General features: G+C 44.1%; 1 protein-coding gene across 1 annotated transcript; it reads right to left on the bottom strand.

Annotated features, from left to right (window-relative positions):
- Window positions 1–33,522: 33,522 nt before the first annotated feature.
- Window positions 33,523–68,390, bottom strand: LOC101009090 (hepatocyte nuclear factor 6). Its single transcript, XM_003900961.4, is given in 3 exon segments — window positions 33,523–34,968; window positions 67,051–68,020; window positions 68,022–68,390. Coding segments are annotated over 3 exon segments (1,398 nt in total). The 5' UTR covers window positions 68,157–68,390; the 3' UTR covers window positions 33,523–34,675.
- Window positions 68,391–72,089: the final 3,699 nt, after the last annotated feature.

The raw sequence follows: 72,089 nt of genomic DNA, 5'->3' as shown, positions 1-72,089 counted from the left end.
AAAAAGAAAATGTATCAGAGTAAATTCTCACTCTTTCTTCAGAGGACATGGAGAAGCAAGGGAGTAGAATTCCTTGCTAAGTCATTCCCCTCAGTCTTTGTTGACATCTTAGGAACACCAGGCAATCACATGCTTCCTTTTTTCTGGTTCTCAATCAGTTGAAAAATAGGCACACAAGTGTAATGGAAATCAAAATGCATGCTTACTCACGGTAAAGCTGGACCAGAGAACACAGCTTGCACTGTGACCTGGATAGGGGCTACTACCAACCGAGTTTGGTCCATCATTTCTACCTATGCATAGAGAGAGTTTTCTTCAGAGCACACTTGACCTGCCTATGCTGGAAAGGGAGTCTCTACTCTCATTCCCTGTTAAACACAGAGAAGTGAGCTGTGGGACATCAGCCTCCAGAAGGTAGGCCCTGAGCCCTCATCCTTCTCTGCTGGATGCAAGGGAACAAAATTAGAGAGAACTGCATGCGGGCAGGTCTCAACTAGGGAGAGAGAGCAGGCAGCTTGACCTTTGCTCCCATCTGCCTGACTGTATCGCCACTCCTCCCCACAGGGCAGAGCTGGAAGCAGTTTTCTTGCTTCTCTGAGAGGACAAAGTGTGGACAAAAGGCACTATTTTAGGGCCCGATGATGTAACACAAGAAGAAAAGGAGAAGTGTTCCCTCGGCTGTCATGTGGCTCAGTGTTATCCTCTCAGAACATTCCAGAATAGGTGGGTTCCAGAAGTTAGATTTCGAAATGAGCTCAAGTTGTAATCAGGGTAGCTCTGGCTAATATCCACTCCCCGCCACTCACCGGTGGATGAGCTGGGGGAGGCAGATGTAATTTGTGGTTTGAGCACTTGCCACTGGAACTCTTGAGATCAGTCCCGGAAAGGAGCCAGGGATTCCCTGGAGAAAGGAAAGTAATTTATATTTATTTTTATTTGAAACTGTCCTTAAGAATAAAAGGTGTCTCCCCCCTGAGGCTGTCAGTCAGGAGGAGAAAAGCCTTGGTGAGGAGTGGGCGTATGTGGCTATGTGTTTGAGGGCAAGGTTGAGTTTTAATAATGTCCTCCTTCTGCTCTTCATTTAAGTAAAACCCTCCCTTATCTTCAAGATGACCTTTGCTTCCACCTAAACTTGTCAAAACAGGCATTCCTTCATTCCTTCAAGTGTGGCTCATAGGTAGATGGTAGAAGAAAAATAAATTAATTAAAATAATTAACAATGAATTGTGAGTCTTAGATCTCTAGCTACCTCAGATGCATTTGTATTTTTTTTTTTTTTTGAGATGGAGTCTTGCTCTCTTGCCTAGGCTGAAGTGCAGAGGCATGATCTCAGCTCACTGCAATCTCCACCTCTCGGTTCACACCATTCTCCTGCCTCAGCCTCCCTAGTAGCTGGGACTGCAGGCGCCCGCCGCCATACCTGGCTAATTTTTTGTATTTTTAGTAGAGGCGTGGTTTCACCGTGTTAGACAGGATGGTCTCCACCTCCTGACCTCGTGATCCACCCGCCTCGGCCTCCCAAAGTGCTGGGATTACAGGCGTGAGCCACTGCGCCTGGCCAAATGCATTTGTATTTTAAAAGAACACTGAGTCTACAGGAGTAAATACCTCATTGGTTTAAATTTCAGGCAGAATTCTGAAGCTATTTGTCTGGGAATCAGAGATAGATAGACTCGTTCCCAGTACCATGGAGACAATACAGCCTTCTATGAAAAGTACAATGAGTAAGGACCAGGCACAGATTCAGCAGAGGTCAAGGAGGATGAAGACACAGAAGTGACCATTGATTGGCATAGAATGAGGTCATTGGTCACTTAAAGGAATTGGGGAGCAGTAGTGCTTATGGAAGATAATGCCGGTAGTATGGTTCAATCCAACTAGTAGTAAGATTGGGGTACTATCTGCCAAGCTCTGGGCTGTACACAACCAAAGCTTAAGTAAAAGAATACACTCACCTGGAAGAATGGGACAGGGCTTGGGAGAAGGAGTAGAATGAAACATTTTAGTAGTCTGAACGTTTGAACTGGTGAGTAGACTTCCCTTTTTCTGAGCAAACCCCTAGCCTTGAACGAAGAAAATGCCAGCCCCTTCCTTTCTGGCTATAGAACTCATGCCATGCTCCACCTAGATGATATGCTCTGGCCAGTCCTTTGATCCATCCACATATGCATTCGGTTCCTCCCCTCGGCAATCCTTCTGCTCAGCCAAGCTGGTACCCACTTGGCACCTCATACCTTTCACACATCTCTCCTTGCCTCTGCTCCTGCTATTCTCTCCAGCTTCCAAGACAGGGCTCTTCACACCCCTTCTGAATTCTGCACCTCCTTTGAAGCTGGCCCAAGTACTCAGGTCTTCTGGGCAGGCTTCCCTGAGTACCAGGATCCTTCCTTTCTCTGAACTCCAGGTATTATATTAATAATCATAATGGCAATGATCACAGCAGTAATGATAATGCCTTACATTTGAATAGGTACTAAGAATTTTTCAAAGTGCTGCCACCTACTTCATTACACTTACGTGTCACAGGATGATGCAAAGGATGGTAAGAGATTAAGCTTGTTTCTGCCTAAAAACAAAATAAACAATTCAACAATGAGGCTGGGCACTGTGACTCATGCCTGTAATCCCAGTACTTTAGGAGGCTGAGGCAGGAGGATTGCTTAAGCCTAGGAATTCAAGATTACAGTAAGCTATGATTATGCCACTACATTCTAGCTTGGGCAACAGAGTGAGACCCTGTCTCAAAAAAAAAAAAAAAAAAAAATCAGCAATGAAGTCCATAAAGAGTAAATACTTTTCTACCTTTTCCAGGGCCATATACTCCAGGATGCATTGCATCTGCCATTTGGGTCTGATTTAAGGTACGGTTTCTGATTAAATGTTATTTTACACTGATTTCAAAGTACTTCATATTGCTAGTCTTGGCTTTCTAATCAGATATATACTTTTCTTCAGGGCAGGAAAATCTCTTGTCTTTTTTGGTATTTCCCTAGCACTGGGGATTACAATGAGTCCACAAAGGGGGCTTATAAAATGCTTTAATGATGATGTTGATGGTCACAGGGTTATGTTCCTGCACATTGTATGAGCGTGAATATTTGAGTTTGCTGGGAGGCACCAAGGCACCATCATTCCATTTGACCCTATTTCAAGTGTTGGAGATCATGGGGCATCTGGAGATCATGGGACACATGTAGACTGAGGAGTAGCTCTCTACAATGAAGTTCTTTTAGATTAGGAATGCTAGCATTGTCTACGACATCAGTAGTACGTCGTCAGCGGACAATGACATACTACTGATGTAGTCGACAATGCTACCATTCCTAATCTAAAAGAACTTCATCATGGGTATACAGATGGGGAGGAATAAAATGTCTTAAGGTGTTATCTCCATAGCCCCTACAATATTAATTTTAATTTGGAAGTATGTGCCCTGACCTTTTGAGCCATCTGATGTGAAATTCCCTGCCTTCCTCTCTATCAGTCGTGGCATTTTAGCCTGTACCTGGTTCAGTGGGAAAGAGGGAAAGCACTTGATTCTATGGCATGGCAATAATGCTCATAAAGAGAATGTGCTGGAAGGTTGGCCATCCTGCTGGTGCCTTCGGCCATCTGAAAGGGAAACTGGGGAGGCAGAAACGGGGTCCTCTCTCTTCTGGGGCTTTGGGAAGGAAGGCTGGTCTAAGGATCACTCCCCTGGCTCCATGGTTGACCCCTAAAGGAGAGGAGTGGAGCTCTGTACAAGCTCCAAACCCAAATCCTTGAGGGTAAAGCTACTAAAGATAATTGAGGTGACAGGGTAAGGACAATCTGTGGTTCAGCTCAGGGATAGGCTGACTGCATGTCAAAGGAGTGATGGAGCCACTGCTTGATGTATCTACTGGCTTGTGGCTGTGTAGATTTATGTCCCATAATTAGGGTATGCGGTCTTAAAATATGATGACATCATGACAGTTTGCTTATACATTAACATTATAGTTTCAATACTTGCAGAAAACCCTACTATTGATTACTGTGTAAAAGATTAATTGGAACCAGTATTCAAACTCAAGTATGTAGGCATGCCAGCAAGATTATTGAGTCAAAAAATATCAATATATGCCTCTCAGTTTCTGAATCACTCTTGTGGGTTACTTTTAATAAACATGTAACACCTACTTCATTTCTGAATAATGACATCAAATGTTCCAGAGAACTTGACCTTTTCCAGAGGGAAATCAATCAAACTCTGACAATGTAACAAACATCCTGAGACAAATGTAAGAACAAGGGGAGTAAATAGAATATTTATTATGATAAGAATTATTTCCTTTTCCAGAATTCTTATCTTTGAGTTGATCACACTGGGAAGTCCTAGAATTGGCTGTGAGATGAAAACAAAGGAAGTAGTTTAAAAATTCTGAGTAAGAAAATATTTATTTAATACATATTAAAGTATAAAATCTTATTACAGAGCCAAAACTAGCAGCAAGAAAGAATTTTAAAACAGTGTGAGATAACATTCAATGATAAACCATAAATCAGAGAGACCAAGATGGCAGATATAATGCATGGGCTGGTATCTAGTTGTTTAACTCATGACTCAAAGTAAAACAAGCAAGTACTTATGTAGTGCTGATTATATGCAGGCACTATCCTAAGTGAGTTAAATATGCTAACTGACTTAACTCTCATAATAACCTGATGAGATAGGTCTTATGATACTCATTTTATAGATGAGGAAACTGTGGCACAGATCAGTTAAGTAATTTTCCCAAGGTCACACACCCAGTAAGTGACAATGCTGGGGATGTGACCCCAGGGAATCTAATTTCAAAGCCTGAGATCTTAACCACATAGCATCTCATATGTCTAGTACTAGTGGTAGTAGTAATAACTCTTTTGTTATTATCTCCTGTTTCAATACCTGAAGTAAACCTTCAGGTATTAAATGAAATGCATACATGCATGTAACTGACCATTGTTGTATAACAAGCCATATCCAGAATACCCCATCTTCACATATGCAGACTATAATGGGCACTGTGCAAGTGTCCTGATCATTATCTAGCTCACTTACGTGGAGCTGGAAATTGTTTGCAGGCCCACAGCCCATTCCCTATATGCAGGTTGCCATAACTTGTGCCGTGGAGGTACGAACCACCAGGCCAGGCTTGGACACCTGCTCCAAAGGCAGCCATCTGAAGACTGGGCAGTGACCTGTGGCCGGTCTGACCTAAGCCCTTCGACCAACATGGTGGTGATGGGACCCGTCACACTCTCTCGGAGACTTTTCACATGAGGCCATAGAGCAGATGCTGAGTGAGCGAACTGGTGTTGTATTGGAGAGAGACCCAGAGAAAGCACTGGAGAGAAGTCATGAGGCATTAGAAGCCATGAACAAGCGGGGGCATGAGGTAGACAGGGAGAGGGTGGGAGTCAGTCAGCTGCGGGTAGGAGGAAAAACACGAGCCAAGAGCAGGCTGTGAGGAATGGAGTCATAAATTCAGTTGCTGATGGAGAATGCAGGTGAGCCCTGGGTTGACAATGGGTGACCAGAGCTAAGTGGCATCTTGAAATGTCATGAGTGACACTTTCTGTGAAGCCAGCAGTGCAGTTCTGGAGATGGTTTCTTGTCCTCTTTAGGTTCCCATACATCCTTATAATAACCTCCCATTACAGAAATATTTTGAATATATATATATTTTTTCATCTTGCAACCTGAAAGAACCTAACTCAGGGACTTAGAATCCTAGCCTTTGCCTTCCTTTTGTTCCTTCTCTTCCTGTATGCCATTACCAAATCCTTGCCAAATTTGTCCTTGGACCCCTCCTCCCTCCTTTCCACACTACCTATGGTCCTTAATCCTCCCACCCACGTGCCTGCAGTGGCCTCCTAGCAGGGACTGCTTTAAAAAAATCAGAAACATAATTTTCTAAATTGTTTAAAGACCATTCTGATGAAGAATTTTAATGAGTTTTGGACTCATTTGTTTAAAAAATATAAATTGGCTCTTTTTGATGGATGTACTATTATCACTGATTGAAATAAAAGAATATGAACATTTGCTGGCTGAATTTCAACAAAAATGCTTGCATAATGGTATGTGGGATTGAAAAAGTAATTGTAGTTTAGAAGCACGCTTCTTCTTTTGGGTCAGCTTTACTTTGGTAAAGTGTCTTTTATCAGCTATGACAGCCCCTAAAACCCAGTGTCAGAATATACCAGTCTTCTGTAAGTCAAAATTTTCAAAATAATGAATCTAGCCCATCTTATTTATTCACCCCTAAATTATTACTATTTTAAGGAATAATTAATATGAAATATTATTTGAAATGCTTATATTTTCTAATCTCTCATTTAAAAAAATTCTTTCTGAGCATATGTTTTACAATGCATATATTAGTAAAGTAGTGTGAACATTTTATAAAGTGGTACAAGTTCAAAGCATTTTAAATGATGATGTATGTGACAAAAAAAAAATTGGGGGGCCGAGGCCTGTAGGATAAAATGTTAGGTTGTCAAAGTTTTTCTCTGGCTAGCCTCCTCTTACGTTGCCTTTCGGACCATTTTCCACCCCAGCTTCTCTGCTCCATTCAAGCTCTCCATTTCTGGAAGCTGATGCTACCACAAGCTCCCCTCTCAGCTTCTCCTTCATCAGGTGACCTCAGTTGACATTCCTTTCTCCTTCTACCAATCCAGATGATCAAATTTTATTTTATTTTTGATATGGTTTGGTTGTGTCCCCACCCAAATCTCACCTTGAATTGTAGCTCCCATAATTCCCATATGTTGTGGGAGGGACCTGGTGAGAGGTAATTGAATCATGGGGGTGGGTCTTTCCTATGCCATTCTCACGGTAGTGAATAAGTCTCATGAGATCTGATGGTTTTATAAAGGGCAGTTCTCCTGCACACGCTCTCTTGCCTGCTACCATGTAAGCTATGCCTTTGGTCCTCATTCGTGCTCTGCCATGATTGTGAGGCCTCCCAACCATGTGGAACCGTGAGTCCATTAAACCTCATTTCTTTATAAATTACCCAGTCTCAAGTATGTCTTTATTAGCAGTGTGAGACCAGACTAATACAATTTTTAAAAAAATGCTTATAGTCCCAAAGTTTTAATTTCTTGCCCGTAACAGTGATACAGACACTAGTTTAAAATATGCCAGTATCCAATATTTTCGTTCTGCTTTGTTTTATTGTTGAACTACAAATTAGATCCTAATATTATAATGTTATACCAAAAGTGTTTAGATTTACCTGCATGTTTGCCAATATATTGACTCCTTATTTCCTATAGCATGCCAGATCTTCCCCTTCCCATCATTTTCCATTTCAGGCAGTCCATTAGTAGTAGACAATGCCAATAGCCCTTCCACATCCTCTCAGCACAATTTGCAAGCTCAGCTGGCCATCCCACTCTCAACACCTGTGATTGCGCCCAACGGCTCTCTCTGGCTGCTGCAACCCCTCTGCTCCTGCTGGGAGCAGGCAAAAAATGAGGGGGAAGTAATGTCTCCTGGGAGCAGCCCTCAACTAAGGTCTGTGCTGAGACCAGCTCAGTCAGGGAGACCCTAACCCAGTGGTACCAGAGGAATTAAAGACACACACAGAAACATAGAGGTGTGAAGTGGGAAATCAGGGGTCTCACAGCCAACAGAGCTGACAGCCTCAAACAGAGATTTACCCACACATTTATTAACAGCAAGCCAGTGATAAGAATTGTTTCTATAGATTATATGTTAACTAAAAGTATTCCTTATGGGAAACAAAGGGATGGGCCGAAACAAAGGGATGGGTCTGGCTAGTTATCTGCAGCAGGAACATGTCCTTAAGGCACAGATTGCTCATGCTATTATTTGTGGCTTAGGAATGCCTTTAAGCGGTTTTCCGCCCTGGGTGGGCCAGGTGTTCCTTGCCCTCATTCCGGTAAACCCACAACCTTCCAGTTCCTTGCCCTCATTCCGGTAAATCCACAACCTTCCAGCATGGGCTTTATGGCCATCATTAACATGTCACAATGCTGCAGAGATTTTGTTTATGGCCAGTTTTGGGGCCAGTTTATGGCCAGATTTTGGGGGGCCTGTTCCCAACAGTCTGCAGGGAGTTGTTGAATACACCAGCTCTTTTGCCCTTTAGGCAGGAAAACTGAGAATTCTCCTTCCTGGCCGCAGGTTTCCTCAGTAGGATTAAGCTCCGGTTGCCAATGGTGGTGACTTGCTTGATAATTAACTTGTTTTGGCTTCCTTTCCTTTTTCTTCTCTCACTTTCCTACTTGCCTATAACTATTTCCTAAGATCACCTCGCAAGTAAAATACTTGCCCTCAAATCAGAGTATATTTTGGAGGAAACCCAAATGAAAACAAGATTCTTTGTAAGTTCCCTTAGTGCAGGTCCATTGGTGGTAAATTCAAATTTTGCTTATCTGGAAACATTTACATTTCACTCTTGTTCTTGGAAAATAGTTTTGATAGACATACAGTCCCAAATTGTCAGGTGTTTTTTTCTCAAACTTTGAAAGTATAATTCTGCTGTCTATTGCCATGCACCTGTATAGATGATCTGTCTTTTCTCTCTGAGAAAAGATCCTCCCTTTGTCTCTGGTGTTCTGCAAATTTTACTGTGATATACCTAGGTTTACATTTTTAAGAAATTTATTTTTCTTTTTGGGGATTGCTCTTACTGGATCTGTGGATCCTCATCTTTCATCATTCTGGAAAGTTCTCAGCAATGATCTCTTCAAATACCACCTCTCTTGCAGTCTCTCTTATCTCTCCTTCTGAGACTCTAGTTAGACATATGCTGAACATTTTCTAATGTCTAAACATTTTAAGATCTCACCTCCAGTTAGCCAATTTTTGCTTCAACTGTTTCTAATCTATTTAATCCTTCCATTGAGATTTTTAAAAATTCATATATATATATAAATAGTAGACATCTTCAGAATGTATTAATTCAGTGGCTTCTATATTTATGTTTTTATTTTTAAAGTTCTATGTGAATATTTTTTCAATTGGCTCTATCATTTAAAAAATTTTTTTTATTTTGTAGAGATGGGGTCTTACTATGTTGCCTAGGCTGGTCTTAAATTCCTGGGTTCAGGTGATCCTCCTGCCCTGGCCTCCCAAAGTGCTGAGATTACAGGTGTGAGCCATCGTGCCCGGCCACCTCCATCATTTTTGATTGTCTCTTTTTTCTTTGTATGTGATTCTAACTTCTATTTCTTTAGACATTTCATACAGTGTTATTTTATACTCTTATCTGAAAATTCTAGTATTTAAAGTTTTGGGAGGATTCTAACTCTATTGTTTTTGCTGATGCTCACTCATGGTTTCTCTTCCCCCTATTTTTGTTTTGTTTTGAGACAGGGTCTTGCTCTGTGGCCCAGGCTGGAGTACAGTGGCTTGATCACAGCTCACTGTAGCCTCAACCTCCTGGGCTCAAGCCATCCTCTTGCCTCAGCCTCTTGAGTAGCTGGGACTATAGGTGTGCGCCACCATGCCTGGCTAATTTTTTATTTTTTGTGGAGACCAGGTCACCCTGTGTTGCCCAGTCTGGGCTCAAGCTATCTTCCCACCTTGGCCTCTCAAAGTGTTGGGATTACAGGTGTGAGCCACTGCATCCGGCCTCCTCTTCCCCCTGTTGGTCTTTGGTAGTGACTGTACATTTGTTTGATCTTAATCTGTAGGAAACCTCAGGGCCTAAACTGAGATTGCTTTCTTTCAGAGGAAATTTTCATTTGTATCTGCACACAGGAGGCACTACCCACCTGGGAACATTTGATGTCTTCCAGCATCCTTGGTTTACTCTGAGGTCTAGGGTTCACACCTTCACTTTGCTGCTGACCCAAGTCTTAGGCTCTGTTATGGCCTGAATTATGTCCTTCTCAAATTCATATATTAAAGTCCCAACCACCAGTGCCTAAGAATGCAACCATTTTCAGTTAATATAAGGTTTTTTTTTTTTTTGAGACGGAGTCTCGCTCTGTTGCCCAGGCTGGAGTGCAGTGGCCGGATCTCAGCTCACTGCAAGCTCTGCCTCCCAGGTTCACGCCATTCTCCTGCCTCAGCCTCCCAAGTAGCTGGGACTACAGGCGCCCGCCACCTTGCCCGGCTAATTTTTTGTATTTTTTAGTAGAGACGGGGTTTCACCATGTTAGCCAGCATGGTCTCGATCTCCTGACCTCGTGATCTGCCCATCTTGGCCTCCCAAAGTGCTGGGATTACAGGCTTGAGCCACCGCGCCTGGCCAATATAAGGTTTTTAAAGAAGTGATTAACTTAAAATGAGGTCCTTGGGGTGGGACTGTAATTCAATGTGACTGGTGTCTTTATAGAGGAAGAGTCACCAATGAGGTGTGCCCATGGGGATGACCCTGGGAAGAGGCAGCAAGAGGGCCACCATCTGTAGACCCAGGAGAGCAGCCTCAGAAGAACCCAACACTATCAGCTCCTTGGTTTTGCACTGCTAGCCTCCAGAACTGTGAGAAAATACACTTCTATTGTGTAAGCCGCCCAGTCTGTGGTACTTTGTTATGGCAACCCAAGCAGACTAATACAGCCTCCATAGGGCAGTTTGTTAGGGTTTGCCCTTAGGGTAACTGCAGCTTTCCTGTATACCTACTATTCCTCATTTGGATTCAGCTCATATTTTCATCCCTCCCCCTGGGAAATTCCCCTTTCTTCCTACAAGCTCACGGATGCAAATAAAAGTATGTTTCCATGCAGGTCTAGTTGTTCTGTTGGGGTATGTATTCAGAGTATCTGGTCTGCCACACTGCCTGAAGTGCCTTAGAGTCCACTGCTTCCTTAAGTGCTGATTTTACTCTTCTTTCTTCTGTGATATCTTCCTGAGAAATCTTCTCCCACGCCAGTACTTCCCTCCTTAAACTCTTAGCACTTCCTTATGCATTATTGATTGTCACTTAGGCTACCTTAGAATTAGTCACCGGCTGGGCGCTGTGGCTCACACCTGTAATCCCAGCACTTTGGGAGATCGAGGTGGGCAGATCACCTGAGGTCAGAAGTTCTAGACCAGCCTGGCCAACATGGTGAAACACCGTCTCTACAAAAATTAAAAATTAGCCCTGATGACGGGTGCCTGTAATCCCAGCTACTGGGGAAACTGAGGCGGAAGAAGTGCTTGAACCCTGGAGAGGGAGGTTGCAGTGAATTGAGATCACGGCATTGCACTGCAGCCTGGGAGACAGAGCAAGACTCAGTCTCAAAAAAAAAAAAAAAAAAAAAAAAGAATTAGTTACCAACTATTTCCTTGAAAACAGAGGTCAGTTCTTACACCTCTTCCTTCATGCAGCTCATAGGACAATCCTAGACACAGTGCGTGCTGATTTCATGTTTCTGGAATGAGGGAATATAAAATAAAAAACCAGGAGTCAGAAACCTGTTCGCTGTCAGTATCACATTAAAAAGACTGCATGAACCATAGAGTTGATTGTGGATGTTAAGTGGTCCAAACTTTTTTTTTTTTTTTTTTTTTTGAGACGGAGTCTCGCTCTGTCGCCCAGGCTGGAGTGCAGTGGCCGGATCTCAGCTCACTGCAAGCTCCGCCTCCCGGGTTCACGCCATTCTCCTGCCTCAGCCTCCCGAGTAGCTGGGACTACAGGCGCCCGCCGCCACGCCCGACTAGTTTTTTGTATTTTTGGTAGAGACGGGGTTTCACCACGTTAGTCAGGATGGTCTGGATCTCCTGACCTCCTGATCCACCCGCCTCGGCCTCCCAAAGTGCTAGGATTACAGGCGTGAGCCACCGCGCCCGGTCCCAAACATGTTTTAACAACAAAGAGATCACATCTCAGGCCGGATTCACAGGGAGCCTTTGGGTAGTTAATGAGAGACCTTTCATTATTGGTCAGAAACACCCCTGAAGGGAAATGAAAATTGAAGGCATCAGGTCAGTAATCCTCATTTATTTAGCAAGTTCTGATCTGCCTGAGAAACAGCAAAAATAATGGAAACTAAATTTATCTTGCACTGCCTCAAACCGGAAAGGAAAACACAGTCACCTGTTGGGACTCATTTGCATTCTATTTGGTAATGGTTTCCGGATTCCTCTTCCAATTAAAAAGCAGGGCAGAAGAACCAAGATTGTTTAGTTAAGTCTGTTTGGTAATAGTTATTAGACCAGAACTACATCAAGTCACTTACAATAAGGGATCAGAGTCTGTAAATGAATTCTGATTTAAAAAATTAGTGAGATTTCAGGGTTCTGCAATTAATTGGGTCGTTTCATTTTGCTGAAGAAATAAAAAGGAATGAAGTGCAAAACAAATGTTTAATGGTCATATAGCCACATGGTCATAACAATTTTATTATATTACAGTTTCTTTCTTTTTTCTTTTTGAGATGGAGTCTCACTCTGTTGCCAAGTTGGAGTGCAGTGGCGCGATCTCGGATCACTGCAACCTCCGCCTCCCAGGTTCAAGCAATTCTTGGGGTTTCATTTTTAAAAAACTAACACATGAATCCCAGTCAGGAAGAAGAGGGACGATGAGTAGTTAGGAAGCTGAAGGGGTAGAAAGAGGAGAATAGAGATTTAAAGTGCAGAGACCACAGCAGAGAGGTATCGGCTTCCAAGGCTACTTTTTTGAGGTGACTCAGAAATCTGGAAGTGGCCCTCCTCCCTCCCAGCCCCAAAGGGCTTCTTGAGGGGTTCCAACGAGCATTTGGAGTCTGGACAGCTATAAACTGTATCCCCTGTCCCTGCCTTGCAACTAGGTGTATTCTATATCCATGATATAAGAGAAGCCTATTCTTTATTGACTGAGAGACTGCTAGGAGGTCAGGATTATTCTTAGACCAGTTTGAACCCCAAAAACTTAGACTGAATTTGATTTAGATTCTTGAACAGGCTCCAGTTTCTGAAAGGATCGCATAGCCTTGTAGTCAGAATGCTGGTGGTTTCTGTAGATGTATCTTCCTGTTGCCTTTCTTTTTTAACCAAACTCACTACCTGCTTAAGTTTAGCCTTCTTTTCTCTTTATGGAAGGGACAGTTATCTCCAAATGGGTCTAAACTCAAGTTACTTTCTAGCCCGGCACTTGCTCAGCTGGTAGCTTGTGGGGATATATTTACTTAAGTGTCTGCATCCTCTTCTGTGAATCAGTTCTGCATATCAACATCCCTCCACTCCTTCTTTTGGTGAGAGAAAAATCCACCCTCCCCAAATCTACAAAGGCTCTGCATAGCACACATGCTTCCACTTTTGTTCTCTCCTCACAGACGGCATGATCCATTTCCTGTTGACTTGGTTTGTCTCATGCACGCGCCATTAGATCTTATGACTAACGCATGCCACCTTCTGAAGAGAACCTAAATAACCTACCTGTAATTCTAGTTCTTTTGTAATAGACCCAAATCTGGTTTCTCTTCCTGGTCTAGTTAAGGCAAATGCTATGGAGGTAAATTTTCTATCCCCTTCCCTAAGGATGTGAGGCTAAGGTTAGCGACCCACCGCTGCGCTGCACTTCTGCTTCAGAAGCAAAAGAAAGACAATAGCCAAAGGGTTACTGGAGAAGCAAAAAATATATATATATTTTTTAATTTATTTTTTTTTGAGACGGAGTCTCGCTCTGTCACCCGGCCTGGAGTGCAGTGGCCGGATCTCAGCTCACTGCAAACTCCGCCTCCCGGGTTTAGCCATTCTCCTGCCTCAGCCTCCGAAGTAGCTGGGACTACAGGCGCCCGCCACCTCGCCCGGCTAGTTTTTTGTATTTTTTAGTAGAGACGGGGTTTCACCGTGTTAGCCAGGATGGTCTCGATCTCCTGACCTCGTGATCTGCCCGTCTCGGCCTCCCAAAGTGCTGGGATTACAGGCTTGAGCCACTGCACCCGGCCTGGAGAAGCAAAATAAATAGTTTTCACTTATTACAGCTTTTGTGGTCCAATTCTCCAAGGTGCATAAAACCAGCACACTGAGATAGGGCCAATGAGTCTAAGTGTTATATCGTGGCTTTCTTGTCTCATAGTACACCCCGGAGAATACCTGAAACCCTGTGTAAGCCAACACCAAGGTTAAAAATACCTCTCTCTCCTCTGGCTAGGGGAGAGAGTAGGCTTCACCTTGTAGAGGGACAGTAAAGGCCATAGCCACACTTGCTTGACTAGGACATTCTCTTGCTGGAGACCTGCCCAAATACAAGTATAGCCCACCAAACAATTTCTCCCAGAAGCATGGTTGGTTCCTTCTTGAACTGTCATCATGACTTCAGAAATGTTGGGAAGGGCTTTCTTCTAGCAAAAACTACCTCCTCTGCCTTAATAGTCAGAGAGTCAGCCACCTGAAATTCTTTTCCTTAAAAAAAACAAAAACAAAAAAAAGAGACAGAGTCTTGCTATATTGCCCAGGGTGGTCTTGAACTCCTGCTTTCAAGTGATCTTCCCGCCTAGTCCTCCCAAAGTCCTGGGATTACAGATGTGAGCCACCCCACTTGGCCAGCCACCTGAAATTCTATCAGGGACAGATTCCTTTAGCTGAAGTCATGTTCGAATGTAATCCTCCCAAGAATGGTAACATTATCCATCAATGTATGAAACAAAACAACTTGTGGTTATTGAAAAAGTCATATGTGCATATAGTAAAACAAAATTCAAATAGTACAAAAGGGTGTATAGCTGGGCACAGTGACTCATGCCTGTAATCCCAGCACTTTGGGAGGCTGAGGCAGGAGGGTCACTTGAAGCTACGAGTTCAAGACCAGGGCAAAAAGCAAGACCCCTGACTCTACAAAAAGCAAAAATTAGCTCAGCATGGTGGCGCGTGCCTATGGTCCCAGCTACTCAGGAGGCTGAAGTGACCTATGACTCCACCACTGTACTCCAGCCTGTACCGTGGAGTTAGACCCTGTCTCTAAAGAAAAAAAAAAAAAAAAGAGTATACATTAAAATTAGTCTTCTTCCTCCCCAGTACCCTCAGTACCCCAGTTATTCCCCGTCTCTCCAGCCCCCATCTCCCAGCAATCATACTCAGCAGCCTTATCTGGGCTTCCTGAAATATTCTGTACATTTTCAGGCATATGTATAATATATGCCCCTTTATAGCCCTCCCTCTTTTTGCCTCCTTGCTTTTGCTCCAAGGGTAACTTAGCACTTGGAGAGGGATTTCATCCTTCTCAGCAGCTGCCCTGTGTTCCGTGGTCACCACAACAGAGGGCAGAAGCTGACCCGGCTCAAGGATGATCGAGAGGCTCAATATTTCCTTCAACAAACAAACAAACAAATGCCAAGGTCACCTTAAGGTGGCTTGCTTTAGTAAGACGTAAGCTCATAAAACAGTCTTTATTCAATGAAACCTGGTAAAATATTTTGGGAGTAAGTTAAGTTTCGCCATGAGAAGTGCTTATAAACTTTGAGAGCGAGGTAGATCTTCACACAGCCAGCCTTCTTCTACCTGAATATGTTGCTGCTACTCCTGCTTTTGTCCCTTATGGGTTTAGGGTGCAGGTAGAGACCAGGCAGAGCAGTTGTGAAAGTAGAAGGGGTTGGACCTTGCCCAGAACGAGGGGTGAGATCAGGGTAGGGGTGTAAGTTAAAAATAAAGACAGACAAATCCATTTCCCAGGAGAACACAGGGGAGTTTCCTGTAGAAGCCTGAAGCATTCTGATTTCTATATAAAACATTTCATGTTTGTGACTTACTTGATTCTAAGGTTGGAGTTAAGTAGACTCCATCCATATAATGAATAAGTAAGTAGGTTTTGTGTTTCATGAGATTAAGATAAATGTGGTCTAATTGAGCAGTACCAGTTTCATACATGTTTGATACTTTATATAACTTGTATAATTATCATTTATGTCACTCAGCTTTTCCGTGTGACACTTTCTCCGTTTATAAGATACACTTAGAATTCTGTCAGTTTAGAAATTTTTACCTGAATCTCAAACTTTTAGATCTAACTTCCAGGTTGCAAAAACATGAAAGAATAGAGAAAAAGCTAAATAACATCACTAAGAAACCATTAGACACATCCAGGAGGCCTGGCATTTGGCAGGTCAACTGATGCCATGTCAACAGTCAGCAGCATGACAGAAAGAGACTGTTAGAGATTGAGAGACTATAGGGACATTAAAAAACAGATGCAATGTATCGTCTTGTATTGGATCTTAGTTTAGACAAACCAAGTATAAAGGACATTTTCAGGACAATTTGGGAAATTTGAGTTTTAATTAGGAATTATACATTAAAGAATATAATTATTTTATTTAATTCTTCCCCAGAAAATCCTTATGCAGAAAGGATTATAATCATACCATTTGGCTAAATGTAAAAATGTTATTTTGACTCTAAAAAAAGTTTTATTTGCAAAAGATGTACCCTGAAGTTAAAAAAATGGTGTTTTCCTCCCCTTGAACTTTGAGTTCTTAAAATAAAGGTTACCAGACCAGGATAAACATGGCTGTGCTACGTTTTCTTTTTTGTGTTGGTTGCTCAGAAGCAAGTGTCATTATTAACAACCGGGATGGGGTGTGTGGAGAGGAAATTACAGCTAATCAAAATGTTTGCAGCCATACACGGCTGTCATTCTTGAGTTACCTCTTTGTGGGTATTGAGTGCTTGTATTAAGTTTTGCACCATCAGCAGGGCAGGACATGTGTTATGTAAAGCCAGGGTTCTTGCATCACAGTATTCAAGCCCTCTTACCCAGATCCTATCACATTCAGCTGCAGATGTAGCAAGAAGTTCCAAAGAAAGAAAGAAAGAAAGAAAGAAAGAAAGAAAGAAAGAAAGAAAAAAAGTGTGTCCCAGGACTACAACCTGCACTCTGGGTCTCAGTATATTATGAATTAAAGAGAACAATAAAGACTCCCTGTTGGGTGGGAAGGCAGAGGTAAGTCACTTGGGGCTTCAGGGCCCTCCAAGCATAGAAACCTCAGAATCCTGTCTGAGTCTCCCCTTTCTAAGAATCCTTCCTCAGGAGGAACCAGTGAGAAGAACCAACTATTATCCAGGCGCTCCAGCTTCCTGGGCTGGAAGATTTGGACTAGACCTTGAGGTTCCTATAGAGACAGCTGCCCTCAGTGGCCCCCAACCTGAGCCTGGACCTGAGAGTCACAAACAGCTCCCATTAGAACTGCCTCTTTAAGCTCATTCCTGTCTGTCCTAATATCCCTCAAGCCGAGGCCCCAGGGATCCCTGCTGGATTCTGGCTGATTCAGAAGGCCGTGTCCTACACATCCTTCCAAACGGCTGCTCTGCTGAGTGGGCTGGGAGGAGGTGCAGCCTGCTGGGCAGTGAGCATTGACTGAGTATTCTGATAGCGCTGGGGAGCTCTCTGAGCAGGCACCACATGCCCATCTCTCCATTAGCCGTAGGCTATGGATTAGGAGTGGTAGAAAGGATATCTTTAAATAGATTTCTTTGTTTGTTTGTTTGCTTTGAGGCCTAGTGATTGAGGTCACTCTGGGAAAAGCTTCAGGAAGCTCTGGTCAGAAACTTCGGGTTTTACATTTCACAACCATTATCCTTCCACTGGGGGAAAGAAAAGGTTAGTTGGGGGGGGGGGGGTAGAGAAACGAGGACCAGAAGTTCCCAGCCTAGGAAAATCAGAATATGAAACATTATTGAAATACATATTAATATTTCATATGTCTTAGTCATGGCTGGGAGGGTTCGGCCTAGTTGGCAAACTCAGCTTTATCAGGGAATCCTTGGTATCTGCTGCTGAAATGCAACTCAGATCCTTGTCACCTTTGAGCCTGTCCTTCACAGACAAAAGACATGAGTTTGGAATGTGTTTCTGCACTGTGGAAGGGGGAATAGACTTACTCAACATCTTGGCTTTAAGTCCTAGCTCTGGTACTTGTTAATCTTGGTGTTTTAAATAAGTCTCTTGGCAGGCATTGTGGCTTATGCTTGTAATCCCCGCACTTCAGGAGGCCAAGGTGGGAGATCCCTTGAGCCCAGGAGTTGGAACCAGCCTGGGCAATTTAGTGAGACCATTTCTACAAAAAAATTTAAAACTAGTTTTGTGTGGTGGTGCATACCTGTAGTCCTAGCTACTCGAGAGGATAGCTTGAGTCCAGAAGGTCAAGGTTGCAGTGAGCTATGATCACACCACTGCACTCCAGCCTGGGTGACAAAATAAACAAACAAACAAACAGAAAAAAACAACAAAAACAAGTTTCTTGGCCTCCCTGGGGCTCAGCAACTAACAGATAACTGAGATAACTGTGGTCAGGTACAGGCTCGGGAAACTGTACATGGTGAGCAGATCTGGGGCTTGTGAGAGAAGACAGAAGAGAATTGAGTGAAGCTCCTTCCAGGCTCACAACAAAAAATTATAAATTTGGAGGCTGGGCATGGTGGCACACACCTGTAGTCCTAGCTACCTGGGAGGCTGAGGCAGGAGGATCGTTTGTGCTCAGTAGTTTGAGGTTGCAGAGAGCTGTGATCACACCACTGCATTTCAGCATGGGTGATAGAGCAAGATTGTCTCCAGTATACATACATAGATATATACACAAATATATAATTTGGTTGTAGTTTTATTTTTAAAATATATTTTAAATGATGGAACTTCCTATACTAGCATATGATTTATAATTTCTTTGTAATTCATTTTTTGAAAGTGTTAAACATTTGCAAGTTGCCCTTTATTGTTCTTTCACCAGTGTGGTATTAATCACCCAGTGATTACCCAGAGATAATGCTTAGGGCTCCTTCCTGATGCCCCAGGCTAGGGGATAGACAGGGTAGGGGATAGAGTGGGGATGGCATGTGGGCTGGTAGTTTTACCTCCAAACCTTACATCACTGTTTACAAGTTCATTCCAATCTGCCTCATCATGTAAATCCCCATAAAAATGGCATCTCCCTATAGTGACTGTCCATCAAATCATGACTTTGTCACCTTCTGCTCCTGTGTTCCGGGTATCTCATTGTTTTACCTCCCTCTCTCTGCTCCCTTTCTCCCTGGGTTTTGCTGATGGTAAACTGGTCAAGTGCTGCCACCTACTGGTCAACCTGTATATTACTAAAGAGCTGTGGTTTGGAAAAGGTTAAGGACCGAGGTGCCTGTGTTACAAACGACTGGATTGCTGCTTTTCACATAATTTTGTTAGCAACCTATCTGGCAAAGAAAGAGTTCACAACTGAGCTTTCAGGGAAAAACGAATTTTGACACAGTTGTTTAATGAATGTTAAAACTTTTTATGTTGAAATAGTTTTAGATTTACAGAAAAGTTGCACAAATGGTACAAGTAGTTCTGCTTGGCCTTTGCTCAGTGTTCCCTAATATTAACATTCCTAAGAGTAACTGCAGGACAATAATTGAAAGCAGGAATTGGACATTTGTACAATACTGTTAACTACTCCACAGACATAATTTTAAGTTTGCCAGCTTTCTCACTAATGCTCTTTTTCTTATCCAGGATCCAATGATTCATTATGTTCTATTATATTTAGTTGTCTTGTCTCCTGGACTCCTCTAATCTATGACGGCTCCTCCATCTTTCTTGACCTTCACACTTTTTTTTTTTATTTTGAGACAGGGTCACCTAGGCTGGAGTGCAGTGGCACGATCATCAGGGCTCACTGCAGCCTCGACTTCCTGGGCTCAGGAGCTCCTCCCACCTCAGCCTCGCGAGTAGCTGGGACCACAGGTGCATGCCACCACACCTGGTGATATGGTTTCGCTCTGTGTCCCCACGCAAATCTAGTCTCAAATTGTAATCCCCATAATCCCCATGTCTTGAGAGAGGGACCGGGTGGGAGGTGATTGGATCACAGGGGTGGTCTCCCCGATGCTGTTCTCGGGATGGTGAGTGAGTTCTTACAAGATCTGATGGTTTTCTAAGGCAGTTTTCCCTTGCTGGCTCTCCCCTGCCTGCCGCCATGTAAGATGTGTTTGCTTCCCGTTCTGCCATGATTGTAAGTTTCCCGAGGCCTCCCTAGCATTGGGGGAACTGTGAGTCAATTAAACCTCCTTTGTTTATAAATTACTCAGTCTCAGGTACTATCTTTATAGCAGTGTGTGAATGGACTAATACACCCGGCTAATATATATGTATAATATATATAATATAATATATAATTATAATATATAATACAATACATAATGTATAAAGTATATATTATATATAATATATAAAACCCTGTCCCTACTATATATAATATATAATATTATTATGTATAATATAATATATATAGTGGAGACAGAGTATTTTTTTACATTGCCCAGGCTGGTCTTGAACTCCTGGACTCAAGCCATCTGCCTGCCTCGGCCTCTCAAAGTGCTGGGATTACAGGATTACAGACGTGAGCCACTGCACCTGACGACCTTCACACTTTGAAGAGTAATGGTCAGTTGTCTTGTGAAATGTCCCTCAGTTTTTCCGCTATTTTCTCATGGTTAGGTTGAGGTAATCTGTCCTTGGGGAGAATACTACCATGTTCTTAGTGCATCATATAAGGGGATGCATGATGTTGATACATCTGATTTATGAGTAGTGTTGCTAACTTTCATCTCTTGGTTAAGCGGGGGACTGTCAAGTTCCTCCTGTTTAAAGTTGCTATTTTTCCTTTGTAATTAATAAGTATTGCAGGAAAATGCTTTGAGATAATGCAAATATCCTATTTCTTACCATGCTTTACCTATTGACTTTAGAATTCCTGGATGGTTCTTGCCTGCAGCAATAATTAATGTGGTATTCATTTGCATAGTTGTGATTACCTATTTTCATCTCTCCTACATTTTAAAACAGGAATTCTACTCTAAGGAAGAGCTGTCCCTTTCCCCCATTTATTTATCTATTCAATTATATATTTAACTCAGTATGGACTCATGCATATTTTATTCCGTGGACTATAATCCAATATTATCATTATTTATTTTGTTGTTCAAATTATCCAAGCTTAGGCTTTGGGAGCTCTTTCAAGCTAGCTTCTGTGCCCTTTGACATGCCCCATAATTTTTAAAAAACAGCTTTCTGGAGGTATAATTGACAAGTACAAATTGTGCTAATTTACACTGTATAACAATATATATATGTGTGTGTGTGTATGTGTGTGTGTGTGTGTGTGTGTATATATATATCAGCTTTCTCAGGAACCTCACAGACCACACCATGTTATTCTCAATGTGTGAACTCAGAAAAGGGCATGTGAAATCGCCTTTCCTGAGCACAATTACTCAATTACTACCCAATTATCAGAAGTATCCAACCCAGGACCTCAGGACCTTGGCATTTTACCCTGTGGAGAAATAGACTTGGCATGACAAAAGTAGCAATTATGAAGAAGTTACAAAAGTTTTAAAAAAAGAGTGGGTGCGGTGGCTCATGCCTGTAATCCCCACACTTCAGGAGGCCAAGGTAGGTGAATCACTTGCAGTTAGGAGTTAGAGGCCAGCCTGGCCAATATAGCGAACCCCCGTCTCTACTAAAAATACAAAAATTAGCTGAGCGTGGTGGTGCACGCCTGTAGTCCCAGCTACTCAGGAGGCTGAGGCAGGAGAATTGCTTGAGCCCAGGAGGCGGAGCTTGCAGTGAGCTGAGATGGTGCCACTGCACTCCACCCTGAGGTGACAGAATGAGGCTCTGTTTCAAAAAAAGAATCTTTGAGTTCTGAAGCTTTCTGAACCACTAACATGTATGGCTGCTGGCTTCCTTCCTGAGAGGGCATGTGAACATCAGCTTGGTGCTTTCATCCTTGGGCAGAGAGGAATGACAGAGAAGGAAGTCTGAAAAGCATCTCCTCTACAAAGGCGACGAGAACACTGGCAAAAATGGTCAAAATCAACTTTTTCAGAACTCTGGAAATTATCCAAAGGCTTGCAACAGTTGGAGGAATGTTTAAGAAAAACAGCCTGAATCTCAGTAAGAACAACCAGGTTCGTGACATTTTAACTTGGGCTATTCCTACAACCCCTGATATGGTAATACAGGAGTTACCAAGAAATTATTTTAGTCAGTTAGAGCAGGTGAAAGAGTTCTCAGTGGAATTTTCCTTGAATAAAAAGCATCCCCCTAACCACTTCTTCACTAGCAGAAAGTATCCTGAAAAATCAAGCTGCAAGCATAGATATGCAAGCTAGATGCTTGCATATGTAAATGACAGCGGGTGTAACTGGAAGCCAGGTACATTCAATATGGTGATTCCCGCTCCTTTTCCTTGTCACCATATGTGCCACTTTCATGGCAGCAGCCAGGTAAAGCCACGTGTGCAGGTGTCATGGCAACAGCCAGGTAGAAGTCACATTTGCATAATAAACAATTAGGCTGGGAAGGCCAGTTTCTTCACAGGTTATGTAAATGACACACCTGGTCAACCCAATCCCCCGGGCCCTATGTAAAACGATCACTGCCTCCTGGAGCCTCTCTACAAAATCGATCAGACCTGCTCTCTCAACATGAGAAAGCTTTCTCTCCCTTTCCTCTTCTGTGTCTATTAGACTTTGCAGTCCTAAACCCACTCCTTGTGTGTGACTGCGTCCTTACTTTTCTTGGCGTGAGACAATGAACTCCAGGTATTTACTCCAGACAATGGAGCTGTTTCAACAGTTTGGCTGTGTCCCCACCCAAATATTATCTTGAATTGTAATCGCCATATTCCCCACGTGTCTAGGGAGAGAGCTGGTGGGAGGTGACCGGATCATGGGGGATGTTCTCCCATGCGGTTCTCATGATAGTGAGTGAGTCCTCACAAAATCTGATGGTTTCACAAGGGGCTCTTCCCCCTTCACTCCTCTGTCTCTTGCCTGCCACCATGTGAAGAAGGTGCCTGCTTTCTTGCTTCCCCTTCTGCCATGATTGTGTTTCCTGAGGCTTCCTTAGCCATGTGGAACTGTGAGTTAATTAAACTTGCTTCCTTTATAAATTACTCGGGTATTATCTTTATAACAGTGTGAGGATGGACTCATACACCCTCTTCCCCAGCTTTGCAGTCTCCTTAACAACTAACAGCCCTGCCACCTCTGGAGGGGGAATAGGAGGGCAGAAGGGGTTTGATGCTCTCTCAAAACACCATTCTCAGATCATCGCCATTCTTTGACTTATCAGGAAGTTCTCTGGGAACCTCCATTCACAGGGCTTTTAAACATTTAACCTGGTTCTGATGCCAGTAGGCTGAGGGAGGCCCCCAAAAGCAGGTGGCACGTTGACCCCAGCCAGTGTGCAGGATGTTGACATCATCGTGAGAAGGAATTCAAGGATGAGTCAGAAAACAAGGAAAGTGTGGAGATTTATTGTAAAGGGAAAACTAAAAAAAAAAAAAGGGGGAGAGTGTGCATACACAAGAGAGTCTTACAGTGGGGTTTGCGGTTTCTATCTTCATGGGTTTCTTTCACCAAAGGGGTGGAATATTCATGAAGATTCCTGGAAAAAGGTACAGATTTCTTGGAACTCTGGTGCCAGTCATTTTTACACCAAATACAGGTGTTCCCAGAACTGTCATGGTACTGGTGGGCATGTGATTGAGTATGTTAATGAGCATATAATGAATTCCTAGGAGAAACCTAGGTCAAATCCGGTGCCATGTTGGGTCCAGTCAGTCTTAGCCAGCTTGGTTCACACCCTGGCTCAGTCCCTAACTTCTGCAGCTATTCTGATAGTTTCCTTTTGCTTAGTCATGTGAAACTACTGCCTGGAATATTCTGTTCTCTTGTGACCACCCTGTATTATTCCTGTCTCAACTCAGTTTCCATCAATTCCTGAGGCATTTGTCAAAAACAATCAGGGGGCTTGGTGTGGTGGCTCATGCCTGTAATCCCAACCCTTTGGGAAGCCAAGGTAGGAGGATTGCTTGAATCCAGGAATTTGAGACCAGCCTGGGCAATATGGCAAGCCTCTGTCCCCACCAAAAAACCAAACAACAAAAACAATCAAGGATGATTGTTTAATATTGCAGTTGCCGGAGCCAGGGACAACAGTTGAGACCAACTCAAAAGCTGACCAAAAATCTTAAAGGAAAATTTGGGGAATGAGATAAGAAATGTGAAAGGGAAGTAAAAACTTGGGACCCCACTTCACTCAGCCAAAAGGAAAAAATTAATCTGAAAGCTGAGTCATGCAAGAAGCTGCCTTTTCTTTGGTTCCTAACCAGATAGCTACAGATAAAAGGTTAAATATCTTTACAGGTAGCTACTCTATGTTCACGTTACCTTATATGATGTGCTGATTTACTGAGAGTGAGAGGAATATATAATTGACTCTTCCCCTACCGTTCCTTTTCTCTTACAACGTGTGGATGACCATGCCTTCCCTCTTTCCCCTCCAGTCCACTTTGCCCCTTTAAACATTGAAGTGCTCAAATTCGTCTTTGGAGAAAGGCACAGACCACAGACTGCTTCTGTGATTCTGTGTTTTTTTCTTCCAGGAATGTCCTTAAACTTGGCCAAATTAACGTCTAAATTGATCGAGACCTGTCTCAGATATACTTTTTACTTTACCCCATTGAGGGCTTTGGAAAGTTGCAATATGTTCCTGAGAATCTGGACTGCTCTGCACACCTGTGTGACATATTCTCCTTTATTTAAAGTCAACTGATTATGAACAGCAATCACATCCACCAAATACCTTCATGGCAACACCTAGTGTTTGATTGAGTAACTGGGGACCAGAGACTAGTCAAGTTGACACATAAAACTGATCATCACAAGACAGAACAGAGCCATATAGGAACAGAGCTATATAGGAACATTATAAACAAAATGTTTATATAGCATTGAAATCGGTATTAATCATCCTTGGGGCAGAGCTCAGCATACCTCCCACCATCCCACTGGTATGCCCCAAAGCCCATTCATGACTCTACGTGTGAAAGTACTGAGAGATAAATGGGCATGATATATGCAACCTATTCTCCAAAGGTTCCAGGAAAATAATTATGTAAACATATACACAGAGAATGATAAAGCAAATGTGACAAAATATAAAGCATTGTTAAATCTGGCTAGTACGTACACAGGAATTCTTTATGCATCCTTACGACTTTTCTGTAAGTTTGAAATTATTTCAAAATAAAACTTTTTAGAAAATGTCCACAAAAAGCTTTGTAGAAGAACATTAATATCACCTTCATTAAAAGTAGCCAAGGCTGGGTACCGTGGCTCATGCTTATAACCCCAGCTCTTTGGGAGGCCAGGAGTTCAAGAACAGCCTGGGCAACATGGCAAGAACCTGTCTCTACAAAAACAAAAACAAAAACAAAAAACAAAAAACAAAAAACAAAAACAAAACACACACACACACACACACACACGTGGGGTATGGTGGCATGTGCCTGTAGTTGCAGCTACTTGGAAGACTGAGGCAGGAGGATCACGTTAGCCCAGGAGGTCCAGGTTGCAGTGAGTGGTAATCACGCTGCTGCACTCCAGCCTGGGTGACAAAAGGAGACCCTATCTCAAAATAAATAAATAATTTAAAAAGGGAAAACAGTCCTACTCCTGTATTTAAAAAATGAAACACCTTAGAAAATGGTTTTTTTGTTCGTCTGCTTGTTTGTTTTGAGACGGAGTCTCCCTCTGTCGTCAGGCTGGAGTACAGTGACAGGATCTCGGCTCACTGCAACCTTCGCCTCTTGGGTTCAAGCGATTCTGCTGCCTCAGTCTCCTGAGTAGCTGGGACTACAGGCATGCGCCACCACACCTGGCTAATTTTTTTGTATTTTTAGTAAAGACGGGGTTTCACCATGTTGACCAGGATGGTCTTGATCTCTTGACCTCGTGATCTGCCTGCCTCGGCCTCCCAAAGTGCTGGGATTACAGGCATGAGCCACTGCGCCCGGCCATAAATAGTTCTTTTAACTGGAAAAAATCTGCATTTTAAGATATTTGCTGAGCCTGTAATCCCAGCTGTTAGGGAGGCTGAAGCCCAGGAGGATCACTTGAACCTAGGAGTTTGATGCTAGCTTGGGTAACAGGGCAAGACCCTGTCTCTAAATCTATCATCTATCTATCTATCTATCTATCTATCTATCTATCTATCTATCCATCCATCCATCCATCTATCAATCATCTATCTAATTTGCTGATAATGAATATAGCTAAGATTTATTGAGGATTTATATACCAGACACTGGGCTAAGCTTTACCTATTTCTAGTGTCTAATCCTCACAACCACCCTGTAATGTAGATATTTATGCCCATTTTACAGATGAAGAAACAGACTGAGGGAAGTTAAGTAATTTGTCCAAGGTCTTGCAGTTAGTAATCAGCACAGCAGGAAAGCCAAACCTGGTTTCCCTGTTGCCTGAGCCAGGCCTCTTGATCGGTTACTACATTCTACTAAAAAGGACCTTAATTTCCCTGCCCCGCCCCCCAGCTTCTGAGACACACAAATACCCACACAAGTTATTTTACTGGAGAGGCCTTTTAAGGACGATCCTCTCTAATTATAATTTTTACTTCTTCTGAGAGTCAATCAGGTTAATATAAATGGCTAATCTCTAGAAATAGAATGTTCCACTTTCATTTAAAAGCATTATTTTGCTCCACTAGACAACATCTCTTTATTTTCCCTGAATTAAACTTTCTTTGACCATGGCACTGGCTTTTGTTTTCAAGTGTGTTGTCCTCTCCGTTTCACCCTTCCTCCAAAGAAAATCGATGAGCTACTTGCTTAGAATTTCAGGTAGAATAAAAACAAAAGAAGGCAAGAATTGTCTAAATTTAAAGTGCTGGAAAATCCAACATTTTATTTACTACATTTTGGTGACTACATAAATGCTGAAACATTTTAACACTGAAAAGCATGATGGCATCATCACTTGCTTTTTTTTCTTTTTTTCTTTTTTGCTTAGCAAACACAGCAGATGATATTGCACGGCATAAAGTGAGAACAGTAGCGAAGCTTAAAAAAATTGAAAGAAACCTTAATGCAGTACAGGAGATACTCAGAAACAAACCAGAATAATGCCTAATGCATTACACGTTTTTGTTGCTACACACAAAAATACAGAAGAAGCATTGGACAGAGAGAAAGAGAGAGAGACAAAATATTAGCAAACAACCATAACTGGGTACAATAATCATTTAGTCTGAAATGTAGATGCAACGTAGAAACTACCACTGTTTTCTAATTGACAAAGAAAATGACAGCAACATTTGTCTTTTATCAAAAAATCTTCTAAGCCCCTCATGGTTAGGGTTTTAATTAATTATTTAATTATGTATTTACCCTTTTTTTTTTTTTTTTTTTGTCTTTTTTTTCATTGTTAAGGAAGAACTCCCTCTGCTCTTGGAAGATTTTCTACTCTACTGATCTTTTTTATTTTATTTTATTTTTACCTGATGATTGTCTTAGGCACCCTCCTTACGTAATAAACCATCAAGCTAACTTGAACAGGGAAACTGAGTCACACTCAAACAATAGCTAAGGTCAAAAGTGTAGTGAAAATAGAAAAAGGGGGAAGGGATAGGTCTAAGTGAGTGACAGATAGGCTGATTCAGACAGGACAATAAGCACAGGGAGATATGAAGACAACTACCAAAGCAAGTGGAAGACAAGGTTTTCAACTTTATTGTATTGAAAAATACTTGTCACTTGGTTCAGATAGCAAATCTAAAATGAGCCCACAATGATTATGTAATAAATGCAGAACATACCACAACAAATCGAGACTAACATGGAAACGGATGTGACCTTGTGAATACAACGCCGCTCAGCGCTTCACTGCTCAACAATTGTCCTAGGTTTCCATAACTCATCGCACAGCATTGGTATTAAAAACAAATAATTGGTCAATGCTTTCCAACAGCACACTGAGTGATCCTGCAACCCAAAGCAGATTTATTGCCCTATTAAAACACATAATGAGTATAAAAATGTTCCTAAGAAAATGTAACATTTGACCTGAAGTCTAAGCCCTCTCTTTCCTTCCCTATCACAAACACCCCTGTGGAGGGGAAAAAAAAAAAAAAAAAAAAGGCAAAATTTGTATGTTGAGAGGGAAAGTATTTACATCTATGGGTTTATGACGTGTAGTCAGAGCAACTTCTTTCAGCAAAATAAAACAAAATAGTGGGCACCGACTCTTCTGAGGATGCCACTGTCAGTTGAGAATTCCGTGTGTGTGCTCATCACAAGTAGGGCCAAGTATCTGAACTGCCTCCATGAAGGGAGCTGAGGGCAGGGATCATCTCCAGTGCAGAAAAGAAACCAGTCGGAAGATGAAGAGTGAGTGGAGACAAACTCAGAGAGGCATGGAGTACATTCACCCCAGGACCCTGACATTTGAGGATGACTCCTGTGACTTTGGTAGGGATGTGTGGGGAGAGGAGGGGCAGTCGTGAGTAGCAGATTCCAAGAAACTGATGTGGAGAGGGATGTGTAACTTTGATTTTTCCCTTAAATTCTATTGATAATTGAGGCCAAGCAATCGTGTTTTGCATCTACTGTGGACTGGCCAGAGGGGAAGGGGCTGGGTCAAGCTGCTCCCCAGCCTTGACTTTCTGTCTAAGGGCATGAGGCCATTACACTCTCCTCTCAGCTTTGCAAAAGGAACTGTGTCTCCATGCCCTGCCCCCTGCCTTGAAGCAATTCAGAAACTTGGGAAAACCTAGAGGATTTCCAAATTCAAGTTAGCTTGTCTTTTTGAGTTTTTACACTCTACTTCTCATACCCGTGCGAATGGTTAAAAAAAAAAAAAAAAAAAAAAGTAGCAAAGTATCTCACAAATGCCGGTGCTTTGAAATATTTAAAAAGTCTTAAATTTTTTGGAATTTCAGGTCTTACCTGCAAAGTAATCTTTTCTAAAAAAATTAATAAATTAAAGGAAGAACACGAATAATGCCTTTCTTTCTAAATGACAAAAAGGACTATCTTGAAACACTCACTTTGGCATGTACAAATTTCTGAGGGGGGACCTGGCAGTGTTTACAGCACACATTGAAATACCTACTAAGAAAAAGCTAAAGATACACCCTGCAGTTAAGAGAAGCTCTTGCCTTCAGCTTATCTTAGCATCGAGAACAAAAAGATTGTAACATAAAGCTTTGGCCATTTCGATTCTACTATATACATTTTAAAAACTACACAGTCATAAATTAAAGCAATGATTAAATAAGCTCATATAAAATGTAATTAAATTAAAAAAAATCACAGCACGTTATAGAGAAAAATAGGAACCAGCTTCACAAAAAAGAGATTTTATATATATATATATATATATATATGTATTTTTTTTTTTTACCCTGTGGAAACAAATTTTCTACGGAACACAAAAACTTCATAAGTAACCATCAAAACAAAAATCATTTCTTATTCCATTCTTGCTTTTTTACACAACCCTTAACTCACTGGGGGGAACTTTTCCAGAAATTAAGTCTTCCTTGAGCAACAGAGCAGTTCTGCCAAGAAAATAAACCCCAAACCAAAGGGGAGGGGGGACATCCCAAACATACAAACTACAAAATAAATAAGAATTATAAAGTTTTTTTTTTAAAGTAACCTTAACAATTATCAAACTAGTAAGTTCTGCCTTATCACATAGACTCTCTATACAACATAACCCTAAAACGTTATTACTATGAGGTATTTGGAGGAATTGGTAAAAGTTACGCACGGCCTGCCTGGTGGAGGGACAGGTGAAGTCAGGTGGGGGGAACTTGAGAGGGAACGAGGAGGAGGAGCTTTGGTTTATCAGCAAGAAATTGGGAAAAAAAAGTCATCCTTTGGTATCAAAGAAAGTTTCATTGCATGGTTGCACGGAAAAAGCACCACGGTGAATAATTATTCCTTTTTTTTTTTTTTTTTCATTAGTGGCCTTTCTAAGAGGCTGAGGTATTCAAAGAGTATAAGGTGAAAGAGGTCAACAGCGGTTTAACACTTTGGTTCAAGCAAGGCACTCGTCCTAGGAGTTTACAAAGTTTGCAACATGTTTGCCTAGAGATTTACAAGTAGAACTAGCAGTAATAAGAGTAGTATTTCCTAATGTTGTTGTTGTCATTATCGTATTATTATTAAGAATGAAGACAAGTTTACACACTGAGTGAAGAGTGAGGAAGGGTGGTGGGGGAAGGGAAGGGGCGGAGTTCCCTCTGCAGACTGAGACCGTGCATGAAAATATCTTTGGTATTCTTTGGTATCATCAATGTGATTAAAATCACCAATGGAAATTGAGTGAGGTAGCGTCTTTGGTTCACACTATAAATAGTAGATCTTTACACTTTTTTTTCTTTTTTTCTTTTTTTTTGTTTTTTTTTGTTTGTTTGTTTTTTTGTTTTTTTTTTTACACGTGGAAGTAGCTATTTTTTTACCTTCTGCTTCTTTGTCCTTACTATTTAGGAAGTAGTTACCAAATGTACTGTAAAGCTAACCACACCACAGTAATAACCCAGAAGGCCAAACACGTCTCAAAACAGCCTCTGGTGTTTGAATGCACCCTAAACAACTAGATAGAAAAAGGAGAAGTGCTTTCTCTTTGTTTGCTAAATGCATAGTTTTCATCCTTTATGTACAAAGAAGGGAGGACCTTTCTTAGGGAAAATGCCTTTACAGCTCATGTGAAAATGTCCTAGGACTCTTTGGTATAGCAAAGTTTGCATTTAACCTGCAACTACGGTCATTCACCTGGGGTAGCAATGGGAGTGGAATGAATCCAAAAGTAGTGTAGTGCTTTTATATTTTCCTGGAAAAATAATTTCGCTTTTTTTTTTTTGCGGGGGCACAGTGAGTGACATGTTCATTTAGAACTTCTGGATTTCCCACACATTTTCTTTGGTCTTTGGAGTCTATTCCAGCTGCATCCGGGGACTGGAATACTCAATTCCTGACATCCAGAGCTCTTTTACCTGAACATTTATTGACGTCTGGGGTTTTGGGGTGTCCAGATGTCACACCTCCCTGCCCTCTGCAGGAAAGCTTCCAGTGATGACAGGACCTGAATGACTTATGGCCAGAAACAGACTAACTTCCATTCAACCAAAAAAAAAAAAAAAAAAAAAAAAAAGGATTACTTTAAGTGCAGTTTTGGAATAAACACACATACAAATAAAACAGTAAGATAGATACCTTTTTCTGGTGAATTTTGCAAAAGAATTGAGAAATGATGGGTGAACAAATGGCACATGATTGGCTCTGTGGAATGTAGATTAAAAAACTCAAGCCAGAAATTAATGTTACACTCAATAGGAATGGAAGCATTGTGTTTTTTTTCTATATGCCAGTTCAGGAGCAAGTAAAGAATCGGTCATACATGATGTAATAAGTGTATTGCTTGTGAGAAGCTGAGTTTTGTCCATCACGATTTCTAAAAAGCAAACGATGAGAGTATGCTTAAACAGTCGAGTAAAAAAATTGCTTTTCAGGCTCTGATTTGTGCATCTGTTTATGAGAAAATATATCTCTAAGCCCTGAAATTGCATAATGGGTGCAAATTCAATGCTGGTATGAAAGTTATCTTTGGTGTTAGCAAACAGGATAACTGGTGAGTTTCTTAAAAAACCATTATGGTGGGATACTGAAAATGAAGCAATATTCTATGAGACTGTGCCTACACAGTACCAAAATAATTGGTCAAAAATGCAACATGGGCCAGGTGCAGTGGCTCATGCCTGTAATCCCAGCAATTTGGGAGGCCGAGGCGGGTGGATTACCAGAGGTCAGGAGTTCAAGAGCAGCCTGGCCAACATGGTGAAACCCTGTCTCTACTAAAAATACAAAAATTAGCAGGGCGTGGTGGCGCCTGTAATTGCAACTGCTTGGGAGGCTGAGGCAGGAGAATCATTTGAACCCGGGAGGTAGAGTTTGCAGTGAGCTGAGATCACGCCACTGCACTCCAGCCTGGGTGACGGAGTGAAACTCTGTCTCAAAAAAAAAAAAAAAAAAAAAAAAAAGGTAACATGCGTGTTGGATTGATTTTGGGATTAACACATAGTAACAACAAATAAAAAACATGGTTGTCTGAATTCTGCTTTTCTTTTCTTGGAGTATTGAATTTGGTAAGATTGTGTGTAGACACAGCTTGAATTTCCCTGCATTTAGAATTATCACGTTTTAGATAAACAAGGCTTTCCTCCCTCCTAAATTATAAATACATTATGTAGCTGTATCCCCGGCTCCCTCCATTCCTGGAGAGAGAGAAAATGTTAATCAGTTTTTCCTTTTTGTTTACGTCATTGACAAGATTCTATTTTTTAGTAAATCTTGAAGGGTGGCCATTTAAACGGTCTCTTTCAATAGCTGAACTATAATTGTGCCATATTTAGAAGGGAAATTTTTAAGCTGGAATTGTGGGTGAAATTTTTTAAAAAAGACAAAACATGTCAAGGCAAATGCAGTATTTCATCAAAAGAGAAGTATATGTTGGTTTCCTCTTCTCATTCGGCAGCAGACATGAAGGAGACACAGATAGATGGCTTGTTCGTTTTGCTTCACCTCTCTAGTTGCCTGCCTGTTACAGACCTAGACAAGGTGCTGAGATTTGATGCTAAGGAGTTATGTTTTGTGTCAAGATGGTTCAGTTTTATTCTTTGGCATTTTTAATGAATCTCAATAAAACAACTTATCATTAGGATAACATTTAATTTTATAGTTCTAAGTAGGGGTGGTAATTAACTAAGAGTATCCAATTCTTTACCTAATGGCATAATAGGCATCCACTTACATAAGTTACAGTCCAACTGAATTCAGAGAGAATTTTTCTGGGAATCTAGTGATTCGCTGGGGTACCACTAATACAACTTCTTTTTTTTTTTTTTTTTTTTTTTTTGGCTTTGATTTCTACAGTTCTGGTTAAGTGATTTGGAAAAATAGAGATTTAAAATTTTGTATTTGTAAGCTCAGGTCTAGTTTTTAATCTGTCCCTGTTAGAGAGCAAAATCTATATTATAAAATTTCCAGCTTAATGCAGTAGCAAGAAAGAATGCAGAATGCTTTGGAGGCTGTTCTTAGTTCAATAAATTGATTAATACCAATAGATCAAAAGTCTTGTCATCCACCAGAACACTGGCTTTTTCTATGCAGTTCCACCAATTCTACCATTTCTGCTGTTTTACTGATGTCCAAGTGATAAAATTTCTGGAATTGGCAATAAGTTAGTTTGATTACTTTTTAGGATACTTATAAGTACTGAATAGTTCATTTGAATAATAATTTTTTTTTTTTTACTTTATTTGTATTTGTAAAGTATTTAAAAGAGGTTTTTGGTGCCAAATGCATAAAGCAAATATAAGTCAATTAATCTAAGGATAGTTCTTCATTTAGTGACCTTTTATAAAAAGCATTACTTTGAACGAATTTTCTAATTTAGTTACTTTCCCTGTTAAACTTAGTTTTCTTTTTCTTTTTTTTTTTTTTGAGACGGAGTCTGGCTCTGTCGCCCAGGCTGGAGTGCAGTGGCCGGATCTCAGCTCACTGCAAGCTCCGCCTCCCGGGTTTACGCCATTCTCCTGCCTCAGCCTCCCGAGCAGCTGGGACTACAGGCGCCCGCCACCTCACCTGGCTAGTTTTTTTTTGTATTTTTTTAGTAGAGACGGGGTTTCACCGGATTAGCCAGGATGGTCTCGATCTCCTGACCTTGTGATCCACCCGTCTCGGCCTCCCAAAGTGCTGGGATTACAGGCTTGAGCCACCGCGCCCGGCCTAAACTTAGTTTTCTAGTGTAAAAATGGGGTCCTACTTTGGAAAGATCCTCAGGTTTTCTCAGCTAGGAACAGATTATGGAATCATGTCTATCTCTCTACTTTAGTGACATTTATGGATCCTGAAAAGGAGTGTGCCATCTGGATGTACACGTGTACTGCATCGACCTCTCTGCCATGATATTAATTGCTTCCCTGAAGCTACATTCTTTCTTGCCAGTTCTGAAAACTCATATTTCAAATGCTTCAAGAGTCATAAATAATAGTCATGATTCTATGTGGCATGTGTATTACAGCTAGATCAGTTCATACGTATAACTTTACATAGTATCTTGTGTAAAAATAGCTTTGGTTATTAAAATCATTGCAATAAAATACCTGCACTATAATATTAAGTGTGTTCTTTGGTACCTAGGTGATTTTTTAAATGGATGGACTCTTGTTTCATTTCTTAAAAAATATCTGAACATTCCTTAACAAACAAAGAGAATGCACTGGTTTAGGTGTCATTCAAATTTTCTTTGCTGGGTTTGAATCTGCATTTAGGTTGCGGGCCTGGCAGGTTCAAACGCTAGGCTAGACGAGCAAAATCACTAATCCAATGAACTCAGACAACCCCATACCATGTTGGTTGCACTCCTATAGCACAACCACTTCTGAAGACCAGCTCTGCCTAAGTCTCTAACCACTGGTGGTGGTGGTTGTGTGTGTGTGTGCGTGTGTGTGTACATGCACGCACACACACATGCACACACACCCACACACAGTACTGAGACATCATACACCTTCGTGGCATGGTAGAACAGATGAGAAAGTTCGATCTTAAAAGATGTCCGCTCAATGGCTCAAAATCACTATGCTCCAAACCACTAAACAGCCAAGCACAGCGAGGATGGTCATGGATTGAAGGTGTGAGATCCAGTGGTGTTTTCCTGCTCATCATTTGTCTTGCCAAGTCGCCGCCCCGCTGAAGTGTGTGTCTCCAAACAAAGTCAGAATGCAGGTGGGCTAAGTCTTTGGTTTCTTTGGACTATAAATAACACTTTTTTTTTCTTCAAATATTTCTAAGTATAAACCTGCTATCTTGAGGTCCTGGTCTTTTAAAAATTTTTTTTAAATTTAAAGCTTTTCCACCGAGGTTTTAGTTTGTGGTTCTTCCTTCATGCTTTGGTACAAGTGCTTGATGAAGAAGATGAGTTGCCTGAATTGGAGCTGCCCTCATCCTGCCACTTGTCCAGACTCCTCCTCCTTGCATTCATGAAGAAGTTGCTGACAGTGCTCAACTCCAACCCCAGCTGCTGGGAAATGGTGATTTGCAATTCTTTGGATGGACGCTTATTTTCCTTGAATATTGCATGTAGAGTTCGACGCTGGACATCTGTGAAGACCAACCTGGGCTTTTTGGGTGTGTTGCCTCTATCCTTCCCATGTTCTTGTTCTTTCCTTTTACATGCTGTGAAGAAACACAGAAGATGTTAGAACAAATGATCTAGGGGAGAATCAAGAGGAAGAAAGACAGAGCTCATAAAAATTTGTTAGCCATTCCTCATGGCCTGCTTTCTGTTTGCTGACCTCTGCTTTAAGCACCATGGGGGGCTGGGAGGAAAGTGTAATAAGAGAATGGAGAATTGGGATATAGGTGAAGTTCTGTGAGGCCTGGGCGTGGGTTGTGGCTTTGATGAGTATTTGCTCTTTGTCCTGGGTGAGTCAGTTAACTCCATCTGGGCCTCAGATTCCTCACCTGTAGAATGTAAGTTTCTGGCTAAATGAACTTATCACTTTGAACTTTTGTTTCTTTATCTGCAAAATGCATACAAGAATACCCACCTTGCTGTGTTGTGGTATGAAATAGTGTACGTAAAAGTTTATGCTAACTTTACAAATGCAATGCCTTGTCAGCAAGAAGCAGTTATAGCCCTCAAAGGGTTTATAGTCTGCTGCCCGTAGAATATTAAGAGCCTAATCAGAGTCTGAAAACATAGTAGAAAGGAATTGCATTTGTTTCCCTTCTGATCTTTTTTATTTTCCAGGAAAATCTGTATATAAGAAAGTTCAGTATATAGTTTTTTATCATGGCCATCAGTCTTCTACTGATTTTCTAGTGGAACCGGGAACTGTGGAGGTGTGAACCACTCTTCCTCGACATTGAGACTAAACCTGCCAAGTTAGCCATGTTCATCTCTGGGTTCTCTCTGTGCCTCCTTTTTGCAAGCCATGCTCTTGGAGTCCCCCTCATCCCTTACCTGGTCTCCCACTGAGGGGCCCATTCCCTACCCATGCATGTTTGGTCCTGTATTACCAAGATGCTTTTTGGCTGCTAGAGCTATTCTAACATATCATCCCAATGCAGCCCTCAGGCCCCAGGGTTTGGCGCCAGATCAGGGTCTCTCCTGATTTTAGATGCCATAATTCTCTTTCCATCCTAATGCGGCTCACTAGTTTCCACCTGCTAAAGGACTCTCAGGGCTGCACTGGTAATAATGCACACCGCCCCTCCGCCCAATCTCCACCATCAATCAATCCCCACAACCATCCACAAATAACCACATAACCCAGGTGCTCTGATATGCGTATGCAGCCTTAAGACAAGGCTCCTATGCCCTCACTGCCATCAGATTGCTGCCTCCTAGCCCCGTATGTAGGTGTTCTAGAGCTGCCACTGCCACCTTTATATCTGGCTGATTGTATCTCTCATCCCCACCATAGTGGAAGATGGGTGGGGCATGCTTTGTGGTGGAGGGAGGGATTGCCACTCTTCCATATCGCATCCCTCCCATTGCTGTCCTGCCTGTTGCTGCCCTCTGCTTCACCACATGCCTCTGTGTATTCCAGGTTCTCAATTCCTTACCTGATGGTTCACCAGCTCTGGCTAGATTCAGCCTCTGTGCTCTCCTCAGCCTCCCCCTCCCTTTCATTCCCAGCTGGGTAGATTCTGGACTTCAGAGTTCCTGTAAAACTTTAGGTGCCCATTGGTAGAAATTAGCTCAGCAACAGATCAGCTGCAGAGCTCATAAGTGAAGGCTGGAGAGGGCTCAAGGCTTTACAGTCCAATCCAGAGGGCTCCAATTTTTTAAAACAATGTGCCACTTAGTAAAAAAAAAGTTCTGAGTATATATTCCCTTATATTATTTATTTATAAATCATATACATGTGTTAGTAGACTACTGTATGGTGCACATTATAAAACATACACAATACAAAAACATTTTTTTTTTTTGAGACAGGATCTCACCCTGTTGCCCGGGCTGGAGTGCAGTGGTGCAATCTCAGTGCACTGCAACCTCTGCCTCCCTGGGCTCAAGCGATCCTCTCACCTCAGCCTCTGGAGTAGATGGCACTACAGGTGCGTGCTGCCACACCCGGCTATTTTTTTTTGTATTTTTTATAGAGATGGGGTTTCACCATATTGCCCAGGCTGGTCTTGAGCTCCTGGGCTCAAGCAATCTGCCCACCTGGGCCTCCCATTAGAGGTGTGAGCCACTGCCCACAGCCCACAATATTAAAATTTTTAAAGGGATAAAATAAAAATAGACATGAAATTCTCTTCTAGAGATGCATCTGCTTGCCCAGGCTCCGGAGTGTATTCACCCCACTTACGGGGCCACTGATCCAACTATTAGTAAATATAGGAGTGAGAATTTCAGAATGAACATGAAGGGAGGGCTCAGTCATGAAAGAGAGATTTGTAGGCAAGGCAGGCCTTATGGCCTTTTGTAACATGTCCTGTAGGTCACTTGCTATGCTTCTTGCCCACCATGGGGGGCGGCATCAACCTAATGGGCAGGGTTATTAAATGCCCAACTCCCTCAGAGCCTCGCGTTATATACATCCTGAGCCAGGTGAGAGTCTCCAAATAGAGTTCCTCCTCACAGGGGCCTACAGCCCTCACTGGGCACCCAGATTAAGTCCCAGAAAAAAATGACTAAAGTCAACTCCAGTTAGTTTGAGTCAGCCCCTGTAGACACAGCCTCATACAATACTGATGCCGATGGCTGATTCATTGACTTAAAAATGAATACAAGGCCAGGCGCGGTGGCTCACGCCTGTAATCCCAGCACTTGGGAGGCTGAGGAGGGCTGATCATGAGGTCAGGAGATCAAGACTATCCTGGCTAACATGGTGAAACTCCGTCTCTACTAAAAATACAGAAAATTAGCTGGGCGCAGTGGCGGGCGCCTGTAGTCCCAGTTACTCGGGAGGCTGAGGCAGGAGAATGGTGTGAATCCGGGAGGTGGAGCTTGCAGTGAGCTGAGATCGTGCCTCTGCACTCCAGCCTGGGCGACAGAGCGAGACTCCATCTGAAAAAAAAAAAAAAATAAATAAAATAAAATAAATAATAAATAAATAAAAAGACTACAACGCAGGTTTTGCTCTTAAGGATGCCAGATTTAAGCAAATAACTGCATATAAGCAATTAACTACAAGAGTGTAAAAGGAGTGTACAGAGTCTAATGCTTGAAGATATTCAGGAAGGCATTATAGAGAAGGTGCTTCAGATGGGCCCTAAAGGATAAATGGAGGCTTGCTAGTGAGAGGAGTGGGAAGAGTGGGAAAGCTCGTTCCCTGCAGAGGGAGCAGCACTGTGAAGGATTGATAAGTATTAGTAGATTGGTATTTGTGAGGCAAGAGGGCACACAAGAAGGAAAGGCTGTGGGAGATGGCTTCGTGCTTAGACAGAGATCAGATATGAATCATCTCGTAAGTAAGGAGGAGGTATGGAGAGGTATGAGTAAGGGTGTAGTGTGATTACATTTGGGCTTAGAAAAACCCCTCTGGTGGCGTTGTGGAGGGAGAACTGGAAAGCAGCAAGATTAGGAACAAGAATGCTACAGTCGGTGCTGTGGTCTACCACCCAGATCCCCCTTCAGGACTGAGGCACTCGTTCCTCCAGCTGCTGGAAGGGTTTGGTGACAGGTGGCTCTCAGGTGAGGTCCATTCTTGGAATTGCCCTTGGCCAAAGGTTATGCCACCCTGGGGTGGGGTGGGGGTTTGCCCATATCTAGTGGAGGTGGGTGGGGGGGTGTAGGAGATGGGGTTATGGAAGGTGGTGGTCTAGGAGAGTGGAAATGAGTTGGTTTAAGGACCTTCAACCCAACCCCTTGCATCAAGTGAGACAACTCTAAAGAGTCATCTGGTTCAAGAGCACTCCATATAATTGGTTGAGGGTATTTTTGCACCTACATTGCTGTTCAACTCCTCCTTCTGCCCAATCTTACTTCCTTCACCACCCCCAGGGGAGTTATTCTCCTTAACTTGCTCCAAAAACCTTTCTGCTTGCGCATCTCAGAAACTCAGAGTCTGTTTTGCAGAGAAACAGACCTAAAATAGAAGTCAGAAAACCACCGTAGGGCCAGGCACAGTTGCTCATGCCTGTAATCCCAGCACTTTGGGAGGCCGAGGCAGGCAGATTACTTGAGGTCAGGAGTTTGAGATCAACCTGGCCAACACGGTGAAACCCTGTCTCTACTAAAAATACAAACATTAGCAGGGCGTGGTCGTGGGCGCCTGTAATCCCAGCTACTCGGGGGGCTGAGGCAGGAGAATTGCTTGAACCTGGGAGGCGGAGGATGCAGTCAGCTGATATTGCACCACTGCACCCCAGCCTGGGTGACAGAGCGAGACTCCATCTCCAAAAAAGAAAAGAAAACCACTATAATGAGGACCCATAATTAGACGATGGCAGTTGAGAATGGAGAAGAACTTCTTGGGAGGTCAAATCAAGAAGACTTACTGAGTACTTGGCTAAGAAGGTGTAGTCTGGAACACCTGCCGGGTTTCTGGTTGGATGATAGCAATGGGGCCATTAGGAAATACAGAGGGAGAATGAGTTTTATGAGGGTAGTAACCACTTCTATATGGAACAAATTGCATTGGATGTGTTTGCTGGACATTCTGTTAAAGATCTCCAATAGGTGGTTGTCCAGCAGACAGCAGGATGTATGGGATCTGGAGTTCAGGGAAGAGGTCTGGGCTAGAAATATAGACTTGGAAGTCATTAGGTCTCTAGATGGTAAATTACACAGAACACACACCCACGGGAAAGTAAATAACAGAGCACTGGGTGCAGACTTGACTTATTTATCATTCAAAAGGCAGAGCTAAGGGAAATCAGAAAGAGATATTCATCTTCCATCTAGCCAGATTATATGTTTGAATGACTTCAGTCTGGTCCTTGGCATTTGGCAGGACTGTCTGCTGAAGCTACCCCTGAGCCAGCATTTCCCAAATGGCATCAGAAGAATGATTCTCAAACACGGGTTCCTTGAAAAGATGGTTTGCAGATCAAGGACATTTAAAAAAAATCTATTATATATTGCCTCTTCCTCAGGATTCATAATATATGTAAGCACACCTAATTCTGTTTCTCAAATTTGTTTGACCCCAGAACCCTTTTTGGTGGAGACTGTCAATTAATGTCTTATACAATATTAATGTTGGGGAAATGCAGTTTGGAAGTTCCTGCCCCGGGACCTCAAGTACCGTAGACGTTACAATACCAGAACCTGGGGAGTGAGGTTCTCTTGGAGCAGGGACCCTGGCTGACTCACTCTGTATCTCCAGGACACCCTGGCCTAGGGCCTGGTTGTAAGGGCAGATCAGTATCCATGTGGGTATGGGACAGAGGTATGTCTGCGAATAAGTGGATGTGATTAGATCTGGAGGAAATGCTGCCAAAGTTGGAGGTGCTGAAAAAGAAAGCAGAGATATCAGTAAAATGGAGAGTAGACTAAAGCTTATTGAGAGTCACTGAATGACCAGAGGAGGCTAGGAGGAGCAACCTGTAGAAACAAGTCATACTTCTAGAAGCTTTCACCAGACCATAGCTGTGAGAGCTGAAATTTCCACGGAGTTGATTTCAGAGTAGAGATTACCCATCGTAATTCCTACCTTACCATCGTAAGGTAGGAAACTCCCAATTGGAGGTTATGAGAGTCCATGTGAGTATATATAGTGTATATATATATAGAGAGAGAGAGAGAGAGAGAAGGAGTATGACAAGAAGTAGTGCTGCTTGGGGAACAGCAACACACATGTTTATGTGAATATAATATTTTTTATGTAGGGATATGGTTTCCATTAAAAATAGAGAAATACTTGTCAGTGAACTGGATTAAGTGGAAGGAGATGGCCCTTGTTGGTGAAAGATAGTACTGATGATGAAGACCCATTTTGAGTCACCTCCATGGGGGTGGGCAAGCAGACAGATCTATAGGATGCACTGGCAAAGGGCAGCAGGGGCTCGTATCAGACTTTGATGTTTATGGGTGAGGTCACCGGAAGTGAGTACTATGGAGGAGGTAGAAGTAGGCCTGAAAGATGGTAAAAGTCAGAGCATGACTTTGTGTGCCACAGGATTGGCAGACCTGTGCTGGTCTGTGAACCATTACTGACCTGCAACAAGGTCAGTACAAAAAATTGAGAATAAGCAATTAGAAATGTTTATGGCAGTTTGACATTGCTGCAACATTCAAATGTGTGATTATTTTTCTAGTAATATATTTTTTATTGTATTATCAAAATTATTCATTCAGGACAGATGGAAGTTAGAAACAAACCAACAAACTAGTCCTTCACTACCTAGAGTTTAAGAAGCCCTGTCTTAGAACACACTTTATAAAACATAGTATGTAGTAACATCTTAGGATCAGTTGTCACTCAAGCATTTGTATACCAACTTATATCCATTTTCCTGACTTAACGATACAAAGGACTTTACAACGTATAAAGTGCTGATTGAATTATGCAAAAGTCTGCCAAGAATTTGTCTGGGAATATGTGGGCACAGACATTTTGGCCTGGGAGGCATTAATAAAGCCAGATGAACTTATGATACAACTTCTTAAATGAGCCTGGACTCAGAAGATGCAAGCTCTGGCCCAGCTCCGTGGATATGCACCTGCAAATACTACCAACTTTATGAATTTGGGGATTATGTTTCCAACACAGGAAATTTGGGGGACACATTCAAACCATAAAAGATATTATCTTACTAATTCCTAGTACCATTTTGTGAGGTGAGAGAAGCCATCATATTCCATTTTGCAGCTGGGGACACTAAGCTCAAAGAAGGTGAGGGACTTGGTCAAGATCACACAACTATCAGTGGCCACAGAGCTGGGCTTGAGCTGTGTGCCGGCAGCTTATCCACTCATCTGTGGCTTGCTCTCTGTGAGTCCTTGGACTCTAGCCAAGTATTTTCTCCCTCGAAATAGCTGCCCTAGAGTATGTTGTCCTAACATCATCGCAGAGAAAGTGGGCTAGAAAGCAGTAAAGGGGAAGGGCTGAGATGTCCAGGACACCATGAAACTGCCTTGACATCTAAAGACAACTTGGCATTTTCATAAGGGCCTGCTGGAGATGCAGCATCTTCACCCTAAAGGCTGATGTAGATGCTGAAAACCGCAACCCCTCAGCAGCCTGCAGGGCCAACTGTTCTTGCACAGGTAAGCCTGTGATGTCTGAGTCACGCAAGGGGGGTCTGGCCTGGATTTAGAAGAGAAAGGTCCAGGCGGCCCTCAGCCCCTTTGCTGCTCCAGTGCCTCTGGGTCAGATGGGGGTGTGCTGGTAAGGCAAGACACATCTTGAAGTTCTCAAGAGCCAGCCCAGGGCTGCTACCCAGATTCCTGATGGGCTTGGCCATGACATCCCTGCCAACCCTGCTCAGGAGAGCTTGGGGCTTCAGGGGTAGGGAACAAAAATATCAAAAAGCATGTGGGCCAGAATGTGAACATTCATAGGGATAGAAAGCAGTCTGGTGGTTGCTTATGGCTAAAGGGGTGGTGGTGGGAAATGGGAGTGACTAATAGGTAAGGTGCTTCTTTTTTGGGGGCTGATGAAAATGTTCTAAAATTGACTGTGGTTGAAAAGTTCTGTGACTGACTGGATAATTTTAAATGGGTGAATTCTATGGTATGTGAATTACATCTCTATTAAGTTGTAAGAGCAGCGACAGCCAGGCATGCACACGGGGTGAGCCCTCTGCTCTCACCCCTACCTGCCACTGAGAGAGACCGTTTTCTGGGCTGTGGCAAAGGACAAGAGGTAGTTCATGTGCATTCAGCCCCGAAGACCCTCTCTTGTCAGCTGAAGCTGTTTTTCAAAGTAAACTCTTAGAGACAATATATGTGGACAAGTGAGCACACAAATAAACAGATTTCAGTAAAATGCAATGGGGGTGGGGAGAGACACATGAAGGGGGAGCTATGCAAGTAAACGTGGCAGGACTGTTCCTGAGCCTGTATTCCAGGCCAGTACCTACACTGTGGAGATGAAAGAGCCATTGGATTGACTGAGACAGTCAGGATTAGAGCTCAGACTCCAGGAGTCCTAGGTCAGAATGTTATCTGCCTTGCCTTGAGTGATCTTACTGTGCTGTGTATGTTTTTATAAGCTGCATCCCCAGTTGTTTGGGGGATAAAGGAGCTCTTAAGTGGCAAATTCAGAGGGCACAGCCCAATGTGCCATTCGCAAAGCAACACCAGTGAGCTCTAACTGATATGGGCAAGGACAGCCTTTGCATGGGCAGCAAAGCCCCGCACAGATTGTCTGGAAACTGACGGCCAGCAGAGGGAAGTGGAGCCCAAACAACCCGCTGGACATGAGCTGTGTTTGCTGTCTCTGTGGGTAGCCAGAGCAACTATGGAAACTCTTCTGGTCACGCACATGGAAGGCCTAACAAGAACATGCAAAGAGTAGACATTCCCAGTGGGGAATAATCACCGTAACTCACCCTTGTGTCTTGCTTTACAGTGGTTAAAACACCCCCATAAAACCTTACCATGTGATCCCCACAAAACTCAGGTTAGGTAGAAATGGGTATTCTTTCTTTTTTTTGTAGGTGAAACCCTGTCAGAGAGGTTAGGCAAGTTGCCTGTGGGCTGGTTAGCAGGGGACTTGGGCCTCCAGCTTCACTGGACCCTGGAAGCAGAGGGCAGCAACAGTGAACACATCATGGAAACTTTCTCCAGGATGGTGAAACGGGGGCAGAACCTGAAGCAGCGGGTGAAGTGGAGCTCAGAGGACTTGCACCCAAGGTGAACAGAGCAGCAGCAGGTGGTCAGCCAAGCAGTTGTCAGTTGTCAGCCAGACCTGTCTTGCTGTGGCTGAAAGGACTGCGGTTTGGCCTTCCAGGAAAGTGGGCTGGATGGAAGTTGAGACAAAGGGAGTTCTGGTAGCATAGCAGACAGCACACCCATGCTGGCCTGGGAGAGGGGCTGGAGTAGCCTCATGTCAGGAAGGGTGCAGGGGAGCATGGGATGGCTGTTTCCTTGTGTGTATCAGCTTTGAGAAGAAGCTGAAGGAAGCAGCTCAGCCAATGGAAAAGGAAAGAGCGGGAGCAGAGGGCCTTGGCAAAAGCCAGGCCAGGGAAGTCACTGCAGCCTCTCCCTGCCCCTGGTCTGCTTCCCTAGCGGAGGTGTCCAGGACAGAATCCTGTCATCCCATAGTCTGCTGCCTGGAGTCCTTCCTGAGTCAGTGAATCAAATGTGGTGATGGACCTGTCTTCTCCAGGTGAAGCTTCACAGCTGCATCCCAGGAGAGATGGGAACCCTGGACAAGGTTGCCTGGGCCTGGGAGGGGTGGACAGCATCTCCTGAGCTAAGCCCCATTCATGAATCACCTTACCAGACCTCACAATAAGGGCACGAGGGAGATGCTGTTATTCTCGCTAGTCGACGAATGAGCAGCCTGAAGCTCGGCGAGGTTAAGGGACTGGCCCACATCACCCCAACAGCAAAATGGTACAGCTGGGATTTCAGCCAGCGCAGGCCCCCATGACAGCACTGGAGGACATCGGGAAGTGTGGCCCCGCTCCTCCTCAGGCACAGACTGCGGGGAAACAGAACCATACCAGCTTTCGCTTTCTCTGACCCTGCAAACAGCTATTTTGGTGTGACTCTAGACTATCTCAGTTCTTCTCTCCACAAACATTGTCTTCCATCCCTTGTTCTGTTTTCCCTGTGATAGAGGCTAAACCTGAATTAGAATAGTAGCTGAGAATTCTCGTCGAAAGAATGCATTTAGTACCCAATGACACTGGCATCGTCCTCTTGCTGGCCATTCACGCTCACGTGCACACATTTTCCTGAGCACAGGCTCATCAGTTTTCATACTCACAGGAAGAGACACCCATCAACCTGACCCTTCCCTCCATGAAGCTCTCCCCCTGCACTGCAGCTTCAAAGGAACTGGTGGGGAGTGAGAAGCTGCAGCCTTGCACCTGCTAGTTTGGTCTGTAGCAAAGGGCAATATGGCTCTTTTCTGCAAGTTTGGCTCAAGAATTTTGATTTCTATCCGTATATTGAAGGGATATCTGCACTGCCATGTTTATTGCAGCACTATTCACAATAGGCAAGATGTGGCATCAATGTAAGTGTCCATCAACAGGTGAATGGATAAAGAAAATGTGGTACATATACATATATACATATTATTCAGCCATAAAAAGGATGAAATCTTGTCATTTGCAGCAACACGGATGGAACTGGAGGGTATTACGTTCAGTGAAATAAGCCAGGCACAGAAAGGTAAATATTGCATGTTCTCACTCACAGGTAGGAGCTACAAAAAAAAACCTGAACTCATGGAGATGGAGAGTAGAATGATGGTTACCAGAGGCTGGGAAGGGTAGTGGGGAGTGGGGGATAAAGAGGGGATGCTTAATGGGTACAAAAATACAGTTATATAGAATGCATAAGATCTAGTGTTAGGTGGCGCTATAGGGCAACTACAGTTAATTATAATTTATTGTGTATTTCAAAACCGCTAAAAGAGTTGAATTGGAATGTTCCGAACATGAAAAAATGATAAATGCTTGAAGTGATGGATACCCTAGTTACCCTGATTTTATCATTACAGATTGTATGCTTGTATCAAAATATCACATGTACCCCATAAATATATACAACTATTATGCATCCATAACTAAAAATTAAAACTAAAGAAGGATTTTTCTAAATTCTTTAAGAGTTCTAAATTCCTAAACTTCTGGTAATGGCTGATCAGTTGGAGTTTTATTACATCAGTACCCCTCACTTAAAAAAGACTCTCAATAGTTTGCCTCCAATAATTGGAAATCTGTGATATGGATGCTCTAGTTATAATGGTGATTCCACAAAACAGTCAAAACGAAAAGCATACCTGATGAATTACCTGCTTATTTTTACCTCATCTATGCCTATTGTGAATTGTAAGTCTTAGCTTATCGACCTCGTTTTTCTAATTAATAGATGTATATGTTACTTTATAGTATTTACAGTAATTGAGAGTTATAAAACAGAATTTCTTTTAAAAACCTACAATCTTGAGTTTTCACTAAGTCATCAGACATTTTCTCTAATTAATTTCCAATGAGTGAAGTTTTCCTAGTTTGCTTTTCTGGAAAGTTGTCCGTAGAATCAAACTGTAAATGCTATTCTTCCCATGACACGCATTTTGTACAATTAGTTTCACAGGGGTCTCCCAAAAGCCCAAGATGAAAGCCCTTGGCGGCTGATCTCCCATGATATTCAAGGACCTTGACACTCTGGCCTCAACCACGTTTCCCATGTCACCTCCTACTACTGCCCACTCAATATCAATCACTCCTGCCACACTGCTCAGAAGTCATTCCTAGGTACGAACCTCCACACACCCACTGCTTTGCCCAAGATGTTTCCTGCATCCAGAAAGTCCTTCCTTTTCTCTTTTCCATACAAAAACTCCCTATGCAATGAAGGCCAACCTCGAGCATCTTCTTTTCTGCTAAGCCTGCTCCATCCCCTCTCCCTTCTACGGAGAGTTGTTGTCTTTTGTGCCCACAGAGCACCTTCCCCACAATATAATCAGTTACCTACCCATCTCTCTCACACAGTCCGTAACACTAGACCATGGATTATTTCCTCGGCATACTCAGCACCCTTGTTGGAAAAGCAAGTTGGATGTGGCTCCATAGAAAATAGACATGCAAAAGACACAAGTCTTTTAAGTTTTGAAAATGTGTACATAGAATGAAGTTCCATGAGACAGCCTTAATACCTTTACTGGATAGTGATTTTTGCAGTAGTTTAATGGCACCATGGGGATATTTCTGAAATGTTATATCAGAAATATATGGGATATATATGGGGTATATATGGGGATATATCTGAAATGTCACTGACTGGGAAGTCAGTGAAGGTTGGCTGAGTCCTTGGTATTGCCACCACTCCTATGACTGGGTCTGAAGGGAGCTCAGGGACAGGTAAGGAGCAGGCTGGAGCAACAGAGCTGGAGGAGCAGAAGGTGCAGAGGAAATTAATTTGGAGTGGGACATTGAAATTAGCTGGGAGTAAGTAATCAGCCCCCCTTTCCCAAGGTTAGGTGCTCAGGTGGGGCCACTGAGTACCAGAGGGCAGAGGTGTACTGTCTGTGTCCGTCTTTGCTAAGTCTGGGTGGTGACTGGTCCATATCTGCCTTAAATAGAGAGGAGATAAGGATCAGATTTATGGATAATGTCAGCAAATATCCAGAGAGTCTGTGTGGTAGAAACCTTAACAATAAATTCATGAGATGACCCCAGCAGAATAGTCTTGAAGAAGTTCAAATTCAAGGGATGAAAGACTCAAAGAATGTTTTGTAAATAAGGTGAAATGCTATCCCATTTTGTTTCTTTTTCTTCTGGCAACTGCCAAGCCACTGGGCTTTTTGAGTAGGACCTCTGGCTATTATAGAGCCCTGGATCCATGGGTTAGGACATCATTTCTTTCTCCTGGGCTTCAGGGCTGGCCTGCATTCTGCAATGGGAGAGACTGGAAGGACCCTCAGAAGTTTTTAGTCTTCTCTGTAAATGGGAACCACTGAGAAACTTTAAAAGCACTTGTGCCTGGGATCCTTCTCCAGAGATACTGATTTATTCAGTCTCGCAGAGGCCTAAGCCTGGGATTTTTGAAAGCTCCCTAGGTGATTCTAATACTTAGCCAAGGCTAAGAACCACTCCTCTAAATCAGTCTTCTCAAACTTAAATCACCTGGACATCTTGTTAAGAGGAAGATTGTGATTCGGCAGGCCAGGGTAGGCCCTGAGATTCTGACCATCTAACAAGCTCCCAGGTGATGTCTAGCTGCTGGTCCAGGACCGCACTCTGAGTAACAAGGGCTGAGAGTCCCGAGCGTGAACTCCATTAAAGGTGTGGCCCAAATATATCACCATCGCCTGGGAGCACAAAGGGGTGGCTTGTTCACAATGCACATTTTGGAACCTCATCCTATACCTACTGTCTCTGAGAGTGAGGTTCGCAAGCAGATATTTTGTTTTCTAATTAATTTTTTAACGTGGAAAAAAATGAACTTTAATATGGCTTAAAAATACCACAAACCAAATCCAAAGACAAAAATTGAGAAGCAGTTGTAAAATACACAATAATTTATTTATACAAATCACTCAGAAATAAAAGAACATCCACGGCAAAGGATATGAACTCTCTGTCAGTTTATGAGAGAGAACATTTATTTTGATTTTTCGTCTATCAGATTGGCAAAGATTTAAAACCTTAGTAATCCTCAATGCTGACAAGAATAAAGAGCAATAGGCACTTTTGATGGGAACATTAGTTGGAACAACTGTTCTGAAAGACAATCTACATTTACATCAATATTAAAATATATTTACTTTTGGTCAAGTAATTAACAATTCTAGGAATTTATTCTAAGGCTATCTTCAGGCAAGTGCTCAAAAATATACGTACACATTCATCATAGATCCTTTTATAGTGGTAAAAACTATAGGGAGTTAATTCATGAATTATGGTAAATTTGTGTTTGCAAAGACTTGCTTACCTATGACTACATCCCCAGAATCTAGTTCAGTGCTTGGTCTATATATGAACGTTTATTGAATAAATGAACAAATAAATATAGTAGAAAATTCTATAGCCATTAAGAATAATGATGTAGATATATATTTATTGCAGTGGAAAACTATTCATCCTATCTTACAAAAAGGACAAGCAGACGACAAAACTGCATAGATAGAATCATCTCATTTTTGCATAAAAAGCAAGTGTGTGTGTGTGTGTGTGTGTGTGTGTGTGTATCTATGGAAAAAAGTTTAGAAGAATATATACCAAAATATAAATTGTGATTCTTCCTAAATGGTGAGATTATAGATGTTGTTTGCATTCTTATTTATGCTGTTAAGTAACGTCTGGATTTTTTTTTACACTGAGCAGGTATTAATAGATGTAATTTTGATAATCACAATTAAAAAAAAAAATTTTGTTCCATAGGTTATTGAGGTACAGGTGGTGTTTGGTTACATGAGTAAGTTCCTTAGTGGTGATTTGTGAGAGTTTGGTGCATCCATCACAAGCAGATATTTTAAACAAGCTTCCCAGTAATTTGAATGCCCAATAAATTGGAGAGCCACTTGCTCCTAGGACTGTATTTTAGACCTTTCCAAGATCAAAGGAATTGCTCCATACTTTGGCAAAAACGCAGGCTGACTAAATCAGAATTTTAGGAGTGGCCTGGGAATCTGTGCTTTGAGAAGTATACCAGGTAATTCCTGTGATTTCAGGTCCAGGAAAGCCTGCTTTGTGGGGTCTTTCTGTGGGATTGGGCAAGGCCCAGGTAACCATCCTCTCTCCCCACAGTGAAATTGTGCTTGTCAAACCCAGCTGCATTGATTGTCATAGACAGTCTGGCAGAGGAAAAAAAAAGCGAGATGTGTGTGAAGTGTCCATGGAGTTCATTGCTGGAGGCAGAGGGTTTTGTTCTGTGATTATGATGAAAGAGGAAGTTGGGTGAGAATGGAGGAAAAGATCACAGTAATGACTGTGAGTTTTTAGCACTAATTGACAGGGCCTCCTTCATCTTGACTTGTCCGAATTTACTGCCAAGTGCCTAACATGGGAGGGAGGGAGCTGTGGGACTGAAGGGCATCCCTGTGGGCAAGTAAGGGTATCTCATGCCCAGAAAGAGGAAGAACAAGGTTTCTGTGCCACCCCTTCTTATCCACCGGGCTGGCACCAAGAGATGAACTAAAGAACTGGAGGTTTTTTGTTGTTTTTGTTTTAATTTCTGCACCTCCACACCCATGCTGTGACAGGACCCCTATTAGTTTGTACTGGGCTTGTTTTAGGGTTGTTACATTTAGAGCATGTTTAAAGTGTTATTTTACATAATAACACGTGGCAGGAGTGCACACACACATACACATAAAACAAACCCAAACTGCATATTTTGGAGTGTGCTTATCAAACTGTAACATGCATTAGAATCACTTCCAGGGCTTGTTAAAACGTAACAAGCCAGAGTTTCCAGCCAGTTTCTGATTCCATAGGATTTCTAACAAGCTCCCAAGTGATGCTGGGGTGTGGATATGGCGGATGGGGTGGGGAGAGAGAACTGCAAAAGAATCTTAACTAAAGCAGTTTTAAACAGGTTTGTTTAGTTTATGGGTATGGGCAAAGCAATTTTGAAATCATTTTAGATGTATTACAGGATTGCGCAAATGAGTAAATGTGTGTGAGAGAGAGACAGAGAGAGAGAAAGAGAGAGGGAGAGAGGTAGGTTACTGGGTACCACAGTCCTCACTGTGCAGGAAAAGACATGTAAATAGGGAATGGGGGAAGGCAGGAAAAAATCCTCTGAGGGTATATTGCAATTGGAGGTGGAGGTACTAGTATGAACTAATGAGTTTAGAAGTACGTACATGAGCATATATATAAGCATGTTTATGTGTACATGGATATTATGTATGTATGAATGTGTATACGTATATTTGTATGTGTGTGTAAATAAATGTATATGTATCCGTTTCCTGGCTTTGTCTGAAAGGGTAGAAAACCAAAGTTACCCTAATAGCCATGAGCACACTTAGCGCCCAGGCCATCTTGGACTCTAACATTGTTCCCTACCAGGATAAACCAGGGCTCATCAAAGAAGTGGTACATTCTAGGATTGGGGCAGAATATGTACCAAATGAGCTTGGAACATCTTATGATGCCAGAAAGTTAAAAAGAAAATGTGAGCATGTCACAGGGACACAGGAGTCAGAATGAAAGGGCTCTCATCAGTCAAATCTGGGACAATTTAGCACCAAAAGAGTTAAATACAGTAATGAATTGTAAACTGGAAAAAAAAGGAACGCCTGAGTCCACTCCAATAATAAATGGATAATGAGAGAGAAGGAAGGCTCTTGTTTACTGTAGAAAGCTAAAGGCTGACCGTTAAACATGGCAGGAGTCCTAGAGAGGGAAAATCATTTTAAAACCATGATGACAAAGATTAGATCAGGCAAGAATCAATAGCAGCTAAATCTATGGGGAATTTTGATGAAGGGTAGGACATTTGCATGATCTTTAAGCATTTCCCCATAGCCTGCTTATAAGTTGTAAGGAAGGAAATAAAACAGTGATTATACAGTAGAGAAATCAGACAATACCTTGATCACCTTGATTGAGTGATCAAAATTAACTCACCAATTAAGTGAGGGACAGACAGACACTGTGGGCTTTCAGATGTGATCCCCCGAAAAAACGACACTGTCATCTATGCAGCTTTCTGGGTAAGAAAGCACAACCTCGAACTAATCATGAGGAAACATCAGGTAAACATGAAAAGAGAACAATCTTATTTTAAAAGAGCATGTCAATATTGTAAAAGGCAAAGATAGTGGAAATGTTTCATATTAAAAGCAGCAAAAGAGATGTGACTACTAACCTCAAGACTGAATCCTGCATTGGAGGAAAACAATGCTAGAAAGGACACGACTGGGTCAATTCACAAAACTGAACTGTGGCTATCTAAGAGAATATCCCTATTCTTAGGAAATATATTCAAGTATTTAGGGGTAAGGGGCCATGACATATGCAACTTACCCTCAAATGGCTCAGTGAAGAAAGGCTGTGCATGAGAGAATGAAGGCAAGAGCACACATGCCAATAATAAAGCAAATGGGATAAAATGTTAACAATTGGTCAATTGCTCAATGTTAATGGGGTAAAGAGTATACCGATGTTTTCTGTAGGATTTTAATTTTGCAACTATTTATAAATTTGAAATAATTTCCAAATAAAAATGTTAAATATCATGTTTTTGAATGTTTAATGACATTGAGTTAAATTGTAAATTCAGTTTTTTCAATTTTGTGAAAAATAAAAGTTTTAGATGTATTTTGTACGTGTACTTTTAAAAAGCTAGAAGGAAACAAACCAATATATAAGTAGCTATTATCTCTCGGTTGTGGGATTATGGGTGTTTTGATTCTGTTTTATTGTTTATAATGTTTCATATTTTCCAAAGCTTCTACATGGACAATGTATTCCTTTAATAATGTGAGAAATAATTTCTCAAATGATAGCTTAAGAAAAATTATTTTTGAGAGAGGAAAAAAACTATTCGATAGAGTTTCATGTATGCTTTTGCTGACTGCTGTGCCATTAGTTAATAAAGGCAAAAACAAAACAAAATGAAAAACCCTGGAAAACACCTGAAACATCCAATGATAGGAAAGGTTGTTGGAAAGACTATGTAAATGAAGATATTTCTAAAATATTATAAAATCAAAACAATTTGATTCCCAACCAATTTATGGACCAAGTGCCTAAAAATAGGGGAATGGTTAAATAAATTATAGCATAGCATAGCTCTGAAATAGAAGATTTGTAGAATATTTTCTAATATAGACTGCTCCAGGAACAAAGGGATAGCTTTTGCCTCTTCCTCTGCTACCTTGCAAATATCCTCTCTCTCTATCTATATGTTGAATAAATGAATGCTATTCATGATGTATTTGGGAAAGGACAGGGATGATGGAATTACCAAAGTTTTTTTTTTTATTGTCTCCATTATTCTTTTATGTATTTTCAAATACTCTACCATAAATTTAATAACAGGATTTTTTAATTTAAAAAGTTGCAAAATAGTAGTATGTACCATCCCACAGGGAAAAGATTAGAAGGATACACACACACACACACACACACACACACACACACACACACAGGGTTATCTGTATGGGGTGCTGTGGGTGATTCTTGTTTTTTTTTTTCTTTATTAGTATTTTACCCTGCAGCTCCAGCTCAAAGGATGTATATAATACTAATACTTTTACAACAAGAAATGAAGTTACTTATTTATTTTATTTTTTTATTTTTTTGAGACAGAGTTTCTCTCTTGTTGCCCAGGCTGGAGTGCAATGGCACGATCTTGGCTCATTGCAACCTCCCCCTCCAGGGTTCAAATGAGTCTCCTGCCTCAGCCTCCCAAATAGCTTGGACTATAGGCAAACGCCACCATGCTCAGCTAATTTTGTATTTTTAGTAGGGACAGGGTTTCACCATGTTGCTCAGGCTGGTCTTGAAATCCTGACCTCAGGTGATCCACCCACCTGGGCCTCCCAAAGTGCTGGGATTCTAGGCGTGAGCCACCCTCACCTGGCCAGAAGTTACTTTTTAAAAAAGCATTGGAATTAAAAAATAAATTAAGAAATAAGATACAAGGTGCTTGAACATGGTAAGTATCAAACGAATGTTAAAAAAATTTACTAAGGCTATGTCATGACAAAAGCAGACTTCAAAGAAATACATATAAATGGTACAATAATTAACTTTTTGGAAAAAATCTCCACCCTTGTATTGAAGGTAGTGCTCTAAAATGATATTGTAGTTGCGTCTGAGTGTAGTTATTACTTTAAAAGAGGAAACTGTATGGTAGATTGAATGTTTTACAAGCTTGCATTTTGAACATCTTTCACACATTGAATTGTCTTTCATAAAAGAGCTAGAATAAGAGGTTGAGGTGGGCAGATCACCTGAGGTCAGGAGTTCCAGACTAGGCTGGCGAAACCCTGTCTCTACTAAAAATACAAAACATAGCTGGGTGCAGTGGTATTCACCTGTAATCCCAGTTACTCTGGAGACTGAGGCAAGAGAATCATTTGAACCCAGGAGGCGGAGGTTGTAGTGAGCCGAGATTGCGCCACTGCACTCCAGCCTGGGTGACAGAGCAAGACTGTCTCAAAAAGAAAAATAGAGCTAGAATAAGGGGACCACCATTGAAGCACTTGGGAGCATTTTCAACCTACCTAGAGGGGTAGTCACCCTGTGCTACTTCTCTTTTAATTTCATTACTCAGATAATTGCACTGGGCAGCATATTCTAGGGAGGCAATTTTCTGGCAAAATAATTAAAAGAAGTAAGAGCCATTTAGTACTTTCCCTAGAAAGTTATCTTTTGGGAGATGGGAGAGGCCCTTGATTATTTTTAAAGAGGAACACACACACACACAAACACATACACACACACTTAAAAAGCCATAGACTATCTTAAGAATATACAAGAAACTGGTAACAGGGGTTTCTTCTAAGGGAGGGGGACTTGGGGACTTAGGGAACACGGTTGGGAGGAAAACTTGTTTTTTTCCGTATACATTTTCATGCTGTCCAACTTTAAAAAAAGTGATATGCATATAGTATATGTTCAAAATATTTATTAATTAAAAACAATTCTTTTAAAAAATCTGTTGTTCATGGAACAGCTGTGAAAATAACTAGATTGGAGGAAAGCAAAATGTGTTTTCATATGAAAATATGCTTGCCTTTAAACTGATTAGTTTCCATCACAGTCAGATTTGTAAGTGACTCAAGCCAGGACTTTCCAACATTTGTCTGCCCCACCCACATGTCTATGCTTCTGTCTACTCTGCTGTGTTCTTTGTTTATAGATAGACAGCTCTTGAGCTACCATTACTGGGGAGTTACTTTTGTTTCTCTAACAGCAGGGATGGATTTGGGCTAACTCCTTCCACTGGTTCTTCAGGGCTCCTTGTACCCAGGGAGGTGGCTGGCTGGAATGCGAATAACTACCATTGCCCACCTACACCAGGAAGTGAAAACTGGACCCAAAGGACCCACAGTCTTCACCTCATTAGCATCGTGCTCACATCGTGTCTCTCCCAGTAAGTAACAGGTTCCGGTGAGACAGAAACAATCTAACTGATTGGATACCTCAAATCTGTGCAGAAGCCAGACAGCCCGCCTATCGTAGCAATGTGTTTGAGAGGGTGGGCTATTCTGAAACATTCCATCTTTATATTGACATCCACATAGCCACTCTGCAGTGAAAGGTATATCCAAGCACCCAGCTTCCCATGCCAGAAGCAAGGAGACTGTTCCATTTCCATTTTCACTCTCCACCATGTCTACTTGACTTTAGAAATAGCTTTCAAATTTTGCCACCCAGTTTCTCCACCTTTGCTGACAATGACATATAATCAGACCCTCAGAATCTATTGCTACTTCTAGTTAGTCCCCTGCGACTTTTCTTCCCATTATCTCCATCTCCAGCATGCTTTCAAAAACACAAATCTGATCATTTCACTCCACGACAGGTCACAACTTCCTTTGGGCTGTACAAACACACCAGGTCCTTTGTCATCTCCTTTCAGTCTTCTTTCCAGTTTTCCTGCCTGCTCCCATAGAACTTTATTCCTACCCAGATCAGAGACGTTGTCAGTATTTATTTTCCTGCATGCTTCCTCCCTGTGAGCTCCTCCAGGATACAATAGATACCTCATTCCTCTTTTGTGCCCCCGTACTCAGCCTAGTGCCTGGCACATAGAAGGCACCCGATCAGTGTTTGGGTGAATGAAGGAAAATAGACCTTTTGAGTGACATAACATGGCCATGAGTGGTGCTTCTCAGACTTTAATGGACACAAGAATTTCCTGGGGGTCTTGTTGAAATGCAGATTCAGGTTCAGTAGGTCTAGGGTGGAACCTGAGGGTCTACAGTTCTTACAAGTTCCCACGTGAGGTCGATGCTGCTGTTCAGGGAGCCACACTTTGAGTAGTGAGGACCTATAGAACGTTAATAACTTTTTTAGATGGAGGAGCAAGTTGAATCAATTATTTCTCTAAGGATTTGAGGTTTGAGTGAACTTTTGATTTCAAAAAGATCAAAAGAAGTAAAAGATTTTATAAACACACACAAACACACAGTTATACACAGAGTAAGCTACGGAGCTATAGGTTATTCCAGAAATAAATAAGAAAAGGGAGTAAAAGTAAGAGTCGTCTGCCCTTAAATTCTCAATGCCATTATTCTAATTCACCACTTGAATTTATATTAGAATCACCTGGGAAACTTTTTAAGCGGCACATATTCTCCCCCTTTCTCCCCCTCCAATCTGATTTGCTCTTCTAGAGGAATGTGAAACCCTCAGTCCATGGCTTCCCACCACTGAAAACCACAGCTTTGGAGAATGCTTTTGTAATTGATGGCAATGTTTTGTGTCACTCAGCTGTGCTGGGGAAGAAACAAGCTTTTAGCTTCATAGTAATTCCAACCTAAGAACTCTTCTGCAAAAGGCGTTTAGCCAGGGCCCCCACGCATGCTGTTGTTCCCTCTGCCTGGAAACCTCTTCCTCCATTTCTGTCCCAAGTCCTACTCATCCTCCAGATCTTCAAAACTGTCCCTTCATCACACCTTAAACTTGTCTTTCCTGGAAAACACACACACACACACACACACACGAAACATGTAAACAGCTATTTGTTCTCTTCCCTGCTAGACTGTGAGTTCCAAAGAAAAAGCGTGTTATACATTCCATTCCCAGTCCTGAGCACGGAACTTGCTACAGCAGGAGCTCAAATGAGTGAAAAAATTAACTCTTCTTTCCATATTTAACGAAATTCTCTCTTTTACTTATTTTATCCTCCTGTCCAACGTTGGCTGAATATAATTCCTATGAGAGCTGACATTTAGTATGGAGCTAGAACCTGCTTAAATGACAATAGAGTATGTCTTGAGGTTTGCTTGGTCTGAATTGCTTGGGTTGGGGAATCAGACAAAAGCAATGTTTTCACCTCCCCAATGTTAAAAACAAATAATAATCACTGCCTACCAAACAATACGTATCATATATGTAAGATATGAAGCACAGTAACAAAATGAGCAGCTATGAGCCCACCACTCAACAAAAGAACTAGAACATTAGTTGCCTTGTGAAGCTACTTGGTGTTCTTGCCCCTTATCTTCCTGCCTTCCCCTATCAGAGGTAACTACTCCTTTAAATTTATGTTTATTACTCATTTTTTTAAAAAAATAGTTTTTCTATATCATGATTTATTTATGCATTCCTTGTCAGTGAACGTTTAGACTTTTTCTGTTTTTCTGCTCTTAGGAACAATGCTGACATGAACAGTCTTTGCGTGTCTCTAAGAGCATTTATGAATTTACCTATAAAATATGCCAAAGGGTAGAATTGCTAGATATACGTCGGTGCAGGTTGAGAAGATGATGCCAAGTTATTGACACTATTTTTTTTTGTAGTCAAGGTGCCAATTTACTTTCCTTTCCACCAGCAGTGGTTAAGAGTTCCTAATGACCCATATCCTTGCCAACACATTTGTCTTACTAGAACACAAGCAATGGAATCTCAAGCTGCAGCACTTTGGAGCCAGAAGGCAGAGCTCCTGCCTGGATAGGTTAATTTACTCCTGACCACCTGACAAGGGACTGGTCCCCTGAGCCTTACATGTTGTTGAGTCCTGAAACTGCAGACACGGCACTAAACTTAGAAGAGACCAGGGTCCCAACTAAGCTTCCCCCATGGATACACAGTCAACATAGAAGGCAATCAATCATAGAATGTGACACCTGGAAGGGACCCTAAAGCCAAATCCTTCATTCCACATTTATTGAGACTGAGGCCCAGAAAGGTTAAATTACTTGACAAAATCTAAGAGCTAATTACTACAGGAATCTTTCTCCTGGGCACTTGATTCTTAATCCAGAGAGGGTTTTTTTTTTTTTTTGTAATTGAAGATGGTATAATATGATCCATTACATTAACAATGACTCTGTAAATATTCAAATAACTGACCAGTTTATTTTATTTATTTATTTATTTATTTTGCGATGGAGTCTCACTCTGTCGCCTAGGCTGGAGTGCAGTGGTGCGATCTTGGCTCACTACAACCTCTGCCTCCCAGGTTCAAGTGATTTCCCTGCCTCAGCCTGCTGAGTAGCTGGGACTACAGGCGCAGGCCACCACACCTGGGTTACTTTTTTTTTTTCTTGTATTTTAGTACAGACAGGGCTTCACCCTGTTGACCAGGATGGTCTCAATCTCATGACCTCGTGATCTGCCCACCTCAGCCTCCCAAAGTTCTGGGATTACAGGCATGAGCCACTGTGCCCAGCTGACCAGTTTATTTAAAAAGAAAATACTTGTTTAACTTAAGTGATGTAAATTTGATAACTTTCATTTCTTTGGTTATAAACAGGGGTGATATTATTCGATGGGATAAATAAATCACAATTACAGCTTCAATATACAAATTTAACTATACTAAGAGATACTGGTCTCCTGGGGGAAAAACAGTCCCCAATTATCTGATTGATCATTCTTGTCCTTGGATCATTCCCCATAACCACCAGGCAAAGACTAGGCACTTCCTTAAAAAGCCATTTTTGTGAGTAAGGAAAACTTTAAATTCATTTAGTTTAAAATCATCTTCCCCTTAGGAGCACTCATAATTAGGCTATACTAAGATTCTGGGAATGACCTATGGAGATTATTGCAAAATAGCTTCAGTGACTTGATGGTTTCTAATCCACATGTGAATGTGGGAAAATGCTGAAAAGAGAGCAATCTGCAGCAGAGGTACTTAGCGCTCTTTGGAGTGTGCATAATAACCGTGTGTGGTATAAGTCCAGGGCAGAGGCATGTGTCTCCATCCATCTGACAGTGAATGTGGAGCTGGGGAGGCGAAGGAGTCCCTCCTAACAGGGTGGGTGTTGGTGTGAACAAAGGGGGCTTTCGAAGCCTGTAGTGGAAATTTTCCTTCTGGAGCTGTGTCCTTCAGGAATTCTCTTCCTCCCTATCCCTTCCCATCTGCCTGGTCCTCTCTACACCAAGTCGCCTTTTACCATTTAAACATATCTTTTGGTTTAACAACGTCTGCAGGCAGATGCTAAAAGCTTTCTGTGAGGCAGCCCTTTTTTAATGTCAGGATGAAACTCAGGAGCTGTTTATTACTCTGGGGTAGGGGGCTTGGAGGGAAAGAACACCAAGCAATTTTGTGCAGGAATGCTGACCAAACAGTACTGAGGTACTTCTGGTTCCAGTTTTCCTCCGAGCAGTCATTTTAATCAGCACTTCCCCTTTTAATGAGCTGGTAGTGCCATTACATAATCACCCAGCTCACTGGATTAATGATGAAAAGAGGAACTGATTTTTCCAGTTGCATCATTTGAAGTAAACGTTAACTTTCTTTCTGAGTCCTTAGTTAACCGCATTAGTGTGACAAATATGTCTTTGTCTAGCATAAGTAATTAGAATTTAATCACTTTAACTGCATCTTAATTACCCCAAATGAATTGAAAAGACATTTAATAGCAAAGATTAAATTGCCTTAATGAACGATTTTTGTGACTCCATCAATACTCGAATCGCGTTAGCCACTCCTCTCACGCACTTCAGTCGTAGAAGCTGCAGCGAACGCAGAGGTCACTAGGTGGCGCGCTTCGCTCGTTTGTTTATTTAATTTTCCCCATTGATCCGTTTTAGAAGACAACAGGAAAGAAAGCAAAAAGCATATAGTTTATTGCGTTCCTTCGATAACCTCTCTTTGGGACTATGAGATCATCACCAGATGTGAAAACGAAAGCAGTGATTTCAGAAACCGTCGATTCTGAGTATCCCACGGCGGCATATGCAAAGGAAGATGAGAAACACATGGAGACTGGAAACACGCAGTGTTTGACAGATATTGCAAGATGCCCTCTAGACAACTGCCAGCCTATATACTGAGTTTTGGTCAATTTATTACTTTTTAGTGCGGAGCCCTAAAATACGAGTTACGGACAAGCTTTGAAATAGCAAGGCAGGCACTGACGTGGAGCCAAGAAGTGTAATTGCTGTCCAAGTGCAGATCAGAATGCCAATGCCTGAAGGTATGGGAAGATCTGGGCCCTTGGGCCCCCTTCCAAGGCAAGGGACAAAATGGACCAGTTCCACCTACAGGCACATCTAATGAGATGGGTCTTGTCCATCAATAATTGTTAAGTGAACAAATGGATGGGGAGACTGGGATTCCACATCTACCTCTGGCACTTCCTTGCATTTTCTGGCTGCTTCTTCAAAAAAAGAATAATAAAAAATCTCTTTTACAAGTCTTGAGTATAAAAGAAACAAGTTTTCTTAAGTGACTCTCTTTGAGAGTCCGAAATGAAAGACGCACTTTCTCTATTTTCAAGAGCTTTATTATGTAGAGACTTTCGAATCAGTTATTTCCACATTCTTGCTCCACTAACCTGGTGCATCTGTCCTGGCAACAGAAGCATGGGATGGAGGATAAAAGGTTCTGGGCTTTGAACTGGGAAAGCTGAGCTCAGGGCATCACTGTTTTTCAGAGGTGTTATCACAAGTAAATTATTTAGCTTCACTGGAGAGACCAACAGGGGAAAAAAGTGGTAACTACCACATAGACTAATGGTTCCCAAACTTGGCTGCATACCAAAATCGCCTGGGAGTTTATAAAAATCCCAAAGCCCATGTCACGTCCTATACCAATTACATACAAATATCTGAAGCTGCAGCCAGGCATCAGTTTTTTAAAGGTCTGTAAGTGATTCCAATGTATAGTAAGATTTGGGAACCACTGGTATAAATGGTGAGTCTTCAATGAGAACATCTATGTTCCTATCACAGTGCCCAACAAATAGAATGTGCACAAAAAACTTAAGCTTCTTCCTTATCAGTTACTATGACAAATGAGATGGGTTGTACTTTAGGGTCTAGTTCTGTCCAGCTGTTGTCTTATTAAATTGCCTCATCTAAAAGAGAAGAATATTTCTTTTTTTTCTTCAACTTTTATTTTGAGTTCCAAGGTACATGCACAGGATGTGCAGGTTTGTTACATAGATAAACATGTGCCATGGTGGTTTACTGCACAGATCAACCCATCATCTTGGTACTAAGCCCAGCATCCATTAGCTATTAAGAGAAGAAAATTTCTGGAAGTTAATTTGTTCCAATTTTATGACACTGTAATATCTCTTGGAAGAGACAAATGTGGATGCTTCTATAGCAAGACCCTGTGATAAATAATTTTTATGTTTGTATCAAAATAATCAGACTGTCTTGTGATTGGTCTAGTTGCCTAGCCCAATCTTATTATCTCAGGAGGAAATTAAGCTTCATTAGTATTAACATACTTATGCTAAAATAAGAACCTATACAAACCTATTGATAGAAGGTAGGATATGATTGTGCACTAAATCCATTCACACAGGAAATACTTTTTTTTCCTTTTACTGGACTCTATGAGACTGACATTTTTCATGTAGAAATAATGTGGCTTGCTTCTCCCAAAGATGCTTATCCATCTTATTTAAATAGAGACACAATGAGAATATTATTTAATAAATATTTGTTAAATGTTTTCTCCAGCATTATAAGAAATGCACCCTCTAACAACCACAACTTCAGTAACACCTTCCTTCTGTTGCTACCTTAGGTTGGGGGCCATTCAATTTTACCAAGAGTGTGGAAATTCTGCTGTTTTAATGGGGACTGAAATGAAACTAGTCATTTTTCATTCAACCCATCAAGACTCCTAGATTGATTTAAAATATTAAGTCAGTGTTTAAATATTCCAATATATGGACTTTACAAAGAGCACGAGCAATGTCACTTGAGGAACAAGGCCTCAAGCTGAGGAGCAGGATACTGGAGAACCTCCTTCTTAATTACCCACTTTTATTAGACTTGAGGATTTTCTGTCTTACAAGAAAATCAGAAATAAATTTTATTGGTATGCTCTGTAAGAACGATTTCTTCTGATAACTTGGGGTAGCAGCATTTGTTTGATTAGCTGAATTTGCCATGAATGTGGAAATAATGACATCAAAACAGCTCGAGTAACAACCTCCTTAAAGACCTCGTAGATTAGAGATGACTATAGATTTTCCCCAGCGCGGATCAAAGGGACTGAATTGAACGTTTTAGCTTAATGATCCAACCCCTGTCACACCCACAGGGACGCGAATTCCGATTTTATAAGCAGGTGTGCACGTGCCCTCAGATACTCACACAAAGCCGCGTGGAGGGACAAAAAGATCAACCACCCGATCGACGAGGATAGGTTTGATCTTTTCGATTACCTCACTGTGCCAGTGTATATTCCTGACTGGGCCCTACGCCATTATAAACTTCGGAACTTTAGCTGTTAATTTTTGTTTTCTTACTATGGCTTCCGAAAGACATTCTATCCGCCTACCAGGGGCAAAGAGAAATGGGACCAGGCGACAGGGCGGTGGGACCCTGTCCAGGGTCCTGACGCCGCGTCAGGGCTCCAGGCCAGTCGGCCTCCGAAGGCCCTTTCACCCACCCCACACGAGAGGAAACAAAGACTTCCCAGCTCAAGGCCTCAAGGCTGCCTCCTGACTCGGGCCAGTTTGCAGGGAGAGGAAACAACAAAACAAAGGAACCGCCAATCTGCCGGGTATTATATCCCTCAGCTCCAACCTCCGACTTCGGACCGCCAGGGTCACCTTCTCTACTCTGACTCCGCTTTTCTTAAATGAAAACATGCCAACAAAAGCATACTTTGGATACAAAATCCAAGTACTCATCTTGTTTGGGGAGGTTAGAGCTGGGGTGTACTTCGGGGGATGAAAATTTTGTTTTCATGAATTGGGTAACACCCAGGCATTGTTGGGGACCTCGACATACCCTCTAGATAGCCTTCTCTTCCTCCTTCACACTTTCTTTCTATCAAAATAGTTATTGTTTTGAAATTCACTAGGACAACGACGTTCTAAAAACAAAGACGCAGCAAGCATCCCTTTTCTCTCCGCCGCGGGCTGAACCACTGACGCTCGCGGGGCGCCCGGCCCCGACTGCCCGCAGGGGGCGCGCGCCGCTCCCCTAGCACAGCCCGGCTACCCCAAGAAAGGGAGCCGAATGGAGGGAAGCAGGGAGCGCGGAGGGCTCGAGGCTTGCAGATAAGGAGAGGCACATCCTGGGATTTGAGTCCTCTGCTGCTACAACACAACCGTGCTATTGTTGGCACTGTCCGACCCAAGTGTCGGTTGTAAGCGGAGATGTCGGGGCTGGGTCTCTAGCAACCCCTGTGCCCTGGGTCAGGCGGGTCGCCCAACTACCGGGATCCCTCTCCGGATGCTTCCAAGGCTATAGGGGCTGCACCCCCAGACGGGATAGCCACATACCTCCGAACAGGTAGTGGAGTTTGTCTCTGGCAGGCATCCTAGCTGCGCTGACACCAAGGTCGCCACACAACAGCCATCAGCCCCTCTCAAGCCCCAGAAGTAGGTTTCCCCTGCTTCAGTCGTTGCCACGAGCCCACTTCTTATCTCCAAGGGCACCCCCCTCTCCTCAGCCCGGTTTATGCCCGTTACACTGAGAGAATTACATAGAGGGAACTATGGTCCCACACCCTCGGGGGGACAGACACCGGCCGTGAGACAGGCACCACGCAGAGCCTTCTGGTGACTGTCCGCAAGAGCAAGACCTTTTGGTTTTACAATCTGCTGGTGTGTGTGTGTGTGTGTGAAGATCCCCAGCCGACTACTGGGACGCACTGCCACTTTTCGGCCTGGCAGGCTCTGGGACTCCTTGGTCTCCGCAGCAGGCCATCCCAGGCCTTCGGAGGAGGCGCTCCCCGCTAGCGGCGCCCCTCGCCCCGGGCTCCTAGGCGGACACGGTCGGTCGCGCCCTGCCGGCCCTTTGTTCGCGCCGCAGCGGGCTGGGAGCAGCTGCGCGGCACCAGACCCGCAGGGCCAAGACGCGAAGCGTGAGGAAATCGCTGCGCTTGACGCCTTCTCCCCCAACTCTTGGGCCCAGAAACCCTTCCAGCTCCTGCGTCCCACATGCCCAGTCCTGGCTTCTCTCCCGGCCCAGTAGTCTTCAAGGATTGAAGGGCGCTGCCTAGGGCCCCGCACTCCTGCCTGGCTCCCAAGGCCCAGAAAAGCGGGGGGACATTTGAAATGTCACCCCTGGGATAAATATTAACAAAAAAGCAAATGGACTTGTGCGGGGGCCAGTTATCAATCAACCAGGCCGCAAGGCCACTCAGGGCAAACACAGCCCAGGTTGGGCTGGGCGAGACTTTCTCATGGCCGCCTCCCGACCGAACCCCTCCCCCCTGGCTCAGGTCCTCCTTCAGGTCTTTCTGGGGCAAACACCGGACGGGAAGGGGGCGCAGTCCGGGTGCTGGAGGCCCCGCCAACGCCCCCGCGGGGTTTGGAGGTTTCCTCCCCTCCAAGTCGGACAGGATCGGAGTGCCCAACACCCACCCCCGCCCGAACCTCGGGCCTGCGCCCGGCCTTCTTCTGGGTCCGCGGTGCTGCGCTTGCTGGTGGTTGTGTGTCGCAGTCTCTTTCTGAGCCGGCAGCCCCCGCCGTGTGGCCGAAGCTCTCTGGAATCTTTAATTGGAAACTAATCTTGCGTCTTGATAGGCGCCCACGTCAGAGGCGCGCCACCCACCCACCCGCCCGCCTCATCCAGGAGGAGACGCGGCGAGAACCCTGTCGCTCTGCTCTTTAATGGGGCAGCAGCAAGTAGTACATGGAGGGAACATATATTGATTTTTAAAAGGTAGTTAATTTGGTGGGAATTTTCTCCTGTCGCCCTTCTTCCACCAGCCGCTGTTATTTCGTGACCGGAAGGCGCCTTCTCAAACACAGCGCCACGAGCAGAGGGTTTTGACCCTCTGCAACAGGCGGCTGGCACCTGGAGGCCAGAGGGGCGTGGAGAAGCCACTGCTCTCCCGCTGCGGAGCGAAGGAACCTGGCTCAGTGAGCCCTGACCTCGCAAGGTGGTTGGAAAGAGACTGGGGGAGGGTCTCTGAGCGCAAAGGCAAGGAAAGCTGCCAGGGGCTCCTCCCCACATGGGAGCTGGTAGTGGGGGGCACGCACTAATGTCCTGTAGGAACGGCCAAGGCACTCTGCAATTCGTTTTAAGGTTCTTGCACTCGGCCCGCTAGAGATCATTTGGAAAGTTCAGAAAATAACCCCACTCTTTTTACAATATGGAAATGTTAATGAGAAGGCTCGTTCTTCAGTAACTTAAAAATAGATTGTGAAGAGACTGTTTCTGGTTCCTTGCAGGAGGCCCTCCTGGACCAACACAGCGCCCTCAATCCTAGCCCTTTCCACCATCACTTTTAAGTTAAGGAAACAAAAATGTAATAGACATGCTTCCTCAGGGTCTCAGGACACAGTGGGCTGGGTGTTTGGTGCCAAATGTCTGCCCTGCTGGAGTCTCCAATGTTTCACTTTTTCGAGGAAAAGGTCATGGGTCTGGGGCCGAGGGCTGCATGGTTCTCCACAGGTTGCTGGGTGCCCAGGCAGGCGCTCCTTCGATAGCCTCCTGGGTGCCACGAACACCTGCCAGGCACTAGGTTTGCGCCTCCAGCGTGCGGGTCCCAGCCCTCAGGCTCCCTCCCCCTCCACAGTGCCGTCCCCTGAGCTCGGCTCTGTAGCTCTCCACGCTTGGAGGTCAGAGGGCGCTCCTGCGGCCAGGTTTCCATGGCTCAGAGGTCGTCTCTGAACAGAACGTGTCCGTCTGTCCTTCCAGGGGGCGACAGCAGGCAGTGGGGGGAGGAGGGACATTGAAGTCCAGAGCAAGAGCCTCCAGGGGGCGGGGGTGGGGGATGGGGACCGAGTTTTCCTGGAGGGGTAGCCTTCTCCATTTCTATCTTCTTCTCACATTCCCTTGCCCCACTCGTTGGCTTCAGCGGGCACTGCCTGGGTAAGAGGCCCTGAAGCCCGGCTCTGGGGTGGTGTGGGTGTGTGAAAAGGCACTACCTTGGGCTCTGGAGAGACGAAGCTGTCAAGGCGAGGAGCAGCCCCTTCGCCCACTCCCTCCGGAACCTCAGCTGCTTGCGGACAGCCCACGGGTGGATATATGGAGATATTTCACTCTCTAGCACAAGGGCTAGAGAGTGGAAACCCAGGAGCCTGCGATTCGCTGGGGCGCCCAGCAGGAACCTGCATGAGGACTTTGCCTGGGGCGAACGAAGGCAGGGCTGGGCTGGAAAACCTGGCAGGGCAGAGTCTCAGCCAGCGCGGCGCTTTGGGACCGGAGGCCTGGAGGGCCCAAACCCAAAGAACGCTTTGGGTCGCTTCGGGGCACGAATCACAGGCCGGTCGGCACCTGCCACCCCCTAGCTTCTCATTGGCAGGCACGAGTTGGGGGAGGGGGCTTTGGCCTCACGCTTTGATTTTAGACTGTGAAACGGCTCAGTGCCCCCGGCTCAGAGCGGATTGACTGTCTCTCGTTCTCCAGGGACGAATTAATGGAGAACGATCAGTTAATTAACAAACCCTCATTCCGGCTTTTACCTTTTCTCTTCGCCAAGGCTCAGGCCCCGGCGCCGGGCTGAGAAGGAGGTGGGGGTTAGGGAGTTGGGGCGGGGGGAAGGGGGCATGAACCAGGAGTCAATCAACTTGGCAACCGCCGCCCGGATCTCATCAAACCCTAGCCACCCTCCGCTGTCCTTAGCTCTACCTCCCCTCATGTTCTCCGCCCTCAAGGGTCGCCGAATCCTCCTGAAATCCCCGGTGGGGTTCGGGCTGGGCTCAGCCGTCTTCTCCGCCTATCCGCGGTCTAGGGGAGCCAGGCGCGGTGTCTGCGCGGCGCCAAGGAGACCTTCCCGCTGAACTCAGAAACACCCGGGGTTTGGGGTTTTGGGCAGGAGACCTCTGCTCGCAGACTTGGGGGTCATTTACACACTCCCACCCCCAAATCCCCCTCCCGCACGGGGATTCAGACTAAAATCGCGAAGAGGAATCAAAAAACAAAATGCAAAGTCCTCAGGGAGTCGGCAGCGAAGGCGGTCCCCGGACTTGGCTATTGCTTTGCAACTCTCACTGGGACCTTGGGACGGTCAGCCTCCCTCTCCTTTCCACAGCCAATTCCATGCGCAGAGAGCGTCCTAACCCTTACACCTCGTCTGTGCTACATACCCATCGCCCAGTGGCTTTGAAACTTTTTGCCCATACTCTTAGATTGAGATCACTCCAGCCAGCGCCAAAAGAATGAGCGCGGGAGGGGATCACAGCAGCCAGTTCAGCTAAACCTCAACGCAGCTCCGGCACGCTCCAGCCCAGCGCCTGGGATGTGTCAGAGGTACCTGCGAGGAACATTTGCGTGCGATTCCACGCACGCGTTGCCTCCCTCTTCCCAAACCCGGATCGCTGAACTGAGAGGTGGCGCAGAGTGTCTCACCAGGTGCGGGGATTTCTCTCCGCCTCAGGCCGTACGAGCTTCCCTCGCTGTACCTGAGCGCAAATGCGCCTCTTCAGTCGCCGAGGGCCCGCCGCTTAGCTCTCGGAGCCTTCCACAGCCCAACACACTGAGCCCTAGAGTAGGAAATTTGCTCCCACAGCCCTGTGCTGGCCCTTCCAGGCACAGGGAGTACCCCTTCTGGGGGTAGGGGTGGGAGGAATGAAGCGCACCCAGCCCTCTCTCCTACCCTCCCTCCTTTGGTCCCTTCGGCTTTCGTGTACCTTATCTCCCGCGCGCCCAGCTCCTCAGCCGGCTCACCTGCTAAGCGGAGCGCGGACATGCGCTGGAACTCCGGCTCCTGCAGCCACTTCCACATCCTCCGGAAGGTCTCCCGGCCGGATTTGAGTTTGCTCCAGGGTTTGGGGTTGCGCAGCAGGTCCGAGAGGGTCCCCTGGGAGCGGCAGAGCACCCTCTGCGCGAAGATGGCCTGTGGGATGCTGTAGCGCTTGAGCTCGGTGGTGATACGCTGCGCCACCTCTTTGGTATTGATCTCTTCCATCTGCCCTGAATTACTTCCATTGCTGACCTGCGCGCCGGTCACCGAAGGGTTGGGCTCCCGGGCTGTGCCCAGGAGCTGCCCGTGGCCCTGGGTGTTCAGGTGGGCGTGGGGATGGTGCGGAGGAAGGCCGTTGATGGGCACCATGCCGGCCGAGGTGGGCGTGAGGTGCTGCTCCCCGTGGCGGCCGAGCATGGCCGGGTGGTGGGCTTCGAAGCCGTTGGGGGTGAGCATCTTGTCGGTGGGCATGGCGGCCCCCGGGTGGGCATAGTGGGGGAGCCCTTGCTGGGAGTTGTGGATGCCGCCCAGACCGGAGCTGGAGAGGGGCGAGAGGCTCTGGCCCATGCCGGCCACGTCCTTGTGGTAGGGGGTATAGAGGTTATTCATGGAGGCCAGCCCGCGCTCATCCCTCATGAGCGTGAAGCTACCGCTCACGTTGCCCGCCAGGCGCTGGTGGTGGTGCGGGTGGTGGTGGTGATGGTGGTGGTGGTGATGGTGGGGGAACTTGTCCGATACTGTGGAGATGGGCGGCAGCGGTTGCAGAGGGGTCAAGGTGGTGTAGGTGGTGGGCATGCTCATACCTGGGGGAGTCTCGCAGGCCATGGTCATGGTGGGGTGCAGGGGACCGGCCAGGCTGTGCTCGGGGGCCCGGTGGTGGTGGTGGTAATCGCTGCCGCCGCTGCCGCCGTCCAGCAGGGACGCCATGCCCATGGAGCGCGGGTGCGCGGGGGGGCAGGTGGCTGCCGCGGTGCGCCACGGAGCTGCGCGCGTGGGGGCTGCCGCCCAGCAGGTCAGCAGGGGCGGGCACCGGCTCATGGCTCACCCCGTGCAGCTCGCCGATCGCTTCCATGGTCAGCTGCGCGTTCATCGTGATCCGGGCGAGCAGGCGGCGGACACAACATCGATGTGGCCAGGCAGAGGCGGCGAGGGGCGCACGGAGTCCGGTCTTCACATCGGCTGCTGGCGACTGTTGCCTTCCTTCCTCTCACTGTGGGGCTCTGTCTCTGTCTCTCTCTCTCCGTGTGTGTGTGTCTGTGTGTGCGCGCGCGTGTGTGTGTGTCTCCTTCCCTCTTACCCCCCACCTTCCCCTCTGCGTCCTCGGCTTTTTTTTTTTTTTTAATATTAATTTCCAAAAAGGATCCGCGCCGTTGGGAGAGCGCAGTGCTCCAGCCCGCCCGCCCCGGCCACCTCTCGCCCCTCTCTTTCTTAAAATTCTGAGGCCCCCGGCTCCCCTGCCGCGGCCCGCGCGCCTGCCGCGGCTGCTGCCTGCCAGCGCCGCTGGCCAGCTTGAGCCATGGCTCTGTTACTGTTGCAGACTCTGTGGCCGCGGTTCGGTAGCCGCCGCTGCAGCCGCCGCCGCGGCCCGCCCTCACGCCCGCCAGGCGCAGCGCGCATGCGCAAGGCCAGGCCCCGCCCCCTCAGTCCCCGCAAGCCCAGCCCTTGACATCCCGTACAAATGAAGGAGGGGGGCGCAGCGCCTTCCCAGCGGCGCCGGATGGCCAGGGAGCTGCGCGCACGTTCGAAAGATTGGCGCAGAGCGCGACCTGGGGCCGCCGCTGCAATCCCAGGAGACTCGCGCCTGGCTGGCTCGCCTCCCTTGCTTGGGTGGGCTCTCTCCTCCCAGCCCCGGGACGCTCCTGTCCGGCTCCTAGCGGCTGGTGTGCTATGCTTGGGGAGACATCGCCCCTCTCTCTCCAGTTGCTGCTTCCCGGTGCAGGTCGCCCTGGGAGCTGGGGACTGTGTTATCACCCCGTCGGCTCTGGCCCACTAAGCTTTATTTCCCGGGGGGCTGCTGGGAGTGCGTTTTCCCACCCCTGAATACACGGCCTATTGGGAGGGGTGGGGCTTGGGGTGGGGTGGGGTGCAAATTGCTTAAAGAGCTGGGTACGTTTGGCGGCCGTTGACCCAGCACCCTTCGTTCTCCCAGATACATATTTGCCCACCCTTTCTCATCCATGCCCTGGGGAGAGGAGCACTCAGTGCCTAGAGTCCCAGTTAGGACCATACCTCACTGTCCCCCGCCGCCTGGCTCCTTCTCCAGCTCAGCTCATAATTAAGGCTGTGCGTCCGCTTCGCCAATGACTCGGCCTGTGGAGGGGGGCGAGGGAGAGCTGAGGGAGTGCCCTGGTGGGTACTCGTGTTAACTTCCGGGTGCTGGTGGGGCAGTGGAGGCTCAGGCGGTTCCTCCGGTTACTCCCAAGGCCCTCCTCCTAAAGCACCCAGAGGCGGTTGCTTTCCAGAAGTACTGACGCAGGCAGGGTGGACGCCGGCGCGCGGGTCTCCGCTTGGCTCGTAGGGACGCCCTTTTCCCGGCGTCCCCGAGAGAAGCCTCCAGATTTGAAAATCAATTCAGCTTCGGGAGTAATTTCGCCCTTCCCACAGTCACACTCCAATCCGGAATCGAACCTGGTCTTTGGGCCTGGTGGGGACGCTTGCGTAGGCCTCCAGTTTGAGACGTACACCCGGCCGCCACATGCCGCGGCTTTCTTTCATTTACAAAAGAAAGAAAAAAAAAATCCGCAACAAAAGGCAGAGCCGTGTCCGCTTAGGTGCTTTCATCCCTCGGAGAAAGGACAGATGTGCCCATTGTCCAGCCCGTGGCAGTTATGGCCGGGTCAGCGCCGAGCCTCAGCCCCAGGCAAGCGGTGGTTACAATGAGAATAGCCTCTCAGAGCCGGAGTATCTGGACTCAGATATGGAATAAAGTGTGTGTAGCCTGTGCTGGGCCAGACTCAGACTGTAGGTTTGCTTGCTGGGGCTCCAAATTGCAGCCCACCCGTGGTGTTTCCACTGCAAATGCTCCTAAGCCCTCAGAGAGGCCAAGGCTGTGGCAGTGGTGGTAGTTGGGTTCCCAAGGCAAAAGTTTGGACTGGCCAACCCTTTGGGAAAAGTCCTCACCGGCTCAGGAATGAGTAGGCCTATCTCTTTGCCCAGGTCCTTGCTACCACTAGGGCAACATCCTAATCCAGGTAGGTCAAGTTCAGTGGATACAGTCAACATGACTTCCTTGAAAGCGCCATGTCTTGGGACTGGTTAATCTGGCTAGTTTTATCACCAGAGACACTCCCATCCTGTCCAAACTGCATATGGAGGCCCTGCAAATAATTCAACTCAATGGATTTCATGTCTACTTGCATAAAGAACATTTTGGAATTTAGGAACTCCCACAGAAGAAAATATATTTTGGGTAAAATACACCGATGTAAAGAAACTCAGAAAACACAATTAACTCTTTAAACTTGTATCTATATCTACCTATTCATACATGCGTACACACAAGCACAAAACATATATTTCCTGCCTAGTAGATTACATTATGTTGGTGGAAAGCTGCATCTTTGGTTTTTAATTGTTTCTATTCTCATTTCCCACAGCATAAGAGACCAAACAATGGGTTAAAGTAGCAGGCAGTCTTTCACCTAAACAGTTGTCTCCCGCCCCCCAATATTTTAATCCCACTGAAATGATTGATTTGCCCTTATGACAACTCTCTTCCCAAAAGGCAGTTTGTTAAAAGAAAGAAAGAAGTAAATACCACCAAGTGCACAAATTGTTCATGGTTTTCTCTTTGTGTAGCTAATTAGGAACTTGATCTTGGAAACCCTCCTTTACATGAGGCACTCAGCTGAGCCTCTGGAGTCCACCTGAAGAAGGCTGGCATCAGGTGAGCTCAACTTTCCCCCTCCCCCAAGGGCATTTATGAAAGGGGGGCTGGCTCTGTGTTGGTCCCTAAAGAAGGAGCCAAGGAAAAGACCTGAAGAAGCACCATATGTGTTGGGCTTGCTCAGTAATTTTTGATTTTTTTCTAAAACATTAAAAAAATTGTATGTGCAGGATTTGCTTTGGTTTGCAAATCTCCCTAATCTTTCTTGGCTATTCACACCGTTTATCTAACCATTGTTCTTCCCTAATTGACTGAGTTACAGTGGTTTCTCAGTCAGAAACAACACATTACTGTATTCTTATTTGACCTCTCAAAAGTTTTCTTCTTACCAAGAATGTGATGGGTAGGAAGAATGCTCTTCTTAGGCCTAGTTAAGGTGAGTTTGTATGTATGGAGGGAGGAGGGGCACCAGAGAGATTGTTAACTGCTGGAAGGCTGGGACTTCCTTTTGTCATTTTGTCCCTTTCCTTCTTTCCCCCTTCCGGTGACCAGAACAAAGCCTGGCACCCATTAGGTACACCACGGGGATTGAAGGAATTAGAGCCCACAGAGGAGTCCCTGGAAACTTGGTAGGTGTAGGTCAATGTGTGTGATTGAGGGGGGGAACTTGTTTTTAGCTGCTTAGATTTTGAGTAGCTGCAGGAAATTTAAAGAAAAAATAGTGTCAACCACTAGCAGAAAATTACATACATGTATATATGTAAGAAAAAAGGAAATAAGACTATGACTGGATGCTTGTTGCTGACAATATTTTCAGCGTGAAAACAAGGAATTGAGGATGTTTATTTTGTAAACGTCAGGAGGAGAACCTGGGATATGGGATGGACAGGGGCAATCCTTCTTATGCTGGGTAGGCTAGAGCTTACCAGGCAGCCCTATCAGGTTTAGCAAAGAAAAAGTGCAAAGAGAATAAAACCATTCCTCCAAATGCTGGCCACATGAGCTTCTCTGAAAACCTTCCATCGGTTTCAGAATTAATGCTTTAATTATTTTTGTGAGTAGTAGAGATGTAACATATGGCCCAGTCCCAGTTCTCAGGACCATTCCAAAGAAATGTTTCTAGCTCCTCCGAACCATGAAATGTCTACTTCCCATTTTTTGGACCCACAAAGAGCGAGATCCTGGGTGTCAGGGCAA

This window comes from Papio anubis, unplaced genomic scaffold (assembly GCF_008728515.1).
Source record: "Papio anubis isolate 15944 unplaced genomic scaffold, Panubis1.0 scaffold212, whole genome shotgun sequence".
NCBI lineage: Eukaryota > Metazoa > Chordata > Mammalia > Primates > Cercopithecidae > Papio > Papio anubis.
Note: the sequence above shows the minus strand (reverse complement) of the source record. Positions and strands in the feature narration are given on the sequence as shown.